Source organism: Anomalospiza imberbis, chromosome 10, assembly GCF_031753505.1.
Source record: "Anomalospiza imberbis isolate Cuckoo-Finch-1a 21T00152 chromosome 10, ASM3175350v1, whole genome shotgun sequence".
Classification (NCBI taxonomy): domain Eukaryota; kingdom Metazoa; phylum Chordata; class Aves; order Passeriformes; family Viduidae; genus Anomalospiza; species Anomalospiza imberbis.
This window is the reverse complement of record NC_089690.1, coordinates 13630730-13702818: the sequence shown is the minus strand read 5'-3', so window position 1 is coordinate 13702818 and position 72089 is coordinate 13630730. Positions and strand designations below refer to the sequence as shown.

The window sequence follows — 72089 nt, the reverse complement described above, 5'->3', positions numbered from 1 at the left end:
TAGGCAGCCTTTTTTTCTTCAGTAAAAATCTGCCTTTATGCATTGCTCATATTCAGCTCACAATCAGATGCTATGCAGATCAGTGCCCAAAATATCAATCCAGCCAAATGTTTGCCAGAGCTTTAGGGAAACCTTACGGTCTCAGAACTATTTGCATTCTGAGTTGAATGTGCTTTAATTTCTATCTACTAGCATCTGCTATTGTTTTCACAATCTTTTAGATGGGTTACTTGGATTATTAGCGAGTAACAACTGTGATTTGACTCTTTTTTTCCACTTTTCCCTCTCCCAGTATGGAAAGGCAGCAGACTTTGTATGAAACTCTGCTACCAATTGGTCCATCCTGTTCATGTGATTTGACATTTTGGTTTTTAAGTTTGAGGTTTGCTTTCTAGTGTCCACCCATGCCTCAGAATAATATAATCTAAGTGCCACAGAGGTAATGGCTCTTAAATTATATTCCAGTTGTATTTGATCTTAGCCTGTGTTGACACCTTTCCTTCCCAGACTGTCTTCATGTCCTTAGTCACTCAGAGCCTTTTCTTCCCAGCCCACAAGCACATTATTCTGTAAAAGACCTTTCACTGATATATCCTCCTTGCTCTACAACTTTTATTCCCCAAGACTTTCATTAGCAAATGCCAATCTCTCCTATTTATCAGCTGGCACCATAGAAATTGCTGGATTTTCTCTTTTTCTTTCCAGACCTGTACTTCAGATCTTCCTGGGCAGACCAAGCTGGGAAAAGAGGTGATGGCAAAAACAGTCATGGGGAATTGCATTCAACTATAAAAGCAGAAGACAACAGCTGTGGTCCTTGAACAACAAAAAGCTTAGAACATTCAATTTTTTAATTTATCTAATAAAAATGGATGATACTGGTGTGGGATGGATTTTAGCTGCTTTAGGCTGGTATTTGGATGAGCAACAACTCAAAGATCCTCAGGAGTCCTTGCCTAAGAGAGTGCTGATTCTCCCTCTGGTTTGCTTTCCAGTACTTGGGAAGCGCTAATGAGTGTTTTAAATCAAAGAGCATCTCAAATATTAATGATGTTTCAATGTGCCTCCTATTTAACGTAAAGCAGCACATAGCACTTTTCAGCTGATTCTATTTTTTAGATAGATTTTGCTCTCTAACTGGCGTTAGCAGGAGACTTCCGCGTGGCATTAACATATTAAGGGTGCTTAGTTCCCTGCCTGCCTGCCTCCCAGCCTCCCAGTGAGGAACAGTTATGGCTGAGCTTGGGCAAATTCCTTTCGGGAACAGATTCATATACAAACACCTTTTACATCCTTTGGTTCAGCACATCTTTGCATTTTATGTTTTTATAGGGATTGGCTGTCAGAAGAGACATATCACATCTCATTGTTTATATATAGCACCATTACAAAGACTTCATGTTTAGCTGCAGTTCACTAGGCCTGTTTTCCTTTTGGGGAGTAGTTTGTGCCAAAATGAGAGGAAATAGCATTTCCTCTGAGAGTAATGAGCAGCTGGTGCTTTTGCCCTGGTGTTTATGGGATGTAATAGGCACAGTGGCACATTTGGAGCTGGTTGGAGAGAAAACTAAATGCTGCTTTCTTTTATCTTTATCACCCCCTCTCCCAAGAAGGCTTTTCAGTTTCTGTGGTTTATACCAGTTTTAGAAAAGGCAATAAAAATGAAGCTGCAGCACTTTGCCACAACGTAGTCAGATATTACAATGTACTCTATGTAAAGATGGACTGGTTTTATCTACTGGAACCAGAAAAACTAAGATAATAAAATATTTTTAAAACTTCTCCAAATAGCTTTTGGAAGAATTAAAGCAAAGGGAGTACATCTGGAAATAATATTTGGAGAAGAACCAGTGAAATTGCCAAAGCCTGTGCATCTGCTCTTCTGGCCATTGTCTGACCCTAACTTGCATATTCATGGCTGACATTCTCATAGCAAGAAATTTTAAGCCATTGTCAGGACAGCAGTAGAAGAACCTTAAAGTACCTATTTCTCCTCCATTGCATTCACCAGTTCTTCAACCAGTGTAAATTGGTGTAGCTCCATTAACTGTGACAGTGCTATGCAACTCTCTGAAAACAATACAAACCCATTGAAACAGAACCAGGATCTGCTCCTTTATTCACAGCACTTCAGACTGACTGATTAGACCATTATGGATTGTGAATAGGAGCAGCAAACACTGTTCCACAGATAATGTCCTCTTCATCAGCAATACTAATTGGTATTTGTGGTGATCTCATAAACACTGCATAAACTAATGATCCACACTTGATAGCATTTCAGTTGCCAAAAAGTATTTGTTTGTGTTGGTATAATGCAATGAAACAGATAATTATCTACCCTTCTGGTAACAGTGCTCTTTGTGGATCACCATTAATCCAAAGACTTATATCATTCTCAAGTAGTGATGTCACACTAGTGATTTTAGCAATGAGGTTATGGGAAAGCAAGGAGCAGCACTCTTGCAAGGAGGTTACATAAGGAGACTTTAGAAGGGTGCTACTTAGGTATCATTTGGCTAAAATGTCTAAACACATGCTTGTGGAACTATCTTTTTAAAGAGTTCAAGGTCACATTAAGCTTTAAAACTGGTTATTTACTCAGCATTGCCTAAAATTTGCCACCTAAATACAGATTTAGGCAGCTTCTTTGGTTAACTTTAGTTTTTATCAAAATACAACCTTCCACAAAAGCAAGTTAGAACTACCATATGGATCAAGGACACTCAGATGTGAATTTAAAATCCTACTGAAAGAACCTAGTTTGAAAAAAACCAAGTTTTCTTGGAGGAAATATATCATGATCAGAATCTTGGTCATGGGAACCTCCAAATGGGTTACAGCTTCTCTGAATGTTCACAGCATCTGTGAGACAAGAAAACTCTACACAAGCCAGGAGGTTATTTACTTCGGTCATATTAAACTCTGACAGGCATTAAACTTGGTTTCAGGCTGTGCTGCCAACTGAAAGTTCAGACTGAGCATACTGGATTCAAGACATATGAAACACTTTAGGCACAGTCCAACACAGCCCTTCTGAGAGGCTTCTAAAAGGAAAGAGATGATGTGAGGAGGTGCCTTGGACATGCCACGGAACATCAAACTGCTTTGTCAGTGACACACAAGAGAAGAGCTCCTCTCTGTAGCTTGGATCCCTGTCAGCCACACCACAGGCCAGCTCAGTTAGCTCACAAGGCAGTTCTGGTATTTTCCTCACATTTCCTTACCTCTCCCACACATTCCTCTTCTGGACACAGCCCTCAGGGTAAACTACCTGACCTTGAAATAGGCAGTGCCCTTTTTCCTTTTTCATGATGCTCTGACACCAAACTTCCTGTATTATCCCAAAATTACTCTGACTCACCTTGCCTTGCTGTCACCAACATCCTTCTTGGACATCAGCTTAACCTCCTATTGCATTTACCTTGGCTCCTTCATTGCAGGATGTGACAGTCTGCTTTCAAAAAGCCCTGCAGCTGAAGGGCTGTGGGGAAAACCTCATTCAATGTATGAAGAACATACAGAACCATCTTTACAGCCATATATCTCAACTATATTCTGATGGGGCAGGAATATATTGTGCACAGTTTGCTGAAAAGAGAATTTATCTTGCTTATCAGCATGAGACTGAGTACATTACAACCTTTCTTTTCCTTTTTCCTTCCTTTGCATTTGAATGTTTTAAGTAAACTAAAATAAAATTCAAATCAAGCCTGGATCACCAAACCAAGTGCTGAAAAACTCTGTATGCTGCAAAACTGGGTCAATTTTCAAATCGTCTGCTATTTTAACATTCATTTTAGGAGCAATCTGGATTGTACTTACTCTTTAAAAAGTCTCTCAACATGACACTCCTCCAGAGAAAAAGGGGCTACAGGATCATTTACATTTTTTTATCTGAGTTATGACCATCACACAAATTTCCAGAAGAGGCCAGGTGCTCCGGCCTGATCTTTTCTACTTTGCACCGTTCTAGGAGCTAAGAAGCTCCAGAGCTCTTCTTCCTTGTAACAAGGAATGTATCTTTGGAAAAGCATCCCAGAGAAAAATGCAACACATAAGGTTTGCAGTCCCCAGACTGCGTGGTTAAATAGCATTTAGGAATCAAAACAGACAAGCAACTAGTACGAACATTTGTACAATCCCTCTGAGACTGCAGAGAGGTTTTCTAACATTAGCAACCTCCTTAGGAGAGTTTCTGCTTCATAAATGTTTTTCACACAATTCTGCCCCTTCCCTCAAGCTCCTTCCATTTTAGTGAGCCCTTGTTCTGCTGTTCAGACGCTCTAAGATGGTCACAAGGTTTGTGTTACCTGACACAGGACTGAGAGGCTGTGACAGCACATTTAAAACTGTTGGTAATTCATACTAAATATTATTCAGTCGAGCTGATGGAATCTGTCAAATTCCCACTTATTGTCATTAAAATCTACATCTTCTAGCACAATCAATGGTTTGGGGTTTCTTGTTCCACCCCATTATTTGTCCATGTTTGACATAGCTTCAGTGGGGTCAAAAAGGAAAGGGGCTTATTAAGCTACTGAAAAAAATACTGGGCAAATCTTGCCACCAAGAACCTCTGCCAATTTTCCCTGCCCAGGAAAGTTTACTGACATCTTACAGCAAAGACATAGGAATTCATCTCCTTGTTGGAGTGAAAATATGGAACACCTCAAAACCTCTGCCACTTTGCTCCATTTAAGGTAGAATATTTTTTATAGTATAAAATCTGGAGCTTTATTTTACATATAATAAATCATCTTGACCTGCTGCATCAACCACCCAACAGGGGGTAGACCCAGCAGGTTCTCCTCAGTATTCTCATGAATACAGCATGGTCAATTTGAGCTCTAGACCCAGGATTAAAATGTGCAGACAGATTTCAAGCTTCACCTTTGGGCTGCCCTGGCCTGTGTGCCTGCCCTGCTGCAGTCCCCTCTCTGCTTCAGACCAGCTGCTGAGTTTTTCCCTGCTTACTTCACCAAGACTCTCTTATGTCTTACAGCAAACATTGAGAAAACTCATTTCCAGCCTGGTAGGGTGTTGATCCTGACTAACAGTAAATGTTTTACACTTCTGGGTGTTGCTTATCCTGATAGTGGAGTTTCTGTCCTCATGGAAAAGTGTGCTGCAAGCAACCACCAGAGGAGGGTTACACAGCCAGTATCTTGCTCTGAGGTGCCCAAAAGATTTGTTCCAAAACCCCAGAGGCCATTTCAGCTACCTGGGACTAGAGGAATACAGGATCCTCTCACCAGCCTGGCCACAGCCTTGCTGAAACAGCTAAAGAGGAAGGTGCAGAAACTAAAGTTGTTCAAAAGTTGATTTTTTTTACTTGATGTGTGGAAAGACCTATGAAAGGCCTGCCAGTGTGGTGTACATGGAAAGGCTACCCTGATAGAAGTTGTGCTTGTTATATCCAAAGATCTCCAAGTGGCTGGCAGTGAGTTGGCTGCAGCCCCACAGCACAGGTCTCTGTTTCTGGGACACTTGGGTTACAATCTGTACTGGTTGTACATATGGTTTCACATACAATGGCAAACCAAGCCCCAGTAACTCCCAAGAAGACTCCCAAATGGCACACGCTTATCAGCTCATTCCTGTCTCATTTCTAATATTTTTAAAACCAAAAATAACCTTTCCCCTGATTCACCAGCCATAAACTCACTGGAATGTTCTACAGTGAGTCAATCAGTTTGTCATGCCAAGATCAGTAAGAAGTGATATTTTATAATTGCACATTAAAGGACTGGAATGATCTTTTGCATCTTTATTTACTTCTATTAGAAAATGTCTCAGCAGACTTAGCCATTAACATTTTCTGCTTTCTCAAGGAAAAGATAATTTATCCTCTTAAGGATATTAGACTCCTGTGTATTGTTTTTCCCCATTTGGTATCCTTGATTCCCCCTTCTGAACACTTGAGTGCTTGCAATCAGCACACAATGACACTTACTAATAACAACTGAACTACAACACCCCCCATAATGTTGTTCTAATACCATATATAACACCATGTAACACCAGTGATGTGGAGCAGCTTCACTGTGCAGAGATTTGAGTCTCTCCATACCTACATCTGTTTTCTTTTCCCTCTGGTACATCTGCTGTGGAGCGTGACCCCTGCTGAGCACAATGAGACCCAAAATCATGTCTTTTGCTGTAGTTTTGAGCCCCAATTCAAATTCTGGTGCTTGGCTTTAATTTCTCAGAAACTGACAGATGCTGGATCAACACAACGGCATGCAGAAAGCTGTGTGTCATGTTCTGCTGTCTTTGTTATGCTTATTATGTTCTCCTGGAGGTGGCAAACAAACAAATTCTGTAGCACACCTCCTTGTTACATTATATGCCACATGACCAGCAACAAGAAATACATGAGGCACATATGGGAAAAGGGAGAAGAAATGTTATCTGGTTAATCTGTATAACAGACCTCTAAATTTCAGTGCTGCTTTACTTTCTTCAGACAGCAACAGATAGAAAAACATTCACTGATCAAGTTATCCTTTCTTCTTTTCCTGCTACATTTTGTCCTCATTAGTAACAGACATATACATAAATATAGTCATAGACAGGAGTAGCTCCATCATCAGTTCAAGTCTTTTGCACTCCTGGGATCCCTGAGCTCTGCAATTCCTTCTCTGCACCTTCCCAGAGCAGAAGAAAGTCCAAGCAAACTTTCCCCAAGAGGAAGAAGAGAAATATTTAAATCCTTATCCCTCAGAGAGAGGATATTTTGCATTCATGACAATTTTTTTTTCTCTATTTAGTTTTGCAGGTCTACCTAATAAGTCTTGAAGCCCTCTGTTGGCATTGTAGAGCTCTGTAGGCCATTCCATAAGAGACCCCTGATGCAATCCTGAGGGTTCTTTTTTCTCCTCACTGTTGTTTATGAACAGCTGATCAACATCTCATAACCAAAAGTGAAAGAAATCTATTGCTGCTGCTGGGAAAAACAAGGATTAGAGGCATCTGCATGCATGTTCCTTCAGACAAGCACAGTGTTAGAGATACACTTGTGAGCTAAACAAACTTTTAACACCCAGAATGACCGTGCCATATATCTCCAGAGAGATGCAACAGATGTTTTACAAGTACTGGACCTTCCCAGCCACGCACCTGAAGAGTAAATCCTCAGTGATGTGGTTTACTGCTCCTTCCCCATGCACAAGGTAGCCGAGCACTTTACCAAGATAAGCATCAAGGCACCTCAGACCTTCACTCTTTCATTAGTGGACTTGGAATTCCTGAGGCTGGGAGGCAGAGCAAGCCCTCCTCTGAGCCCCATTCCATGCCTTACTCACCAGATCTCAATCCTTCCTTGCTTAAGAGGAAACAATTTGCTTTTTGGGCAGTTTGCCTTCCTAATGGGCAGGCTGGGGAAAAGACCTGGGGAAAGCCTAGAAGGTCTTTGATATATTTAGCTAAATGCCCTTCATAAGAACAACTTAATATTGTTAAAAGTATAACTATCAGTAACCACCTTATGTGCAATGTGCAATCACATTATATGCAATGAAAAACTATGCTAAGGTGATGTGTAAGGTTTATTCAGTTTGTTTAGAAAAATAGAAAAATTCCATGAATAATAGTAATAAAGCTTTTGCTCTCTTTATTTTCTAAAGAGTTTGATTAGCTGGCTTTTTTCCAAGATTTTAAAATAAGAATTCTTACTTTTCTTGTGTGGTAACTTTCATCACTTTTTCTCTACTCCACCCTCTACTCCCAAAATTCTTTGCTTCTGAAGTTTAGAAAGTAAATAAATCTTAAAGAGTAATTATTTTTCTTTGTTCGGGGAAAGAAAAATTTGGGGAAAAATTGTATTAAGGTTTTTTTATTATAAATGTTCAAAACATTCTGACAGTTCTATTTTTATTTATGTAGCATGGGATGAATGTGTGATTTTTTTTCAATGCTGTTTTACAGTCTAAGCATTTGGGGGGAAATGCCCATACAGCATACTTCTGTTTCAACCATTGCTTCATCCACAGGGGACAGAGTAGCCCAACACACAGTTTTGCAGTGGTAAACAAATGAAAGCCCAACTGTGTTTCCCTGTAATATTTCATCCATCAGAAAATCACATATGAAAAGACAATGATTAGGAGACTAGCATGCTCCCAGATTACTGGGCTAACAGAAGCTCATCCCAGCAGCTTTCACATCTACAAGGCACTGATAAGTTATCAAAACAGCACCAGGAAAGCAGGTCTGGTTTAGATTTGATATTTTTGTGATGTGGGATTTGACAACATTGGTTAAGCAGCCCCAAGTGCCTCCAGTCTACAGAGTCTTGCTGATAGTTGTCCCAATACTTGCTAGCACTTGCAAGAAACTATGTGAAAACATGATATAGTAACAAAGAGCCTGAGGTTTTGTTAATGCTGAACATACCAAGGTGTTTCAGATTACTTTAGGGTGTCCAATGCATAATTAGAAATAAGGGTTGCTAATTCATCTCTCTTTCTATGTCCTAGGACATAACATCATTTATTCTGGACAGGCTTTCCATTTCTGTATATGTTGCTTTCTTATCTAAAATAAAATTGCTGGGAAATAATCTGAGCAACTAATGGTTCCCACTGACAAATTACAGTGTTATGCTGACACAGCATTGTAAAGCATTATTTACTGGACAAAGGAGACTTTGGAAATTTGGTGTCACTCAGGCAGAGGCTAAAGGCACTCATTGTCAGCCACTGTAGCAGAAAGCCTGGTTTTCTGAGACATCACAGCTTTGGGAGCTATTTAGAGTCATTTATATTGTGTGCAAAATAAATATCATCTGTGTGAATGGTGAGTGTGAAATGTTAGAGATTTACACCTACTTCATATTTATGCTATACTCCTTTAAGTAATTATAGAGACCAACAAAACTGGCTAGACATTATTCTTATGGTTAGCATTTGTAGAGAGGAAGCCTTGAACCTTGAATTCCCCTCGCCTTCACAGCCACTGAAAAGGAATTCAAAGCAAAAAAAAAAAAAAAAATACTGCCAACGTCATCTGAAACTGATGTAAGAGACAACTTTGCTCTGATGGAAATGAGATTAAGCCCAAAGGAGTAGACAACTCACACTGAATTTATAGATCTCACCTGTTTTCTTCTTTTTATTTCTTAAAATGAGGTTGCAGTGGTAACTGAGCCTACAGCAGTCTCAGAGCTTTCTCTTTAGTCCCTTGTATGTACATAATTGTTAACAGCTCTGTGTCAGCTCCTCTCCATGAGGGTTACAAAGGAAATTGCAGAGTTCCACCCTCAGACTTGCTCTTGCACTAATTTCAGACAGTAAGGTCTCAAATGTGTTTTAACTCTCCCTCCTGCAGCTACAGATTTCATGACTGATCAGGTCACCTACTTAATGCTACTCCAATGTCCAAATTTAAAAGAAAATGTTTGGACTTGCAATTCCAACTTATGTGCCTAATATATTCCAGTTCAGTTAATTACTTTAATCTTGATCTGATCATCGTCCTCCACCTGTAGCCATCCATCCACAAGCCACCTAAAACAGAGATAAATCCATTTTCCTTTCAAGCTGAGTTCTCCAATCTTTTAATTGGTGTCCAATTTGGGTCACAGAGAACAGGGAGGATAATGAATAAATCATTATTCTTCCTCCATGCTTCGTCTGGTCTTCCCTGCTGGTGACTTCTTGCTTCACTGTACTGTTGGAGCATGTACTTGGACATTGTGTGGATGTCAGAGAAGACAGCTCGCCTGTGCTGTAGCTAGCGTGTGTGTAGCATGTTGTCACCAAAGCAACATCTGTCTGATGACTCAAAGTGGTTCTGTTTGTTCTGTGTCAAAAAGAGAGAAATGCTACTTTGATGTTCTAGCGTGCATCCAAGTACCAGACATATGCACAGTAGAGACAACAGCAAGCAGCACAATCTGGTTTCACCCTATATATTTTAGGTATTTTCAAGTTTAAAAAAACAAATCCCAAAACAAAAAAAAAAAAAAAAACCATCCAAATATGTTAAAAAAAAAAACAACCCTGTTTAATTCTTTAGGCAGTGAATTGCCTTGTGGCATTTCTAAGACAAAACAAAAAAAACAGTCCTCCCCCTTTCTTCAAAGCACAGCCCACCCTATATTGCATCATCTAATCTTGCCAAAAATGATGATGGTAGGATCTGCCCATTTACGCACAGGAAGCAAACTGTTGATTTTTTTCCTTTCTGAACATGTGGGAAAGGGATTTATAGAAAATTCCAATATAAACACATGATTTTCAAATTATCACAAGTGACATTTTCATAATATAAAGCAAAATAATCAGCAGATTGCTAAGAGCTACAAGAGGATTTTATTTTTGTTGTATGAAATTTCTTCAGATGGCATTCACAGCCGACTAGTGAAATCACTATTCTCAGTTGCCAGCTTCACACACTTTTAAGAAACAATTTTCTGCAGCTGGTTGCACATAGCATTCTTTGAAAATTAGGAGCCTTTCAGGTGTTTCAACATGAGCCTCCAGAGACTGAAGCATCAAATTATATTTGTCACTCTACAAAGTGTAGAGCTAAAGGTCCAGCCAAAGGCATCCATGGGCTGCAAAGCTCCTGCCAATCATTCTGGGCTGCAGCAAGCCTGGGATGCCAGAGAATGTGGGGACTCGGGAGCAGATGACAGCATGAATACTTTTGGGCCCATGCCCAAGTAGATTAGGGGAAATAAGAGCCTCCTGCTACTTAAGCATGGAGATACAGCTTCCAGGGAGGAGACAGGATCCACCAGGAGCAAAGCTTGCCAAAGATGGTTTCTAACAGCCAGCTCAGAAATCATCTTGTGATTTGAACAACCAGTGTTGCTGAAATGTGCTCCAACAGAGTCCTGCAGCTAGTTATGTTATAATGGAAAGGGTCTGTAGCCAGTTTGTAATCCAACTGCCTAAGAAGAGCAGGAAATTAGAGGGGATACTGCCACTACACCCGATGTGCCAGCTCAGACTCACCACTCACCAAGGCAGAGCTCAGAGCCACTCTCTTCAGATGAAGCAGCAGATGAGGTCTCCTCCCACAGAGAGGTGCAGTTCAGCAACAGGCAAAATCTAACCCTCCAGATTGCCAAGTCAGCTAAATTAAAATGTCATCTTCACACAATAGAGTATTACTGCACTCAGAGTCTGCTCATCATCTCTATGAAGAGTTTTTACTGCTGTTTGTGCAATAACATCCCATCTTGAAATGGTGTTTGTTAAACTTGCACCATATTACATTAACTCCTGCCATTTCCCATCACAATCTCTTTGAATTGCTGAATGTTATTCAATTCAGTTACTAGTTGGATTTCTTCCAGAGCTGTATGGCTCTGAGAACAGCATACAAAATGACAACATTGGCTTGTATTATTTTCAACAGCTTCTTTTGTTGTTTTCTGATGATGATAAACGTGTGGCGAAATAACTGAGAATGTAATCAACAGTGCTGATTTTGTATTCACCTATATTAAAGTCTATTATATCTTCTGCAGTTTTAGTAGTCTGTGACCTTTTATAGCCTTAACACTGCAGTTGTTGCTATTATAAGAGTAATTTTTTTGCTCACCAAAACCGAAGTGAAACTAGAAAGCTTCTGTGGAAGTCTCTAGTGGAACAGATAAAAAAAAAAAAATAGCCCAAATTTTTCTCCAAAATTGTTAACAGTTCCTAAAAAACACCAAAGAGATGAAAGGCAAGCAAAAAAGATAACTCTGCTACTTTCCACAGCAAATGATTGATTTCTTAGCAGACAAAACAATGTGAACCTTAAAAACTGAAGGTTTCTTTGTATACCTATAATATTGTAGCTTAGGCTGAGCAACCATAACAGGTCTAGCTTATCATTAGAAGTTTAAAGGAAACAGTCATCACCTGAATGTATACTCTGAAGTTTCTGTGTGTCACCCATACAAGAAGACACCCAACAACTTTGCAAGGTCATGATACATAGAACCAGCCAAACAGTTTACATTGAGTTGTCAAAGGGGTTGACACTGCACTAAAATTTCTCTCTGGCTTTAAATGCAGTTGATCAGGATCCTTATATTTATTTCATTCATGTAAGCAAGTGTTTGACAAAATCTTATCCCCGTTCTGCTGTAGGCATAAGAATAAAATCCTGCCCTTAATTAATGTTAAGTACATCAATTTACTTTCATTTTTGTCCCAGCTTGTCTTCCTTTTTCTGCCTGTAGGTTGGAGAGTCAAATCTGTTATTGTAAAATGAAACCATTTAGAGACTGAAGTTACAAATTTTTATTTCCAAATTTAATATAAGGAGGGACACTTAAAAACACCCTGTCCCATAGCAGTTTTGGTAGAAATGTGCCACTGAGCCTGTATTCTGGGGCTGGGTTCTGCACAATGCCATGCTGCAGTAGTGTGGGCTGCAAGGGCTGTATTTTATAGTAACTTCTCTAGACCAGCTGCAGAGAAAAAAATCAGCAATAAAATTCAAATGATGTTTGTCATAAGCTTCTGCTCTTGCATCGCTACATTTGTGTACATGAAATGTAATATACTAGTGAGAATATCCCCTGACATGGAGCTGATTTTTATATCCTTTAAATTTACCACGAGTTTTACAGATGCTGCAATCTCTTTTATTCCAGTTCTAGCAATTATAACGTAATCTGTGCTAACACTGCAGATTACTAGGGCAATTCTGAAGATAAATGATCACATCTCCATTTCCATCTGCTGGTCCAATCAGAAAAATGGTGAGAATAAAACCTACCCCTTATATTGGTGCATTTTGGTGCTTGTCTGGCAGTCTGCCCAGTCAACTGTACTGGGCCATGAAGATGGGAAGAAGGCACCCAATTCTCCCCTCTGTAACTCTCTATTTTCCAACTATGCAAAGGTTCAAGCATTACTCTTTCTCTCAGTGGGCATGCTCCAGGGTGTGAGTGATGTATTGTTCTTTGTGTTCAGTAGGTTTTTCTAGATGTACACTTGGCACATTTCTGTCCCTACAGCTGCCCTAATGACAAGCTCTGGTCAGAGTCCTTAGCCAAGCCACTGCCAGTCCTCCTCCTCTAAGCACAGTGATACAACCAGGGAACTTTGTTCATCAGGTTTTGTTGGTCTAAACTGCATCCACGTGCCAGTTTGCAATAGATGGGCACTGATTAAAAAAAAAAAAAAAAACAAACAACAACAACAACAAAAAAACCCTCCTTCAGAACATGCTTAGATGTCAGTTGATTTTAGAGCACAGACTAAACAGCCAAAGCAAAACAAACACCTCTCCCTGCTTTCCTGCTCCCCCTCTAAAAGCCTGTCTGAAGAAGATTTTTCAAGAAAAATAGGTTTGCAAATCTCTTGAATATAATGGTATCAGGTCATGCATAACTGCTCAGACATTTCATATATCATCAGGTGCAAGGTTTCATACCCTTGGAATGTGTTTCAATTCAATGATTAGAAAACAAAAATATTTGGGGGATAGGAAACTAGAAGAACAATGCAACTGTATTTTCAAGGGAATTACTTGCAGCACATTTCTACTAGTAATTATTTTTTGTTCTGGTTTGCAGCGCTTCTGCTTCTGGCATCTCATCTCCTTCACAGCAGCCAGCAATTGAATTAGAATCGTTGCTGAACAGCAAGAAAAATCTGTCATAGAAGTCATGTTGACAGACAACTTTGTTCTCTTCTCATTGCTATTTTCCCTTTATTGTATTTACATCTGAAAGTCCATACCTACAAGTGAGCAGAAACAGTCACAAATCATATTTCTCTAGCCTCTTCCTCCTTTGTCCTGCTTTTGTCTTTACCAGAGCTCTCATTCAGCTGCCGCATCAGGGGGAGATAACCAGCCAATCTTTACTACCCACGGTGCCTGGCAGCACGTTAAATCCTACCTTTTCTCCTGCGCACTCTGGTAGTGGTGCCTGTCTCCCATTATCATCCTGAATGACTAACAGGACTAAAAGGGGATCAAATTCTCCCTTTATAAATTCTGGATGTCGCTGGTTTTTGTACGGCGCTGTGCTTCTCCGCATGACGTCACAGCGCCAGCAGACCTGGTCCATGGAGACAACACTTAGAGGCCAATCCAACAGAGCTGCCTTTCTCATAAACCACTGCAGATTATGTCTGGTGGGGGCTTTGGGCTGTGTTTTGGTGAGGGCTTTTTTCCCCTTGGACAAGTTTTACTACATAGCTCGTCATCTGTAGGGTGTGCCTTCACAGACACAAGCAGGCACTGAGCCCTCTGTACTGCTGACTGATAATAAAAGCTGATAAAAATGGGTTCCACCTCCATGGCACTGCATTGAACAAGGTCATAAAAACCTTGTAAATCCTAAGAGTGAGAGAAATTAAGACAGAAGTTGTGAGATAAGTGCATCTCCTCCACTTTTAAACTACAAAATATAAATATCACCAAAGATTACTTCCAGAAGTCAATTGGCAGAAGAAAACTGCACACAGCAAACTCAAAACACTCATATCTTCCAGAGACAGAATACTTCTAGATAAAACATCTCTCTCCAAAAATTGAAGAGGTAAAAATTCTGCTAAGAGGTGTTTCTGCAGAAATTGACACACCCTCTTTGCTCTATAAAGCACGTGTGTGGCTCTGAGCTCAGCATCCTCACTGACTGAAGCCAACCCATAGCTAATTCACCAATGTCCTCGAGCCTGTGGCACCTCAGGTAAAAACATTGCTGTGGAACGAGCTACAGTTCCTCCTGCAGCAAAAATGGGTATGGCTCACAGGTTCTTGAGGGAAACAAATACGGTATGAACCTATCCCACAGGTTCTTCCGGGGAAGCAAATCTGTGAGGGCTTGTGCCTTGCTCTGCCATGCAGTGTGGTGGGGCAGGTCATAGGGTGGCCCCAATTTCCTAGCCCTGCATATGTGACTGATGCAGGGCTACACTGACAGAGACAGGAATGAACTCTGCTGTCACTGGTGCCAAAGGATGAACACCAGCATACCAAAACTCCACCTGTGTGTTGTGGCTCCCTTGGGGAAGTTTACATCCCCTTTTCTGACCCCTCCACAAAACAAAAAACACTGCCATATATTTATGTTAGGAAAGGAAGGAACACAACATACTTCCTGTTCTTATGCACCCATAGAAACCACTTCACATCTAAACCTGGTTTATTAAATAAAACAATTAAAACATCTGAAAGTCAGGCCAAAATGCTAAAAAACTTGTGTAGCCAAATAAGCCTAGGCAGCCACTGTGAGTGAAGCCCATCCTCATGGATCTATGGTGACAATTCCTTGACAAGTTCATTCAGACTGTTTTTGTCTGCCACATCCCTCATCTTTCAGCTCTCTGAATTGTTTGCACAAGCTTTGCAGACATAGAACCCGAACAGTACCACCAAAAGCAAATATTTGTTCTTAAAGCAGAAGCTACATTCTCTCCCTCCAGAACAAACTTTACCATTTGCAGATATTAGTGATATTTTGCAGTCATATTTACATTTGTGTAGTCAGAAGTCAAAAAACATATAAAAGATGACAGTCAAACACAACACATAATTTATCCTCTTGCATGAACACAATGAAAGACCAGATGGTGACAACTGGAAAATGCCATTTGATATTTCACTCCTTTGTGCAGAATGTGTTCTCTACTAAGTGTAAAGTAAAATTCATTGTGGAGGGGAATATTTTTTTCCTTGAGGACAAGTACTCAAATGCAGATACATTTTCTTTCTTGTGACAGTGACAGCTCCCCAAACACACTGACTGCATTTTCTTTGAGTAGATGTAGTTTTTACAAACTGCCATGATATAACACGCATCAGGCCTGTTTGTGACACAGTTACTGTTACCATGAGTATCTTTAGACTAAATTGCAGCACTAAGACGACCACCAGTCTTATCTTCACATCAGACCACATGGAAAAAGGAGTGACATAGGCTTTGAGTATGTGGCCTAGCTTGATCAATTAATAGCAACTATTAGGGTCATCTTTAAAGCCATAACTCTTTTTCTACTTTACTGTCCTGATTCACATGCTTTAAAGGGATGCAGTGCTTGAAGTGTCCACTTACACACATCTGTATGCACAGATCACCCCAAGTTAAGCAGTAACAAGACACATGCAGAATTTCATGAGTTCACAGACCTATTCATGCATGTGTACAAATAGCCTAGATTGCACAGAAGTGATTTTAAAGAAATTGTATGTTTTAGTGTGAAATATTTTGAAACAACAAAACTGAAATAATGTGTTATCCCTCAAAAAATGCTTGACATGAAGAGTGGTTGTAGAAACCATGTTGATAATTAATTTAGTGTCTGAAATTATGAATAATTGTATTCATTGAAAACTCAACAAGAACCAAGTGAAAATATTTTTTGCTTTTCAACTAACCTTAACATTCAGGTCACACATAAAACTAAAAAGGGTTTGTATATATGCATGGGTGCATACCATCACTTGAAATGTTATTACTATGAGGAGAAATTATCTATTACTAGAGAAAATAAATCTCATTACCTTGTCAAAGCCTTTCAACTGGATGTTTCTACCTTGTAACTTCCCAAATGACTATGTGGAAGAAGAAATATTCATCTCTAAAATCCCAAGACATCAGTATGCCACACAAATTTTATAATATTAAAGTTATCTGTCCTTTTCCCTTTTAAATCACAACATTGAAAAGTATTGCCAGATGAGTACTAAAGAGGTTTGCATTCACATGCCATTTTTTCCATTTGGTTTTGTTTAACACATGTCAATGTCTTTAAAAGGCAGAGAAAGCACTGCTAAGGAATAGCTGGCCCGTGGGACTGGAAAGGTGATCTGGAGCCTTGCCCTGCTGGGTCATTTGCTGTGTATCCGGCTCGTGCCTCTGGGTGACAGTAAATTAAAATTACTGCCGTTTGGCAGGTGTGCAGCAGCCCATGTGAAATGAGTTGGTGAGTCAGGCCCTGCTGTGGTGGGCAGGTGTCTGCACACAGCGGCACGCTCAGGGCCAGGCTGCCCTCGGGACAGAGCTCAGCAATGGCCCAGGCACGGAGCACGGGCTGTGCCTTCCCTCTTACAGGTGGTCCATCCATTTCACGGTCCAAGCGCGCGGGCAGGATCACAGAGGAAAGCTCAGGACTTCACTCCATGTGTGGTACTCCTAAACAAGCACTTCCACTTTCCCTGACGGCAGCTGGCTGTGTGCCATCAGTCAAGAGTTTAGCATCCAAATTAAAAAACAAAAATAAAAGTAAAACCAAAAATCATTGGGCCGTTGTGTAAATATTACACATCATCCTGATAATCTTAACACAGAAATATGTATAAAAACCTGGATTGCTAATTAATTGTGGGAGACTATCATGCCTGCTTTCTTTCAGTACTGGAGTGGCAAACAGCTCCTCACTGCAAGGCACCCAGAGACAGCTTTTTACATGCTCCCTGTGGGAAGCTGGATGCCTCCAAAGGAGTCAGAAGGGAAAAACGTGGGAGGCATTCTGGCTCTGGTTCTCTCTCTGCTGTGGCCAGCAGCACCAGGAGGACTTGTTTGTAAGAAAAGGAAAGTAATCCCAAAGGGATCAGGTGAAACACTGCACAAAAATGCAACTGAAAAAAGATCAGTTAAGAAAAGGAAAACTGTTGACTTCTTCAAATTCGCAGAAAACTATACCTGATCTTATAACATCTTTGTAGAAATAAATTATTTCTCTTCACGTGAAACTATTTGCTTTATCCCCATTTATTTTTATTAGAAATATAGAAAGCATTTACCTAAATGTAAGACCCAGGGGACATGAAATTACCACAAAATAAGACATTTTCTACAAACTCAGTGCTGACATTATGAAAAAGATTGTGAGAGAAATCCAGAGAAGTAAATATGGGTAATGATATCACTTTAACGTGCATGAGCAAATAAAGATTAAAAAAGAAATCAAACTAATGCTTCAGAAAAAAAATCTAGACTAAACTGGAAAACAACACTATTTCACAAGGGGTGGGTCACAAGTGGTTGTTGAGACAGAGTCTAGAAAGGACAGAAAACATTGGCATAGAAATTGCTTTCATTAAATTGTCATAAAGTAGGGGAAAAGTAATATCTGCTTTATGCCAAAACAACATGTCTTTTTGACTTGAAGTATTTCGTTCCAAGACTGTTCTTATATTTGTGGGGCTTTTTCATCTTCCTTTGGTTTAATTTAGTTTATAATAATCAATGATGACAACTACATTAAGAGTCAAATTAAGCCAAGAGCCCAATCAGCCTAGAGCAGTCAGAATTTTAGGATCTTCTCTCACTTTTGTCTGAAACATCTCTGCCTTGCTCAAAATAATTATCTGATTTTTTAGAACATAAGTTCTGATAGATAAGTCACATGTTTGCATACATATAATTTCTAGAAAATTACAGGTACAGGACTACAGGGGGTCATTTGTCCTGTCCACTGTGCCAATGTCTTTTTTTTTTTTTAATTATAGTCTTGCTAGAATTTCTAAACATGTCTCCTGCTTTTCCAGCCCGTGCTTTCTTAAAAGCATTTTCTTCCTGTATTTTTAGGCTTTTACACTTCTGCAGTGTGCAAGGGAGCTAAGCAAGGTCAATTGCTGTGTTGAGAGTTTCAATAATCTTTCTCTCCAAAGCAGCATCTTTCTTAAGCTCTCAGACAGTTGCCATTGAGCACTACAAGAAGAATTAGGTAATCTTATCTAATTGTGTTCTTCCTGACTGTTGTTTAAACAAGGAAAGCCTTTCAGTTGTTGTGGAAAGTATTAAGAGCAGACCTTTGCTGACCTTCTCGAACCATTGGGGAAAACTTGACATTACACAGAAGCTTACTCAAACAAGCTATAATTAAATTGAGAGTGGAGTGACACCACTTACAAGAGAAAACAAAGTATAGCCATTTAATGCAAAAATTACTTAAGGACTCCTGGGAGCACAAAAGTTTATCTCTACTAAAATAATTATGTTGTGCCATTAGATGAAGAGAGGATACAAATGGAATATGCATGTTCTTTTCAACATCACTACCCTTTGCTGCTCCACCAAAACTGGAAGGGCAATGGAAAGACCTTTCAAACTAATGTTTTGCATTCAACTAGGTAGAAGCATATGCTTTGCCTTTAAATAATCTGCCAATCATCCACAAGGTAAAGGACAAATTCTGACTGCTGCTCCTTACCCAAAAGGCCCAAGGACTGACTAAAATATAGAGCCTTGGCCTTCTGACTTTGAGGACAGCAGTGCTTTACCTCTGGCTTCCCACTTCAGTCTCTTCTCTATTCCCTTCTTTGTTCATTTCTCCCACTTTCTTACTTTCACCTTTCACAGTAAATATTTGTTGTTGGTTTTCATCTGGAGCTAAAATGTACATTGCAAAATAATGCAGGATATGTGTCAAAAATAAGTACAGTGTCAAAGTTATATCACAGTCCTGTCTAAATACTAATCCTCTATGATTTCATGAAGGATATTTAGAAAATGCCTTGCATTCACTTCCTTTTACACAATTCCCACATAATATTCTCAAAACTCAAATAAATATAAAATTATTCCTAAAATACATACTGCAATCTGAATATCCATTCTATCTCTCTCTGAAATACTAAATGAAATACTTCTTGGAAAGGAACAGGCATCAAAAATCAGACAGCCAAAATCATCCCACTCAGTTACAGATTCAATCATATCAACTTCTCAGGTGGTTTCATTGGACCAGACACAATCCCTCCACTCAGGGCAGCAGGAACCAGCCATTCTACCCAGCTGTCTTGCTCTTCTTTTACATTCCTCTCATGCTTTCTGCTTTGCCAGTCATGCCAGCTTTCATGCCCTTTTCATCTCCTTCCCAAAAGCCTCCTTCTGTGAATTTTCATGTATAAAAATTATTTCAAATATATTTGGCTGCAACATATTTAAATTATTCCTAGAAAACCTCACTTCATCATTGTCCATAAAATTTGAGAGTGCAATCTTAAAATTATCTTAAATTTTAATTATCTATTCCTTTTCTCTAAATATTCATCCCCAACCAGACCTCCAGAAACAGTAACTAAATAAAAGTCTGACATGTATTTAACCAATGGGAGTAGATAAACTCATGTAACTAAGGACCATTTTAATGCCCATGTACATGATTTGACTTATACCTCTTATCAATAATTTGTATTATACCTGCTCCAAACACCACTGTCATTCACTGACATTTGGACTGTGAGTAGAGAAATCTCTCTTCCCTGTTTAGTCAGAGAGGTACTTTCATGTACTAAGCAATTAATAACAAAACCCCATTTGTTGAACATCTACAGGTCAATAGCCAAAGTTACTACTTCTGCTCATACCTGTTTCTGTATTTTGCAACCACCCCAAAAAAGATCATGTTTTTAGGAAAACACAGGAAAACCAGAGGGACACTGAAAGCACTGAGGTGATTTGTGAAAAGGATTAACTTTTGTCACAGAGCCTCTGCCATGACTCTTGTACCACCACTGTAAGATGTCCTTTTGAATGGTATTCATCCTCCTATTGATCCATAGGTGCCTGAAATCATATAAAAACTAAGCTCCTAATTTACATCCTATTTTTCCTCCAGTCTATAGAAAAATGCAAGATCTTTTACAATGAAGAACCAGGTATTTTTGTTTTCTCCTAACAAGAACCTGTCTCCCTCAGATGCCTCTTAAAAAAGACCAAAAAGTCAAGACAGCTAATTTAATTACAAAAATCATTTTTTTAAATTCCACTTTAAAATTACTGTTTGCAAGAATTAAGTATTTTAGAAGGCAATAAAAGAGGATAGATTGATTTTGGGGAGAGAAAATTGATTTCTTTTCATCCAATTTTTTTGTATTGTTAGAAAGCTTTTGCAATCACATTCAAACAGAACAGTTGGGAAGAAAAATAATTTTATTATTTTTTAAAGATATAATGACAGAGTATGAAATCCCTTCAAATTCTTGCAAGCCAAACAACAAGAGAATGGACTTATTTTAGTGCATCCAAAACAATCATTTCTCTCACACATAAAAAAATTATATAGTAACATAGAATATAAACAAAAAAATAATTTTATGGGGATCTGTTTGTGGGTGATTCTTTAATGTTATGTTTTTGATACACAGTGAGAGCAGAGGACTAGAAGCAAATCCTCCCCAGAATTATTGTGCTAGTGAAGTAGATGGAAGAAGTTTCATTGGAATGAAAATAATTCAATTTAGTAGAAAAGACATCCAGAACAGAGATCCTGAAACTTCTACTTTTGTTGGAAAATTCTATCTTTCAGCATTAGAACATCCAGGTTTTTATTAGATTCAGGAAAAAAAAGGCTGGTAAAGGTGATGAGGAAAGTAAGATAATACATAACACATGACCCTTGCATAAACCAGAGGCTGTTAACAGGGTTCACCAGAGATGCAGAGCAGGACTTCAGGCCAAGGACATTGAATCCAGCTCTTCTGTATTCCAGGAGAATGTCCAGACCTGCAGTCTTCACAGACAGCCCTGTCACTTATCGAAGTCTTGTCTCTATTTTCTCCCAAGTTAGATTAATTTCTGTTCTTGGGAGCAAGGACTAGCTCTGTAGCAGAACAATTGAATTGAGGTTCCTCCACTGAGTGAGTAGTGGATTGTTTGGGACACAAACCAGACCAGACACTATCCTAGTAGTTAGACATTCCAGCCCCTAACAATCAAGTTGGAAAAGACTTAAGTGTTATTATCCTACATCCTGACTGAAATTCTGGAGAAATAAGCCTGCCTTAGGTTTTTCACATCACGATTTTCACAGTATTTACTTTATATCCAGTCAATGCAAAAGAAAAAAAAATTGTGAAATCTCAAAATTACTTATGGTATCCGCAAATTTATTTCATTTGAGATTTCAGTTCTATCACAGTGTCATGAAACCTCTGGAACTATCTATAAAGATAGTTAGCTGTAGAATCAATTCACAAATATACTTTCATTGTGCTCTCAAAATCTCACAGAATTAACTGGTTTTGTACTTTGATGTGGAAATGAGAGGAAAGCTTTTAAGAGATCTAACCTTTACTAAGTTCAGATGAAATCTACTTTCAGTACTAAAATAAGATGCCATTGCCTAAAGAAAGCCAAATTCATTTCCTGATAAACACATTTTAAAGTCTTAAATTTGCTTTTATCCAAAACAATGCAAAAAGCATTTTAGTCTCTTTCCTTTCTTATAATGAAAGATTGCTTGGCACATTAGAGAAAAATGCCATAAACATATTCCCTGTCTTATTTCTTTGATTATTTTATTCCCTAAAAAGCACCCAAATACTTAGTCCTCAGTTTAGTAATTTCTTTAATAATTTAAAAAAGCATTTATAAAAAATAAAACAACTAAACAAATCATAAATGACAAATAAGCCTGACACCCTATCTGTGAACTAGAAGGGGAGAAGAAAAAAAAATCCTTGTTTCTAAACCACAGATTATTATGTAGATATTTTGTTTGTTGTTTGTTTTATAAAAAGCCTGATGGATGAAAATTTTATGTACCGCCTTCATGTAGAGAAATAGAATAAAAGATCACAATGAATGCCTCTCTCAATATTTCTGCCTACAGCCAAATTAAGAAAACAGTTTTGAAGCAGTAAAAGTCATGGCACAGCTGCCCTTTGCCTTTTGCTTCATGCCAGAAATCTTGAGAAAACAGGGTAACCTCAGTCCAATATCAATTAGACTGAAATGGAAAGAGGAAACCCAAATCAGGGAAAGAGACCTCTGCCATTTTGTATTTTCCCTTCACAATGCCCAACTCTCAGATGCTACCTGAGAGTCAAGATGAGTTGATGCAGAGGAGCATTAGCTCCAAGAGAACAGGGACATGCAGATGTGTTGTCCACCAGAGGGACTTTCCTTACTGCAGGAATTTCCTACCTGAGAGTCAAGATGAGTTGATGCAGAGGAGCATTAGCTCCAAGAGAACAGGGACATGCAGATGTGTTGTCCACCAGAGGGACTTTCCTTACTGCAGGAATTTCCTACCTGAGAGTCAAGATGAGTTGATGCAGAGGAGCATTAGCTCCAAGAGAACAGGGACATGCAGATGTGTTGTCCACCAGAGGGACTTTCCTTACTGCAGGAATTTCCTACTAGTTTTTTGGGAACATATTATCTCACCAAACAGCCCACTGGGGACATGCACAGAGCAGATTCCTGAGGACTGTCACCTGCCCTTTGGCAAAGGACAACTCTGAGCAGGAGTGGCCCAGTGCACCTTTCCTTTTCAGGTGGCCCACAGCACCTGCAGGCTGTATTCACCAGGAACTACCCCAGACCTTCAGAGCTGCCAACCAAAAAATAGTTTGCCATATAGTGTGGCTGGGGTACAGCTATGTTTTGCCACAGTAGCTGGTATGGGTCTGTGTTTTGGATTTGTGCTGGAAATGGCATTGGTAACTGAGGGATGTTTCAGTTATTGCTGAGCAGTGATTACACAGAGCCAAGGCCTTTTCTGCTCCACACCCCGGCAGCCAGGGGAATGGGGGTGCACAAGAAGCTGGGAGGGGACACAGCCAGGACAGCTGACCCCAGCTGATCCAAGGGACATTCCTTTCCATATGGCATCCTGATCAGCATGTGAGGCTGGGGGAAGAAGGAGGAAGGGAAGGACATTTATAGTTATGGCATTTGCCTTCCCAAGTCATGTTACTTGTGATGGAGCCCGGCTGTCCAAATGCTATCTGGAAAACAAACCAAACCCTCAATGCTTCTGATAAGAAGTAGTCTGTTAGGAAAAGTGCCCAAATATTTCTGTCATTAATACTGATTCCTCCAGTTACATTTATTTCCCCTTCTCTGGTTTACAGAAGGGGAAAAGTAGAATGACATTTATCTGTCTATTTGTGATATATTGGAGCTGAATGGCGGCCAGCTTCCTACTGAGTCACTGATCAGATATATCCAATAACTTCAGTTTTTTTAAAAAATTGCATCAATTAATTTATTAAACCTCTGTATTTTTCTCTCATATTGTAAAAGACATAGTTACATGGCATGAAATCATGTCTTGCTAAAATTAGGCAATGTATAATAAAAAGCATTGTACAGTCTTACCATCCAAAGTTAAATTAAACATATTCCTAAAATCTGGTTATTTTGTGTAAAAAAACCCTTCCATTTAACAGTGGTGCCAAAACAGTTGTTCTCCATTGTGTAAGAAATATTACTACATGTCTCCATGTAACTCAACTCACACCACTCTAAATATTTGATGCAATATTTTACACTTTGGGGTTTAACAGTAATTTTAAATTCCCTAAACTAATAAGTGAATCTTTTAAACTCACAAAACAAAACAGTCACCCAAGTGGAAAACATCTTAAAAGCTCTCTGAAGTTGGGAATAAAGCTTTATTAAATACAACTGTTCTGACACGATGGATGTACTTAATGTAACTCTTGTGGGCTTACACTATTACTGCCCTCTTGAACAATTCCCTAAGTGTATATATATAATTTAGGACACCCAGGTCCCTCAAAATGTACCATCTTAAAAGTTTGTCAGCATCTCTCAGTTCTAGCTAAGTTTTTAGTGGGAAATATCTCTGTGTTTAACAAAACCAATGTAATTGAATTTAAAGGGGTCATTGAATAGCTCAGATAAATATAGAAAAGGCAAAGATTAGTGTTTGGAAAATTCTATTACTGACTCCTACATACCAGTGCCATCAACAGACTGAACCAAGAAGCTTGGTGGGGAATGGCAGGGAGGGCAGAACTATTTCCTGATAGGTTTGAGTTGAGTCGCTTCAGTTCATGTGTTACCTCCATTAGCACATCAGTAAAGTTTGCCTGAAGAAAGCTTTGACTAGGGACATATCAAAGAAAAATATGTTCAGGCAGGTAATTTTCTCAAAGTAAAACAAAATTTCATTCACATACATGTCGCTTAGCTGTAAGAGGAGCTAATCCACAAGAAAAACACCAAATTCTGCATTCAGGAAAAATACAAATGGCCCAGACAATAGCTAGTAGCTTCTTTTTGTTTTAACATGAAGGAGAAAATAATCATTCTTGTATTTGGCACATTTATTCAGTCCTTCTACATTTTTGTCTCTAGCTACCCTAAAAAATGGAAACTGTGAAGATACACTACTTCCTGTTTTAATCCTGATACATTTTGATATGGTTGCAGTATTATATTGTTTTTTTTCTATGTGTAAAAAAGGAAATTCAAGTCCACTCTGAAAGCAGCAGGAGAAGGAAAATACTTCACATGAGCAAGTCATAAAAAAGTGTTTTTCATGGTAAAAATAAAACTTTTTCCATGACCATGTATTTCTTATTTCAGCATACTGTGGCCCAAATAAAGAACAAACAGCAAGACTCAGAATATAAGAATTTTAGGCACGAGTATTTCTTTTGCTTCCCTTGCAAAGTGAAGGTGCCTTAATTTGAAAGAAAATAACATCCCAAGTGTGTCTCAGTCTTTAAAAAAAATTCCTTCTGTAGAGCTTGTTAAACATAATCTACAGCACACCACAGGTGAGGCTTGCCAGGCTGTGACAGGCATTAGAAAACAATAGGCATTGCCTCCTGCTAAAACAGAGGGTGACCACTCCTGTCCTTTGTCCTACACAGCTTGCAGCCTGCAGTCACCTGCATCTCACAGGAGCTGCTACTAATCATTTACTATTAATAACTGTCTTTTGGGAACCGAGGATCAAAGACTGGACCAAACACTGTTCCCACAGATGAGGGCCCACTTCAGCTCTCATGCCTCAAAGCAGCTGTGGGATGAGGGATATTAACTTGGGCCAGCAGCATGAGGGCTGCCAAGTCACCAGGGTTTGCCATTGCCTCCTTCTGCCTTTCCCCTTTTTAGACAGCCCTTGTTCGGAGGGCTGTGGATTATGAGGGATGCTGAGCTGACTGAAATGCACCATGCACTTGCATTTTAGCTGCTTTTAGGAGAGAGACCATTTTTGCTTTGCTGTCAGAAGTGTCCTTGTGGAACCCTTTTCCTCTTTCCTTTCCCTCCTTTCAGAAGCATCTCCAAACACCATCTATCACCTGTAGTGGTACAAACACTTTGTGTTTGTGCTGGTGTAGTGCATTTAATCCACAATTACTGTCAAAAGAGCTCAGGATGGTGAGGAAGGGGTGTCTGTCTGTGCCAGAGCCATGCTGCCTCTCCCCCTCCCTTGCCCATAGAGAAGGGAAGCATGCCCAAGGAGAAGGCTCTTGGGCTCTCAGCAGTAATCCTGGAACTATTGCAGGGCTGGGAAGAGGGACCTCCCTCGTGCAGGACAGATTGTGGAAGCACGCTTGTCTTGGACGAACAAGTTGGATTCTCAGAGATGTTAAGTTAACACATATGCAGGCTGGTTAAACCACACTCCTAAATCTTGCCAGTCTTTCTTCACCATCTGTGACAAGGTTTTTCTCTTTGAAACTATGAAGCTGACCTTTTGTGCTTACATGTATTTCCTCTGATGAGTTTTCAAACTCATCATCCTACTGTGTCACTGCTTTCCTGAGGAGGACTCTGTTATATAAATAGCAAAGCTCAAAAGAAGATTCTTCTGATCTATTTGACAATTTGTCTTCTTTGATTGTATGAGACAGTAACTTGTAAATTTTCTGCTCAGCACTTAACAGAGTTGAAGGTACTGAGCTATGTTGTTTAATGATTTCTAAAGAAGGTCCGATTTAAAGACTAAAGTAACTGCAAAATTTGGAAACATCTGGTACTAATCTAATTCCTATCCAATCTAAAAATACTGATTAAACACTGTAGTAACAGGTGGTGCAAACACTAGTAAGTCAATTTTAATGAGAAAGGTCAACACCTTCATCTCCTCGTTTTTCTTTCCAGAAGTACCAATAAATTCCTCTCAACAGGTGTGTCTAGGATGTGTTATTACATTGTTCATAAACAAAGGTCCAGCAGCTCTATGTTAAAGATATCTTTTAAAAGAAAAGGAAAAAGCTTCCAGTGCTTGAAATATCATCCCTGACTTCCTCCATTATTTTCTTTTCATGTATCTTTTTCATGTTATGACTGCTTACAGACATGAGATTGGAATACTACCCACTGCTCAGTACTTCTCTGGAAAAAAAATTCTGGATTTATTACTGATTCTTGTCCTGCATGTTCTAAATCTGTCTTAACCAGCACAAAAATTCAAATCCTTCTTGCATTCAATGGATGCCTGTCCCTTTTCCTACAAGAAGGCTTTATTTAATTGCCGGTGGCTCTCATAAGTACATCAGTCTTCACTCTGATTAAATGGTACTTGGGAAGGGGAAATACACAAAGTCGTGTTTGTTTTTTCATATTCTATTTTGGCATTCTTAATGTTCTTTGAAACATTGCAGTGCTGGGACAAACATTTCTAGGCACCTGAACTGAAAATCACACTTCAGAGTTCAATGCTCTGTTTTCACCACAATCCAGGTGAAAGAGGAAAAAGTATTCTAAAGGAAGCAAGATCTTCAGGTCAAAATGTGTATTGTTTCACTAAATGGTTCCTATGTCTCTTTTTGTCTACAAGGGCTTTTTTTTTTTTTGCCTGCTACATGGGCAGATTTTTACAGAAATCCCAGGGGCTTACTTATTGTGGTATAAGTAATAACAAAGCAAAGAATACCAAGGGAATGTTCAATATAACAATCCTAAAAAGAAAACAGTAGTGTCTGAATCAATAAAGAAAACCTTAGTTCTCCACCGTGCTGTGTAGGGGTTGGAAGGTCCAGTACAGCAGCAAACAAGCTAACAGTTATTATTCTGTAGGGACAGGAGTCTGAATAATCCCTTATTCCAGTTGTTTGGCAACACTGAGCTGATTACAGCTGCGAAGGGGTTCTGCGAACAAAACAGGGCACATTTACAGCAAATCATGAGAATACTCAGAAAATCTGGGCTCCCTGGAGGGTCTCTTGGAAGAGGAGAGGCAGCCTGAGCCAGTCACAGCTCTGGAGAGAGGGGTAACCTCTGAGCTGTACTGCAACAGGGATGCCTCCGGAACGGGCAGCTCGCGCAGGGAGAGCATGAGACCATTTTCCACCTATGGCAGTGACACACTTACAGCCACAGTGAGTAAAGAAGAAAGCTTTTTCTTGGCATTACAACTCACCAACAGAAGGAAAGATAGGTTTGCTCTCCTGCCTCCCGTGGAGGCTGCATTTGTCCCACAGTGCCAAGCAACGCAGGGACTCTGCACGCCTTGGCCTGTGGTCCCTGGCCAACTTCATCTGCATTTTGTCAAGTCCTCTCTGAAAATCTAACTGAAAAAATACCCAGTGAATTCCTCCAGCCTACACTGCTACCCACAGCCCCAGCCTGATCTCTTCTGCCCCGAACCACAAGGACTGCTATTAATCAAACCTACACCAGGACATCTTCCACTTGATGCCCAAAAGTCAGGAGCTTCACATGAAAAGTTCAAGACCAAGTTGGATCACTAAGGTGAAACTCTGTGTGCTTCAAACCACTTAAAAGGTGATGTTCCAGTCCTAAATGATCTGCCTTGAACTCAAACACCAAAAAAAAGCTCTGTAGAAATTCTTCTGGATTCAGTCCTACATTCTCTCAGCACAGCTGGATATCTGCTTTCTGACCAGGAAGACTTTTTAGTTCTAAGAGTCTTTTAATAACTACTTGATGTAGAACTACACAGTTCTTTGTTTATTTATTAATTATGAATAATTAGAGAGGATACTCCCAAGAGAGAGTGCTTTTTCTTTTTTTTCTCTCCAAGGTGGATATTTTAAGAACATTTTTATATAAGACTCACTGAGTAATCCTCACTCAATCCATTATAACCCAGGGCTCAGGGGTGTTTTTGAATGCCTATGTGGGCATGTTTAGTAAGACAACAGAAAACAAAATACAAGACAAAAAAAATACAGGATTTAATAAAAGTCTGATTGGTATTTCTTTTTCCTAATTCATATACACTTCTTCTAGCCTCAAGAAAACAGAGCTTTTGCTCCATTTTAATTACATGGACTTTAGAAAGCTATTATGAAAACAGGGCCTTTATGGGTTTTTCAGTTATGTATTGATATAAAGGTGTTAGCACAGACTTAGCTTACTTCCTTGAATATATGTTACAAAATATTTGCCTCCTCATCTACACTTCCTCATGAGAAAAGAAAGAAAATAAAACCAAAAGAAGTCTCACAAAATTCTATGCAGAGCTCAGAGATTACACCAAGGGGTTTTTTTTCCTATCACATGGCCAGAAGGAAAGGGAGAAAAGAAAGTGAGAAAAAGTCTTAGCACAAGGCATTAAAAACTTATTACCAGGAAAATAAATTCTTTACTGGATATACTAATTAGTAACTTTTCAGCAGCAATACAGCAAATTAGTAGAAAAAATATTTACAAGGAAGCATCTTTTTTCTTTAGAATATGTGGTCAGCCAGGCTATATGAGCTGACTATTGGAATGCACAGCAGCTGACATGATAGCAGAAGAAAAGATATCACTCTTTCAGCTTTATGATCTGCTAGATCAGTATTTTCCTGCAAGATTACTAAATGATTCTTCTAACAAAGATATTTATAAATATTTTTTTAAGAATCCAAATAAAAGTGACTTTTGTTGTGAAAATTAAGGCATTTGAAACAACCCATATTTTCACACAGTAAATTTCAGGAATGTTGTGGATGATGCCTCATTGGCTGTAGAACATCCAGTTCAGTGACACAAATCCGAGAGACATAACACCAGCACTGCATCTTTGCCATCTAAGGGATCCACTTAGACCGGCATTTCCATCTTGTTAATTACACAGAACCAGTTTTCTGATAGACTTGCTCAAAGTGGGATTGTCAAAGACATAGTTAGGGATACTTTATTTGGGAAATTGATTAAACTATCCTATTCCATGCTGCACTGCGGGTGCCAGAAGTCTTTATGTCTCTAAGAAGGCATTTAGACGCAATTAAATCAAGAAAAATTAATAAAATACTATTACAGACAAAGATAAAACTTTTAGCTCAGCAAATCTCTGAAGGCTATGATGAAAAAAATACATATTTTCCATGGTCTTCCGTTTTAGCAGAAGCTTTTATGTATCTGTTTGTTTGTTTTCAGAAAGACGAGGGTTTGTTTATAAATAAAGTAGGACCTGAAGCACTTATCCACTGATATAAATTTTTTTGTTTAAATTCTATCTGATATGTAATTGCATACTTCACTATATTGCTCAGCAAATACCTGAAAGCCAAGTGCCTCCATGAAACTGTAAAGGTATGAGAGAAGCCAAATTTGTTTTTAAAGGTAAATGTATAAACCCAAAGACAGGGTTGAGCCCCTACCTCTAACTAACCTTACTGTTGATGGTCAAGAGAGCTGCAATATCCCTCAGGAAGGAATTCAATTAATTTTACTTCACTTGTCTAATTACTTGGGTGTTTAGCTTCATACAGTTATCTAGGCTCTCTCTGTGGTCAATGTAGGGAGCAAGGCAACCTTGGAAAGGAAGCTGAGAGGTCCCTGATGACATGGGTGCTGAAATGATCCCAGAATCAGACAAGAATTCAGCAACAGACCCTGCCCACTGTGCCTCCTTTCATGTGAGTGCTCCTGATCTGCTTAAGGGAGGGCTGCCTGCAGATCTGACCCAAGTTGTAACGACCCCATGGGAGTCTTTAGGCACTGGATGAGGCAGACAGCGAGGTACAGCCCATGCCTGAGTGGCTGCAGCTCCCTAATGTAGAAAGGAAATCTTAGTCATTATTCCTTATGGGAGTGATACACAGCCTCTCACAAACTGAAAAGCCAGTGCACATTTCTAATGCAGTCTCAAAAGTAGATCATTATGTATATAATTTGGTATAAACATAGTCATCAGGGGAATTCTGAATAGATTTATACCAACATTTTAATAAGTTTCATAAGAAAGTGGTTCATCAAATAAAAATAATGAATGATGGAATTAAAGAACCACTGAAAATTGCTAATGTGTTTAATCATCTCAACATCTATATTTATATAAGACAAATTTAGATGATATAGTGGGTGTAATTCCATTTCAAGTCTCCAAGCAGAGATTGCATTCCAAGACACTCAACAAAAGAAAAGTCAGAGCTTGCCTGAAAGCAGGACCCTGTGACCATTTGTGTGAGGGCACTTGGATGCCTCCCCGACATCCAGATATTCAGTTAATCAACAAAAGTCGTGTGTGAGCCAAAGGAAAAATAAAGAAACCAGAAAATAAAGAGAATGCACAAAAAAAGCTGTAAAGTTCAGTAAACCTTGACATTTTTCTATGACCTAGAACCTCACCTGCATGTCCTGCTATTAACCTGGTCACTTAGCTGTGCTCACATATGGCAAATCCAGCAGCTCACACCCAAAGGACAGAGGCAATGCAGTTAATTCAATATGTGCTGCAGTCCTGGGAACACCCACACAGCTGCCTCACAGCGCTGAGCGTTTCTAAGGACAAAAGATCATAATTTCTGACATTGTGTTTACGACATCCTCATAATTATCTTTTCTTTTGCTCTCACGCATAATACGTCACCTCTCTATCTTAAGCAGGACTACTACACCTTGGGAAAAGAACTGGTGGTGCCAGGGAAAGCACACGCAAGGTGCAGTTGCCAGAGCAGAGTTCCCTGGCTGGGAAAATCACTTTGCATACTGGCATTAGCCTGTCTCTGGGTCCCCACGCCTGTGTGACGGTGTGACTCACACCACTTCCCTCCAAACCACTTACCCAAATAGAACTGTTGTATTTTTTCAGACAGAAACAGAACTGAAGACAGAAGCCCAGCTAGACTGCTATGACCCTGGTTTGGCAGCTATGAGCAAAAATGTCCAGTAGGAAAGGATCTTTAGAAGTAAAAAGAAGACATCTCTAAAGAAATATGGCCTTTCAGGGGGACTCTACCCTAAGACCTCCATCCCTTTTTTCAGGTGATGGCCCTCTCCTGCCCTGTCCCACCAGCAGGTTGTTTCTCCTTGCTGTCAGCAGCTCACTCTTTCTCTCAGCAGAACACAAGCAGATGGTTCCAGAACCTCCAACAAAACCTCTTCCAGCTCTGCCTTAAAGAACTGACTGAGGTGAGAAAGTCTGCAAACAGAAACCTTGAGCAGAGAACCTGGAGCTGTCAAAGGCAACGAGGCTGTGTGATGGCCCTATTTATAACTGGCCATATGGCAATTGATTTCCTGTTGCTCACACAGGACATCTCTGTGACTCCAGCCTCTGTGCTTCCCACTTTGCTCTTCTGCCAGGTTTATTTATACTTTTCCCCAGCTCTGAAGGCAAATCAAGTTAATTGCCTATTACATGAGATTAAGCAAAATAACTAAAAGAATAAAGAAAGTGAGAATATAATGTTCTGATTACTCTCCATGGGAGCCGTGGAACAACGGGATAGTTATTCCTGCACAAAGCAAGGAGGTGCTCTACATTTTCTGCTGTGTGCAGGGCTGAACAACGAGGCAGGTTTATACCTGTGCTACTGTTCAAATGCTCATTCTTACCCAAAGTTCCACATAACTTTCCATTAAAACTGACATCTCAATTTGAGATGCACTTAACACCCCCAAACCTAAAGAATCATCTTAAAAGCCTGCCAATTTTGCAACTGCATCGTGAAAGAAATAACAAATTAAATTATTTTTTTATTGAACACTGTACAATATTAGTCCATTTGGAATAGAGATAAGCAACTAAAGAGCCAAAAAGGCCTTTCCAGTCAATGAGCTAAGATGAAGAGATGCCTGGGGGAAAGAGACAAATTTGGAGTGTAGGAAATGAAAAACAATTAGAAGAATTAAAATAATTGTATTTTCCATGAGGGGAAAATAGAGATATGGGATAAATTACTAAGATGGGTTTCTAGAACAAACAGTGCAGCATTCAAAATGGTAATAATGGGGTTTCAAGTAGAGCTATGAGAAAACCTGCTTAGTGAGCATAAGCCCAACTTAAAAAAATTTCTAATCACAAATTTTGTGAACCTAGGGAGAGGTTAATTAAGGCTAGCAGAAACAAAGAGGGCAAGGGCAAGGCCTACTGCAGCAGTTCCCTCCACCCTTTCAGATTTCCAGCAAGTGGAAACAAAAGACTGCAGCAAGGGAGGTAATGACTGCGGAAGAGGGGGAAAGTAATGTTCCCCTGTTCCCTTGTCCTACACTTAACCCATGTCCCAAGCAGACTGAGTGATGCAACCTGCACAGGGCATCTCTGGATGCAAGCATTTTTATGAGCTACCATTCCTTTTAAAACTTGGTGTTGCTCTGCTAATTAGTGAGAAGATAAACATTTCTGAAAGGTGAAATATATTGTTATCTTGTTAATTGAGCTGCACAGAATCTATTGGTTGAAGAAGTATATTCTCTCTTCCTCTCTAGGGTTGGAGTTCAGTCTTTTAATTTTTTGCTTCCTTAAACATTAATAATGAACTGAGAAACAAAGAACAACCTCCTACAGTGTGGGTGGGGTCCTAGCGATTAAACTGGTTTCCTTCAAAACTCCAATCCATTTACCTGCAGATCAAAAGTATGTGCTACTTGTGTCTTTTGCCATCTGCAATTAAAAAATAAAAAATAAACCCTTAAAGGGATTGGGGAAAAAAAAGGTTCCAGTGAACAGTCATCACTGTGTAAGGCAGGTTACCCTCTTCAAAAGCATTCAGTCTTGCCTGTTTTTAAAAGATGGGATGTTGTATTAATACATAGAGTAGACCTCAACCAGGTATCAATGTCTCTATTCCTTCTCGACAAGGATACTAGTTAGAATAATAAGAAATATTTTGCACAGCAATAGCCAAGAATCTGTCTTGAACACAAAACAGCTCAAATACCCACAAGTTTGCCAAGACTAAATTCTTTCAGCTAACAGTAGCTGTGGATGAGTTACCATCTATCAAAACACACCAATGTCCCACGTGCAGCCCCATCACTTAGTGCTAGGAGACCAGTCTCAGCACTGCTTTGTGCTATGCCTGAAGATGTCAGGGAAGAGGGGAGCACCAGTGCCACCAGCTTTCCCATATGCACAGGCTGCCAGGAGGTCTCATAAGGCACCATCCTTATGTTTCACTCTCATATTTACGTTATTGCAAATCACTTACTAGTCTTTCACTGTGAGCCCATTACCATGATTAAGAGGAATATCAGAGGACTTATTTAGTTGAGCCACCACTGCTCCATCATTGACAGCTTTGTGGCTTCAGTTTATTATTAACCAGGTTATGACGACAAGATTAGCACCCACTCCAAAAGTTATATTTGTAAAGTCCAAAATCAGAAAACAGACACAGCAAGGAAACCATATATCACTTATTTGTACTTCAAGATTTTAAAGACACTTTTAAAGTTTTGGGAGACTGGGTTAATTTTCCTCCTACTTATTTAGGAAAAAAACAGGATAAAGTGTCTTGATCCACAGTAGCAAAAACAGAAGTTGAAAACAGAAGGCTCTGCTGTCCTATTTCAGTGATAAGATTAATTGCATTTTCATAAAAATTTTTATGCTCCATTCACCTTATGTCCCTTTGCCTTACCTCCTCTTCCTGAGAGTTTTAATAAATGACTCATCCTTACTAATTCAGCCCTGCCAGCTTTCTTTTGGTACATAATATTTCAGTACTTAATGCAGTACAATAGTCTCCACTAGCCAATTTGATTAGTCATAGCCTCATCCTTGCTTACCATGCTATTTTTTATTTTTTTAGTCATCTGGAATGTATTCCCTGCTCTGGTTCATGCTGTGTTGCTTTGTGTTAGAAATCCTAAACAAGACATACTTTATCTGTGAAATGCTGGAATGGCCTACTATTAAACAAATGCTGCAAGCACTGAGCTTTACACTTGATTGGAACTTTGCTAACAACTTTAAACCAGCTGCTCCAGCTCCCTGAGCCATTCTGCTCAGTCAGGTACATTTCTGAGAGCCAGACCCACTCCAGCAGCCCATACAGGACCACAACAAAAGAGGTTTCACTGTTCTATAAGCCTCCAGATCTTCACTACCACATCACCTTCAAACTTAGACCTTGTGCTCCTTCAAATTTCCCCATTTATTTCAGAAAAAGTGCTCCTTAGGATTCCCCTCCCCTCCGAGTTCTCCATACCTGTTTCAGATCATCTGTGGGTTCTTTATGATGAAGTTTTGTCATTGTAAGAGAAGTCTCCATTTTTTTTGTAGACTTACTTGAAATTTTCATTAAAAGGTAAGATGGTAATTCTCCCTAGTCACTACTGAAGATGAAAACACAATATTGATGCCTGCAGTACAATGTTACTCCCTTTCACCTCTTAAAAAAAAAAAAAAAAACAAAAAAACAATGTTGTACTTTATAAGAAAAAGCCACATATAATTTTTCTATATCCAGCCTCTACATCCATTCTGTATTTCAAGATTTCTGGAAAAAGGTTGCAAGGAAGGAAAGATCTCATTACATTTGTCAGGTGGCCAAGTGTCACCTCCCAAAAATAGTTTCACCTGTTTTAATTGCTTGTTAGTTAAGTCAACCTGCCTTCAGCTGAAAGATTTTTACTGTAATTAAGATAGGCATGGTTACTTAATGCCAAAAATATGTATCTTATTAGCCTACCACTTTCATTTACAGAATGTGCTATCTCCTCCATTATAATAGACCAGAGAGATTTTATAATAATTAACCTAAAAAGGCTATTCATAGAAAAGGGCCCAGCTGTGATCTGATTAAAGTAGTCTAAAATCCTTGGGCCAAACTGAAACATCCTGTAAAATATCAATTGACTTAGCACACATTTTATATTTCTCCCTTCCCTCCACTATTTTTTGTACACCAACATACTACTTTTAAAATGAATTTTAGCTTGTTTTTCCCCCAAAAAAGAGAAAATATCATTGAATAATACATTTACATACTAAAGCAATAAATAAAGACTTTTGGAAAATGTCTGCGAACTATAATTTTTGTATAGCTACTATTAAGTGAGTGCAGACTAGAAATCTTGGCACATTCAATTCTAAGTTGACTTTCGCTCTGCATCCCAATGAAATTGAGAGGGTTGTATTTGTGAGTCATTCAGATGACAGCTTGGCCCCAAAAAAGTAAAGAATAAAGATTAAATCTTGATCTCACTGAAGTTAAAGGCAAGGCTCTTCTTACTTCAGTTGGTTCAGGATTTCACCCTAGCTCATGTGGCAGAATTTTAGCCTCTTTTTGAGGAGAAAATGAATTAACTGTCACATGCCAGACAGATGAACATAAAGCAAATTAATCTGTAACCAGAAAACAAGCCACAGGGAGCATCACCATCACACAGCTCCATACATCACGAGACCTTCTGTTCAACAGGAAGGCTATGAAGGTGCCTCTTTCTCTCTCAGGTCCCATCATGTAGAAGCCTCCTTTGAACCAGCTTTGGGAGGCATCTCTGCTACCAACTCCTTTTCCATGAAAGAAGCCTGACTACAACACCTCCCTGATTCTTGATTAATTAGCAAGCTATTCTGCATGCTCACAATATATATTTCATATAGAAGTGGGCTCTGGCACTGGTCCAACCCAAAGTGTAGGAAGCCGAGTGAAAAATTCTCACTAGTGATAAAAACAGTTAGGGTAATGGAGCTTTTCAAAAAAGAAAAACATTTCCTTTTCACTTTACATTTTTCTTCAAAACAGATGGATATTTTGAATGTGAATAAATACTAGAATGGGTTGAAAAATGAGCATGTCTTATTAAGAAACATTAAAAAGTTTTGCATTATTCAGATTTTTAAAGAATTAAGTCCAAAATTTGTCAATCCACCTTGGATGACACTGTAAAGTATTTTCAAAGAGTTAACTCACATTCCTCAGAATAGTCTGCCCTGGAATACTACAAATCAGAAACTACTTCCAATACTGTTACCAAAGAAGAAAATCACACTAAACCTGTATGCCACTCTGGTAAGGCAATAAACTTCTAAGAGTAGGGTGAATGCCACAAATTAGACAACTGGCCATAAAGTATCAGTAAAATCTATTAATGACCAGCATGTGGCAAGGCTGTGGAGCAGGTGTTGTTCCACAAGGCTTCATTTTGCTTGGTTTTCACCTGTCTTTTCACTCTTTCCTCTCCATGTACATCAAAACAGGTCTATACTAAGCTTTATTTAAATAGATCAAGTTCTGTTTTCTCTCTGTTGGCCTTAACATTCCTGCGAGCTAAGGAAAATAAATGTGGAACCTGGGAGATTATTATGAGAACTCCCACACTCCATTAAATTCTCTCAGGAAAACACTAAGTGTGATAAGACAAATGGACTGATGGAAATGGTCTAAACCTAGAAAGTGACTGAGGAAGAGCCAGAGCAAATAGGGAGCCTAAAATGCCATCAGGGTTTATGGGACAGCCCAGCCCACGCAGGAGCAGGGCACAGGGTGCAGTCACATATTTCAGCCCCTATACACTGCACGGACAGGGAGAGGGGAGGGCAAGAGGGGCTTTTGGTCAGCAGAAACGTGCCCTGCTCACTGCATGGCCTGTGCTGTTCGGCAGGGATTGGGAAGCTGCAAACAGGACCCAGCTCCAAGCCTTTGTCCTGCCAAAGACCTCCCCACCTCTGGAGGATCCTCCAGCAAGCAGCTATAAACAGACACCAGCTCCTTTGCACCTCACAGGCAACACAAAGGGGATCAAGAGTGAAGCAGGAAGTCTAGCTGTGGGGCTCTTGTTCACACTTAACATGCCTTTTTCCTTCTGCTTTTTTAAATTTTTTTTCTTTAACAATTACAGGATTTTTAGAACTGGAGGCACATCCAAATAATGTCAAAAAAGGAAAGATTTTGGTTATAGTCAGTTATCTGGCACTATCTATTTAGAAATGTCTGAATAAACAACTCCAATGTCAGATGTTCTAGTTCTGGCAGAGAAAAGAAATACGATTAGATCTGGCTGCCCAGATGTCCCAACATTGTGAATAATATTTTTAAGCACGAACTCATGTACTGCTGCTGTCATGTACTTCAATAGACTTATTTTGTTCTCATAGGCTATAAATTGTAGTAAAATTGAACCAGATTAATGGTTATAACTGGCCTTTCTTCTGTCAAACATTATTTCAATAAAAAACAAGACTCTTTATGTGTACAGACTCGAGTTCCTCTTCCCTTGGTAACGTGCAGGTCTTTGTCATTGTACCCTTGTTGAACTATGCAGAAATAAGAGCTTCTAGTTTTTATTTCTTTTCACTTACTGCATAGCATATTTCCTATTGCCATGTGTTTTCTACCTATATTTATAACAACACAGCTTATATATAAATATACAATCCTATACATTTCTTCATATTGTCATTTTCATTTATTTTTACCTGCTTTCATTCCTTTTCATTTCTAGGATCATTGAATTGGCAACAACACTTATCATGCAGTTTTGTCTCTTTTTCAGTTATTTTTTGTGCTGGTAGTTTGTTGCATCCAAAGCTCTCTGTGCTGATTATGTTGTTGTTGTTTTTGTGTTTATGAAATTCTCACTTTTATTTACAGAAGAAAATGCTTGAACCTTAGTACCAAAATACATAATTTCCTTTCTTCTGATTTAAAGAAGATAGCTTTATTTGAAAAAGTACTTGAGGATACCTGTTTGTCTGAATGGTTATCTATACTTTTTATTCATTAAAAGCAGAGACAAGCTCAAAACATGGAAGTGGGGTGTCTCATTTTTTGCTTAGATCTTGTGTTATTTAAGCTTATTTAGAGTTTCAGCTTTATACACCCATCAGAAGGGGACATCAAGAAAGCAGTTTTGACACTAGGTGAGTGAAAGTCCCCAGTAAAAGGTTCCAACCAGATTGCTTTTCTCTGAAATGAATACACAAAAGGCTGAAAAATTGTTCACAGGGGCCTCATTATTTGCACAGAGATTTATATAATTGCACCCACTCACATGATTTCAAAAGCTGCATGTATAAAAAAGGAAGAAAATAAATATTTTAATATTTTATTTCTTCTTAATGTCTAGCAAGAATGTTCAATTACAGCCTCTCTACTTATAAAAATCATACAAAGGTTTCAAGTCTCAGCATGTTCCTGCAGTAAAGTGCAAACAATCTTGTGGTTACAAAGGCTACTTTGCTGAACCTCATTCCTTCTTCTTTCTCTCCCACCAGCTGAATAAATGAGAGACGTATTTAGCAGCTTCAGAAGAAACTATTTTCTCATGCTCCCACTAACAAATCAGGGCAAGAAATGACAGTAAGTCACGGGATAGGAGCAAAGGATGTAGAGAAAGAAGTAAATTAGAATTGATAAGGGAGAATGAGATAAATAGAGGAAAAAACCCAAGCCCAAACAGTAAATTCTGACAGCAGATGAAAATGGAGCAGCATATGTGGAGGAAACAAGATGGTAGAGCATAAAAAATGAATATATTACAACCTCTTGAAATCAGATTGTTTTCATTCATAATCATATCTGAAGAACAGAAATTACTGGCAATAATATATTTTCTTTTTAACTGCCTTTTTCCCAATTAGTCCAGATTGTTTATCCTGTACATGGTGACACAGCATAGACAGAAACCTTCAAAACAATAAGGAGAGCCACAATAAGCCACCCAGGCACTGACTTGATTAGGAAAACTCACTTGTCATGAAGAAAAGTTCCTAAAATCTCACACTAGTACACAATATATCTTCTTGTTGCTTGGTTCACGTTCACACCTAAGCAAGACAAAGTCTTTGAAGGCCCTCCCAGAGGCAGTTTGTGCTGGTGGCACCTGCAGCATCAGCAGGGTGACTGGGGCCTCCACCCAGCAAAGCCCTCCCCGAGCCCTGCTGCAACTGCTTCAAGGAGTGCAGATCCTGGGAGCCATTGCTCAGCTTCCTAGAACCGGTTTTACACATTTGCAAGAGCACAAAGTTAGTCAAAGCAAGCAGATCCCCACGCGAGCCCCCTGCAAGTGCTCTCCAGATGGATGCTGCTGTTCCCTGTGTGGCCCGAGGAGCCTCCCCAGACCTTCCCCAGCAGCAGATTGCTTTCTGGTACTTGCTCTTTCTGCTGGCAAGGAAGAAAATGACATCTAACATGTTTTGAATTAGAATGACTACAGATTTTCCCCAAAACAGTGTATTTATAGACAGAGAGAAAGATCTCATCCAAAACTGATACAATTCAGGTTTGATTTCTGTGACCTTTACCACAGGCGACAAACTTCAGACAGAAGACAGGAGGAGGTAGACTGTCCTAATTGCTCCACATACTCACAATTAATCTATAGCCTCACTACCTGGTTTTAATTTGTGGCAGAAGCTGCCTCACCACATCAAAGATAGTGATTCACCTCTCCACTAATCAAAATTTGAAGAGCTACTACCAATAGTAATTAGAGAGCTAAGGCCAGCCATCATGCAATTCAGCATTAATTAAACAATGTTACACTGGTTTTCATTCAGCTCACAAAGTGCACCAGAAATAGGCAGCATAGGCAGCATAGATTTCATCTACCTTTCCAGAAACCTTTTGCTCCTTGTGATTAAGGCCCTCAGTCCCCCAGTAACCACAAAATTCAACCTGCTTTTATTGCTGTAAGATGAAGAACAGTGAATATTCCCTTGGATTGTTCCCCCTTCCAATAATTATTAAGAAAAAGGAACAGTCCACTTTTTTGGATCTCAGTAATTACATAGTTGCTTAAATAAAAGGTGATAGACAACATATATAGAGATACTATAAATCAGTGTCCATTTTGGAATTAAGGAAATTAATTCAGTCAGTTTGGAATTAAGGAAACTTCTTAAAAGCAGATGTGCAAGTACAGCTCTTCAGTGATGCTTTCTACTCTCTAACATTTAAACAGGGTCTTATTTTAACTTCTGCCTGTCTGTAGCTGGAAAAAAACAGTGGTAAACTGGGGTCCAGTAGTTTTCCATATTCTTGTAAAATAGGCTTGGGTAAAAGACCAAATCCTCAGCTTTAATACACTGACCAAAATTTTCTGTGTGGGACAGCACCTTAAAATCTGACTCTTGGCATGGATAAGGCTAAGGTTAAAAAAAGCATATAAGAGGCATACAAAAAGAGGCAACAAAATGTTGACGATGAAAAAAACCCCAGCATACTAAAAATAGGAAAGAACTCAACATGATAAAATGAATCCTTATTTAATCTTTGTCTGCAACCAAAAATTAGCATATAATTTGGCAAGAAATAACATTTTAACTCTCTACTAAGGACCAAGCATGAGGCAATGGTGCTAGCCAAGGCTGGTTTTATGTGGGAATAGTCATTCCTATGCGTATCCACAGGGGACTAGTTCATGAATCACATGCAGGCAAGTGGGGTAAGGGAGTCGTCTGAGACCAAAGTCAAAAGCAAACCCCACAGGATTTCTGTTTGGAACATCTTCCTGTGGCCTGAGTCCTGGAGGTGCTGCTGCATGACATCCCAGATGAACAAGCAGAGTACACCGCCAGCAACCACCTCATTAAGGCAAAATGACCCTATGATCAACATGGCAGGACTTCAGGAGACCAGAGCAGCCATATTTCAAACCCATGTTAAGCTCATTTTGGACCTAAGACTACTTTAATAATGCATTGTTTTAATCTGCCAAACATGGAGCTAGAGCTGCAGTTCTGTGAATGAAAAATGTTCAGCTGTATGTGTCCATGTTCCACACAATTTCTTCCTTTTACCAACCTCTCTTGGTACTTCATATGCCTTAAAAATGGTATGAATGATGTGCATCGGGGCTCCAGGGCATCTGGGAATGGCCCTGGTACTAAAAGGAAGCTTTGCAACAACAAGATGGAGAAGGAACGAGATATCATGAAATATGAGCTTCCAAGTCAACCTACATATCATGGTTTGTTTCCTAAGGAAAGAAAAAAACAATTACAGTGCTCAGCTTCAAATCAAAATATTTTATTGGCATGCCAGACAGTACAAACACTGTCAATGTGTAGAAAAAGCAGAAACCTTGGGTAACTGTCAGCAACAGACACAACACATCGTGCATCTGCCCAAGATAACTCTTCACAGTGTGTTTGGGGTTTTATCCCCTGTGTCCATTTGTCATCATTGTCCATTTCTAAGCTGGTGGCAGGTTGCTACATAGCATGATGCTATCCCTGCCGTTTCTTTCCTTTCTCCTAGGGTATGCACAGTTTTTCCTCATCGTTTTTTAATGGAAAGTCTTTTATCATTTCTGGTAATGTAAGCAAATATCTTCCTAACACTGTCTTGCACTGTTCATACTGGAACAGTAAGTGCCTTATAACCAGTGTTTTTTCTGTCACATGGGCTGCACAGACTCTCTTCTTCCAGTTCTCTTTTACAGAAAATCAGTTTGGAATTAATTAGGCTCTACCTCAGTTTTGCTTCCAAATGTAATCAATATTCATAAATAATCTCAGGATTTCTTCTGTTGTCTCAGAACAGTACCCCTAGATTTCTTTTATACGATCCAGAATAGTTAGATATGATAGAAAAAACTGATGTTTATAAGACTTGGGAGAAAGATACTATTGGATCCCTTATTAGAAGCTTACTGTCATTTTTGCTCATTAACTTTGTGAAATACTGACTTTGGCTGAAAGTTCAAGAGTCATAAGCAGCACTAGGATTAAGATTCTAACCTAGCAGCTATCTTCTCAATAAGATTACACAACACTCAGCTTCTTCTCTCTACAGCACTCAACTTCTTCTCTACATCCATCACACAGACAAACCAGTGGTGTCCACAGTATGAACCAGCAGTATTCATGCCCAGAGTGAGGTATTTTTGATGCCTGGCTAGCAAGGATACCAGAATGACCATAAAAAAGCAAATGATAGCATATGTTTACATTTTTATCCTGCTCATAGTCACTGAGCTATGACTCACAAACTTCTGAAAGTGCCCTGAGAGACCAGAAACCAAGCCAAGGCTATACAACAAACAAACATGGGGACATGATTCTCAGCTCTGCTGGATTTGCCCCCATAGACAGAGAGACAGGAACACATTTCCCACTATTTTCAAAAGTGACTGTCTGGTGGACACCTATATTTCTGAGTGTCAAAAGGATACTTGTTTTCAGGGAACAGCTGAGAGCTTTTTCTTCTCCAGTGTGTTATTGTAGTGGGCAGGGAGATTTCATCCCCTTCTCCTTTGAGTTCCTCTAATAAAAATTACTCTGAATTTTGTTTCCTTTCAGGCCTGATGTGACAATGAAAGAATGCACGTTAAAAATTTAAAAAATAATGGAAACAGCTAGACTTAAAGCTACACTTTAATTTGCTAAACAGAGTAAAACTGAAGAGAAGACTTAAATATAAAGAAACTTTGAAGTGCATGGATCAACATTTGTTACATAAGTAGTTTTTGAAAATAAGTCATTCTCCACTATAACTATACAGCAGAGGTAACCAGCACTTCACAAGATCCCATATTTTTTTTTAATTCTTTTTGTTTATATTTTATTTTTTACATCAATGAGTTATAAGATGCAAGGAATTAATTTAAGGCTTGAAAACTATAAGGAAGAGAAGCTGATATGTGTAGTACTGTAGACTCAGATTCTTGTATCTAACTACATAACATATTTTCTTTCCACAGGAGGTAGTTATGACAAATTAGAAGTCTGAAAATTTTCTGATGGTGTAAAGGCTCCAGCTGTCACTAGGGAGATAGTGATCAGATTTCATAGCTGCATGGTCCCATGGCACCACTAAGAGTTCCATATGGTCATCCAAATGTTTCAACTAAACCCACAAAAAAAATTCCACCATGGCTTTTGCTTTTAGAAAAATAAAATTATCCTTGGTAGGAATTTTTCATAACGTGCCACCAATAAACAAAACTTTCTTGATTTGGTTGTTTTAATAGAAAATAATAGTTAGTGTTGTTGTCTTTGTTTCAGGTTGAAGTGGGTAGAAATATCAGCAGTGAAGCACTTGTGCCCGACCTCTAACTTTTTAATCTAGCACAGCTTACATAACAGGAAGTAGGCTGGTAAGTGGACATGCAATGAATAATTAAGGTGTGTATATGTACATGGTGATAAACAGTAATTTCTTCAAACCACTTCTCTTTTGGTATAAAACCACCTCTGTTAAATTGTTAATGCTATTACTGTGGACAGAGACTCTTTCGTTCATGTCAAAGATGTCAGCATAAGCCTCAACAATAACAAATGACAAATGCATAATTTATTGATTCTTAAATGGCTATGTCCTTGGATGTGTTTCTTATAACTAATTTGCTTGGAGACACATCTGGCTCCTGAAGATAGCATCTGTTTTAAAGAAGGTCAGTGCTATATTTTAAAGGCAGAAGAACATAATCTTTTATCTGCTGTGCTCCTCTACTCTTTTAGCCTACAAATTCAGCTCTCACTTTATTCTGTCTACTAATTTTTATATCAAATAAAAAAATGAGCAATATGTTGTTGAGTTTTGAAACAATGATAAACATGTACACAGATACTGTGAAGATGCAAGGAATTTATGTATAGTGTTCAAGTGATTGTGTACTATGTCAACTGAATTATTTATAAAATAAATTCAATTATGTTAATACTGCTTTCATTAATACTTCTTTTTTTACAAAGTTCAATCAACCTGTTTCAATAAATGGTGCTTGCTTGTCCAGAGCTTGTTTTATTTAGATGTGGTGCTTCTGAATGTGAGTCTAAGATCTTCTTGCATAAAATCTGCAAACACAGAATGCTGCAATGTTTATTCTGCTATTGGACCATGAACCATGACTTATCCCCCAATTATTCTTGTACATGCAAAGCCTGATCCCTCACATCTTTGCTTTTTCTGCATGATATTTATGCCCATATATATTCCATGTGCTTCCAATCAATATATCTTTGTTATTTCATCAAGTTTCCATTGAATTTTAGCAGTATTTATTTTTACCTACCTCATGGTTGGAATATTAAAATATAAACAAGTTCTTAAAATCAGCTTGAAGTTTACATTAAAATAGGCAGACACAAGTACAAATGATTCAGAAACTGCCATTTTAACCCTGTGACGAACAGCTAGGCACCTTTTGCTTTTATATTTCACCTTGCACCATACACAAAATGTTTAATTATTTGAGGATTAATGGAGGTAGTTTATAATTAAGCTGAAGTATGAACTGATGTCATCATCTCAGTATGATGATATACAGTTTTATGCCAAAGCACCTGTTGTTTTGGAAGGAAGCAGCTGATATCATTATCTACCCAGTCAGATAGCCTAGTTTCCTGCTGCTTAAAAAATTATCCTAAGGGTTACCTAAGTTGGGGTAATACAGCATTTACTTTTTCATGCCCAGGATAGGAGAGAATGCATAAAATTACTTTATTCTCAAAGGTAGAGGGGGAATTAGGGGGAGATAAGGGGAGGGTCATGATGCTAAAACAGTTGATATTTATTTGTGTGGAATACAAACCTTGCCATTTTTTCATGCATGAATATACATGCAAAAATATTTATAACAGGTATGCAAGTAAATATATGATTGGACAAGAGTCCTTTATGAAGCACAAAGGATAAGATCCTCTGCTTTGCTGTGAACATTTTGCACCATATGATTGACTCTGAACAGTGTATAGCAAAGGTTAACCCCAGCTGGGGGTTTCTCCTGTGTAGAGGTACTCAGCTGCCACCCTGTTCTTTGTCCCTGGTGTTATGAGAAAAAGAGGTTGCCAGGGCAATTTGGGATGGGGGAAGCTCTGTTATGGTGGGCATTTGACAGCCATGAGGTCATTGCAGCATCTCATGCCAGAGCTGTGGATTAAAGCCACATGTATGAAGCACCGAGTCCTGGATCCACAACCAGCCTTGGGAAACCCACGCCTCCAACCATCCAAGAGCTATTCTGACAGAATGTGGAATCAAGCCCAGTGTTTTTAGCATGCCTACAACTATCAGACTTTCCTCTGAATTGTAGCATTATGCCAGAGCTGTTCATTCGGGTTGTCATCAGCCTGCACCTCCTTCTAAGGAGAGCTAAAATGCAATAGCAGCAAAGATACCTCAAAATTTTTTTTCTTTCTTCTGTCTCTTGATGAGGTTTTTTTTTTACCTTTCTTAGCCACGTGATGCCACATCCACCAAATTTTCCTTTTGTAATAGTGTCTAATGTGTATTCTGAGCAGGTGCAATACCATATATTTGCTAGGACTGGTGATCTACATACACACAATATTTGAAAAAGCATAATAGGTAACATGATTTCTTTTTTTGCTTCCTTCAATCTTTTTTCATCTGTTTTTTCATTTTTTCTCTTTTTTTCCTCTTCTGAAATACCTTTTCCCCCACTCAGTTCTTAATTACATTTAATAGAATATCTCTTCACTCTTCGGTTCTTTCCAAGAGTACTCCTACAGCTGGCCTTTCCATAGATCTGATACCACTTTAAAAGGAAACAGTGACTAGTAGGAGGTATATTTCCCAGCCCTTCCCAGCTTCCCAGACCTCCTGTAGCTTGGCAGATCATACCACTTAATAATATGAATAAAACAACTTTTGACAGAGCAAGAAGTTGTGATGGAAAGAATCCTGCAGTCTTTATTCCCACATGTTGCATCCAGTTTTCCTTGGGATGTGTTTTCTGTTGGTTCCTCCACAGTCATCTAAGAGAAATAATATTTCTTGAATGTAACTATTTGGGTTTTAGTCTGAAGGAGAGACGGCAGGATTTTCCACAGATTTTTCCTCCTTCTATTTAGAAGTTATCTTATTTCATTTTCATCAACATTTCTGGGTGTTCTTTCCTTTCTTCTGAACTATTATTGTGCCCATGATTGTGCCATGCATACCTATGATAAGTGAAAAGAACACTTAGGTGAACTTCAATAGATAAAAATACAGATACACTTATTCTATTCCCTGACACATCACCAGAGTTAACATGACTTTCTTAGCAGTAACAAACATTAGGAAATTAGCACTAATTTGGGGCTTCTATCTGTATTACAAACTGTTTTGTATGCAATAGATTAATAAATGTTTTTAAGGGATTTTTATTGAGCTTCACATCAGATGGGAAATAAGGTGTAGAAGCTTCCTGACAGAGGCATACTCATTTTGCTGGTTATAATAAGGGTGTGCCAGAGATCAAATTAGTGCCCTAATGGGCTGGAGTTCAGCCCCGTGACCATGGGGACATTGTGCACATTAACCATGGGCGCGTGCGGAGGCGAAAGTCTCTTGTCTAGATATTTATGAGTATTGAAAACCACAGCCACTAGTGGCTTGCGTGAAGATAGGTTTTATCCTAACCTTCTTCCTCTCTCTTTCACATCATAAAACTGCCCTGCAAGTTAGGTTTTCAGAAAGTTATTAAATAACACAGAAAGCTATACTGCCACTCTGAATGTGCAGTAATTGCCTGTGGGTAGGAACTTGTGTTTACAGTTGGTGCATTCTAAGTCTTGGAAGCTATTTCTCTATTTGCTAGACTTCAAAGAAAGTATTGCTTGCTATTTTTCATGATACCTAGCATTGGTATCTGACCAGCATAATGAGATGCTGACCAAAGGTAACAGTATAAATTTCTTTTCTGTACTTCTTTTCTTCACAAAATTTAACACATAGTTTCTCTAGAATTATTTAGGGTAAAAAGAAAAGTGAAAAGTTTGCATACATTTATAGAAATGAAAAACCTGTCATAGACAAGTTCATAAATAGTGACTGTGTATATTTCTAAGGTAATAAAAAAAAATTGGAAACTGCCCTGTACTTCCAAGAACAATAAAACTAGTTATCCAAAACACAATAGTTATTAATTACAAATTGTTATCAAATCCTTTCAATCTACAAGTTTCATTTCCCTTGAAATTTATTTACCAAAGCCACCTTATTTTTCAAGAATGAACTTTAAAAGTAAAGAAAAAACAAAATTAGAATTGAACGTTCACATTTAGAGGGAGAAAACTATGCATATATTTTTAAAACAATTTTGTACAGTTTGATCTTGGAATTATATGGATATTTCTCTTGCAAACATGGCTTTCATCACTGACACTTTTTCATTTCAGGATCATTACCTGCATCAATAATAATTGCTTTAAAAATATCATGGTCTTAAACATTTTCTGAGGACCTGACACAGCAGTTTCAGGAATATTATATTTGTAAATTAATCTACAGCTCATAATTTTTGACAGAAATTCCAAAGCCTCCTCAAAAAAATGTGACAACCAATAATCCAAATCTTTAATGTTCCTTAACTGTTTGTTCTGTAGATCCTCAATTCACTGGATCAATGAAAGATTTGCCCAAAATCTGCCAAGAAGCCTCTTCAATTTAACACAAAACTGAGCAACTTTAGAGTGTTAAAAGTCTTATATAAAAATCTGTCTTAACCAAATTCAGCTTCTCTGAATTTGTTGTCTTCAAAATCATTTTCCTTCCATACACTAAAATGAGATTGTAGAATAACCAAAATCTGCCCACTGACTTCTATTTCATTCTGGTCCATCACCAGGAGCTGAAGACACTGGAACAGCTGCATCAACACAAAAGCATCCAATATGATACTGGATCAAGCACAGCATTTGCCCTTTTGTTTTCTCTTTTGAGGATGTTTAGTTTGTATTTTACTTTTTGAAGACAAAAAGATAGTTTTTGGATCTCTAGGAATGTCTGTACAAACATGCAATTCTGTCTGTACAAACATTTTTCTTCTGAACTAAAAATAAATTTATTTTACATAAGACCTTGGGAAAAATGTGAACCAAAGCGAATTATGTTCCATATTGCTCCTTGGAATATTAAAGCTAAATTCCTTACTGGCATATGCTGACGTAGGTCTGCTGGGTTTGATGGAGTTATTCTATCCCATACTAGCAGGGAAATATGGAGCAGCTTGATTTTGTAACATAAATTAGACTGATGCAAACTAGATAATTAAGAGTACCAATTAAGCGATGGGGTTTGTACAATCTGATTCCTGTGAATACATGGGTTGAATATACATGATCAGAATCTACTTTTATATTTTGTATTATTATATCCTGGAGAGCCAAATAACCACTTGATTCTTTGCAGTAATGGAGAAAAGAAGGATGTTTCTAATGGGGTGACAAAAACTGCAATGACAACATCTTTAACTTTTGTGATTCTCACATAAGTCAGTGTAATCCTTTACTGACATGAAAATTCAATTTTTCAGCTCTAGTTGAAATTTTTAAGATATTATTAAATACTAAATCACTAAACATAGAATAAACCAGTAATTTCCTGGTCAGTTCTCAGCAATTTTACCTTACCTTAATTTACACCTTTCTTGTTGCACAACCAGGAAGTTGGAGCTCTTCCCTGCTGTGAAAGGGGAAAAAAAAGGAGTCCTGGAAAGCAGAACCCAAGCTTGACAGATATATCTACCATTATAAGCAGGAATCTAGGTAGGGATCTGCAGGGAAAGGAAGTATGTTTAGAGGAACTGCTGCTGCCAGCATTCTGTTGGATCTTCATTGAAGTCCTGGCAGATGGAAACATCACTCAGCATTGTCTTTGAGAAAATGTGTGTGCATCATCTTCTCACTTTTCCACAAAAACTCCCTCCAAATATTTTTTGCAACCACAGAGAAGCAGCTTCCACCTGGAAGGACAAGGAACTTCCATCGCCCTTGTATCTACTACAGATTGGCTTCCAGAGAACAACCATGGTGTGTCTGGTTGGAGTATGACCCAGTTATAACTGATTTATTACCAGTAATGAGTCTCTTGAAGCTGTAGGGCTGCACTGTTAGTGAGTCATTGATATTACAATCATGCCAGTCTGCACTTCAGCCTGGGATTTGTTTTCCAGACCATCCAGAATAGAGAAGGAAGGTCCCTTCAGGTCTTCATCTACTGCTAAGACTACTTCTGGCTTACTTTTTTCATTGCATGTAGGTAAGTGTTAAAAAATATGAGTAACATATTTTGGGAACAAAAATGCTCCTGGCCACATCTTCTGGTTCAAAGCAGCCACCAACACTGAGATTAGAGCACAAATAATGAAGGATGATCACATGTTGGCCATCCAGTTTCAGCTGTGTTTACTGTTCTGGATCATCACACCTTTTCAGCTTTCTCTTAGGGAATAGAGCAGGGAAAAATTAATTATAATAAAAGAGTGATCCATGTGCAAGTGAGGAAGAGGTGAGCTCACTAAAGTAGTGAGTGCTCACAGCTGGAAACATGTCAGCCTGCTAGGAGCCAACAGGCAGATGAGAGACTGGGATCCCATACCGATCCACACCAAGAGGCCCCAGAAAGGAACGTGATACACAGACAGATCACAGAGGAGATGCACTTTCTCTTGGTTTATTCTGTCTCCTGAAGGCACTGGGAATTTTTGGAGTGAAAACTAGGTTAGAGAAAAGGATCTAACCTGCAAAGACATTGTGGGCAGGCCGAAAAATTGTTTTTCAGTCTGTTACTTTAACTTCAGACAGCTGATCTGACTTCCTCTGGTTTAAAATTTCATTTCCTCTACCCTGTGTTCAAAAAATTCCACCATTACAGGCTGAAAACCCTTTGGTTTCTCGCTATAAAGAAAGACATAATCAGCCTTACTTCACAGCTACACTTGGTTTGCCATTGTAGCTATGATCCCAGTAAACTCTGAGAGAGCAAAGAAAAATGAGCTTTCTCTTCCTGCCTTCAGCTTTCTCTGTTGTACAGACCTGAATCCTTTAGTCTCCTGATTGATAACTGTGCCTTTCCATGGCTATTTGAGATAATCATGTGGAAAATCAGTGCAAATGATGCATGTTTAACTGGGGCACTTCCAGAAATCATGCATATCTGTTGACCTCTCTGAGAGAAATCTGGATCCACTTTGAAAGTCAACCAACAATTTCTGGCAGAGCCAAAGGCATTCAAACATGAGACAGTAAATAACTTACATATTCAATGGCCAGAGAAAACGTAAGCCATTCAAATAGTTTCAGCCATGACAAAGAAAATAATAAATTACATTTTGTTCAGGTATCAATTGGTAAAATTCATTCTTTCTTGTATATATTTGCAGGATCACGTAACAATCACAGCCTAAATCCCCAGTTGGCATAAGTTTTCCTCGTTCTGCTGCTCAGTGAGAAACTGGCTCCATAAATTCTTTGTGTCCTTCTTTGTGAACACCACCATCATGAGCACAGGCCAGGACTTTACACTTTCTTGGTTTTAAATTTTGAGCCAGAGTCAGAGGAGAGAGAAAAAACAAAGCTCCAGAGAAAACCTGACTGAGCATTTTGTATCTGCTCAGGTTGGAAGAAACATAGTACCTCTTTACAAAATTATTTATCTGTGGAGGGAGCTCTTAAAAGCAATCACATTGTTTCAAATACCAGTAAAATAACAGGCAGACAAAGCAAATATTCTATAATTAATCTCAAATAATGTTTTGTGCTATGGTCACCAACTGTCAAGTGCTTCAGCAAAAGACATAGTGATACCTTTTACGCTACAAAAGCTCTCAGAAGCTACACTGAGAAGACATTTGCTATGTCCCCACCAGAGTGTATTGCATCATTGAAACATTCACGTGCCCATTAAAAATACATTTCTGCTTCTAGACTACTTGTGGCAACAGGTAAAGGCTAGGCAGCTAGGAGAAGCTGCTTGTTTGCTGAGCCTGTCAGAACACTTCTGTGTCAACAGAGAAAATGTGTGTGCACAGCTCTAATGGGATCCCTCCATTGTAGTGCCTTGTCATTTTGAGAGCGCCTTGCCCTCCATGTCCTGTGAGCATTTTTTACATTCAGAATCAACATGCCTGAGTTCTTGTTTCCAACTTTCAGTAATGTTTATTATTGTTTGTCAGCAACTCAGCTCTGCTGGAAAAACCTCCTTCGGTGAATAATGAAGTCATTCCCACAGTGACTGCTGGGTTCCAAAATTTTCAGTACTCTACCTATGGCTATTTAGCTGTACATGAGAAGCGCAGAAAATCTTACTTTTCATGGCCCATAAATAAACACCCAATCCAACACTTCAGCACATTTCTAATTGTAATGCAGCATATAATGTTTCAGTGCACAATACAGATGTTTTCAGTTATTATATGAAGAGGAGACAATGATGGTTAAGTATGTGTTTGCATTATAGTCACGGCATGAAATCATTATGTTCAACTTTCCTGATCATTTTCTTCATATAAAAAAGAAAATTCTGTTCAGCCATTATTCTTTCTCACATAGAACAAGTTGCAGAAAATTCTAAGACATCCATTTATAAACCACTAACTTATGGCAAAATAAAGGGCAAAATTTCTGTTTAAAATATTGCGCTCTTTCCATCCTGCTTCTCTGTTGTTAATCATATACCACCAGTTAGCTGAAATGAGCCCAGGGGGTACAAGGATATGAGCAAGAGCAGAGTTGTCCTGTGGGACTTTTATGCTCAGTGATAACAGCCCAATAGCCCATCTCCCTGGGTGTATCCCTGCTGGGAGTTTTACAGGTGACTGTCCTCAGTGGAGCTCCAAAGCGTTCCCTCACTGACACCAGGGTACTACTATTTCTTTAATACTGGTTCTCATTAGCTTTCCTCTGCCTTCAGTTCTCTCCTTATTTCTCCCCCATTTTCCTGCCCATCCATCTTGACAGTCTTTGGGAAAGTTGAAACTACATAACAGAACCTTCTGCTGTCATTTCTTACCCACTCCAGAGCTATCTCCCTTCCAATCCGCCTAACTGCAGTAAATTATTGCTTGATGAGAATAACTCATTAGTTCACTTATAAAAAGGCCTGACTTCACAAACAGATATTTTTATGAGTTCTATTTGTGAAGATAAAAATAACTATTTTGGTTATGTGAACAAGCTACACAGATACACATGGGCAGTAAATATCTAGGCAGCTCCAGACCACAACTTGAGACCATTTTAATTTTAGAAAAATCAAACCTTAAAAGGCAAAAAATGTTTTGTATTCCTAGACTGGAAGGGCTGGGTTTATATGTTCAAGAGAACTTATCATTTGAGATCATTTTTGATGCACAAAATCAGATGAAGAGTTATGACATTATTTATCAAAGTACTGAAATCAAAACAGAGTAACTAGAAGTGTTCCAAAGCCATCACTGCAGAAATTCATACAACTGATCGAAGCAAACTTTAAATCTTTTTATGTATCTCTTTTCCTAAAGTACAGAAATTATGTGACATGCCAAGCCAGACAAAATAAGAGAAATTAGTGTCATGATACAGCACAAGTTTGATTTTAAGGTCAGCAAACCTAAAAATTCTTCAGCCAGGTAGAGAATAAAAGACAGCAGGCTGCAATGAAGTTGTGTGCATTAAAAGTAATATTTCAAAAGAAAATGTAAGGGCAAAGTATTCAGAGATGGAGAATTCAAAAAGACCTTCTACTTTTAGATCAGTGCTGATGATGAGAAAATTATCAAAACTTCAGATTTCATAATTAATCACATTTAAGATATAGCAAATTTTATCATTTCATTGAAAAAATTGTTTTACTTCAAAGATAAATTTGACCTTGATTGATTGTGAAAACTTAGACATAGGGTTCAAAACCATATGATATAAAAACTCTGGAAAAATAAGTTTCAGCAGTTGAATGACATGAATTAAGAGTGCAGTTGAATGTGCTGGTTACAACAGATAATGTTTTCCAAAAGATTCAGTCTGATTCTAAATTCTAATTTCTAATTATAAATTACTGACAAACAAATAATTTTTAAAATTGAGTGTATTCGTAATAACTTAACAAACTAAATATGGAAACTTATTTCAGTCTATTTAAGGCCCCAAGCCATGTTTCCCACACTTCTGTATCATGCATTGCCTCAGCTGGATGATTGATCATGAGAAAATAAAAATCTCCATGAAAAGCTTTAGCCCAATCCTTTCTTCCTTCTTTTCAAGTGGCCCCTGAGAGCACTTGCAGGTGGAGTTCCAAACACTGCAGAATGAGAAGCAAAATTTAATGCACTTATTACCCATGTCAAAACCAGTTTGTAAGTTGTTTAAAGCAGCCTCCAATGTTTCTTGCAGTCTTTTCCTAAAAACTGTACATAAGTAACATACCCATTACAAAAATTCAGCACAATTTTTCAATGGATATGGTTGAATGCTAAGAGTAGAGAGTGACTTTAACCCTTTTCTTGGTTCAGCAATCAAGTTCGAATTTTTTCTTTCACTAGTGTTCAAAAATAAATAGCATCTCTGAACAACCATCATGCAGACATAGAGGGTTTGTTGATCAAAGTTTCACTTTATGTTGATGCTCTTTACTTTGCATTGTACATCAACTAGTTTTCATTATAGCCTTCTTGTCACCTGACATGATGACAGAAGAAAGTAGAAGTATGTAATTATCAACATCCTTGTTTGTTCAATATTTATTTAATTAATACGTGAATGACATCTTTTCAGAGACCAAAATTAGCACAAGTAAGGGGAAAAGATGCAGTAAAGGATAGATCCAGAATTTGAAGAATGGTATATAAGCAAAGTTGTGCAGTATGGGATTATATCTCTGGGTATTAGTAAATATTTAAATTTTGCTGTCCTCTTTTCCGCACAGCTGCATTAGTCCCACAGTCCTTGAATCCTTGTCCTCTGATTGCCTCTAAACCTTGAAAATAATATTTTAATCGAATTCCTAGGAACAATATTTTTTTATTAACCTTCACAAAATTCATACTCTACCCTGCATTTTAATTTTTGTATTTAGAAAAACAGCTGTAAGCTATTTGGACAACTAACACATTGTGGTAAGCTACCTTATACCACACTGAGGTATAACAATTATCTAAATTAAGCCTTTCAACAAGGTAGGCAAGGCCCTTTATAACACTAAGATTCCAAAGTAAAAAGGGAACACGCTTACACTAATTAGGCATTTGGTCTAACACATTAAATCCTATTTGGGAATTTGCCTTATTTACTGTCAGGACTGAATGCAGTGACAAAATGAATGTGACAGAAAAAACACTTGGGGATATCTTCATAATCTCTACAGTCCTCTAGAAATTTCCCTGTATTGCAGGTACAGACCAGTAAGATAGCCAAGAAGGTAATTCCTACCACTAAATTTTAGGCAACCAGGCAACAGCTTTCTCAGAAGTAAACCACTTGAGGAAAATAAATCATTTTACACCTGATATTTACACATCTCAAACATGCTAGTAGTCAGGTTTCAAAATGCTTTAATTATAAATGAGATGTCTTTTTACTTAAACATGCAAATTGCCGGTGAGTTGAGCATGTATTGCATAGTATGAATACCTCACCATCAACAACTAATAACAATTAAAAAAAAAAGAAACTGGAGAAAAGCAGCCAAACCATCTGACAAAGCCTAGGGCACATGTAACCCCATCACTACAAATGACTGCAGAGCTTACAAATCGAGCCAGATGCTGCTTCTGGAAGGATTTCATCTATAATATCCGAACCGCATGACAGCCTATCACAACTCATGTTTGGCCTAAAGGTGTGCAGCGCTGGTGGAATGGGCAAATAATGAGAGGAAACAGGAGCAGAGCCTTAATCCTAACTAAGGAGGGTTTTTTTATTGTGGTTTATGGTGTGGTGGGGCTTTTTTAAATTTGAAAATTGAATTTGTTCTACCTGCAAACACAGGCACAGATGGCGCTTCTATAATATGCTGTTATAATCGACTGATTTGTTTGCAGTGTTTCATTCACGTCCAAATTCATGTCCAAATGCATTGGGTCTTCTGTAGTGTTGCTCAGAATGGGTCAAATGTAGAGAAGATGGGAATCTCCTTGGTGCATAATGAAGGATTTTGCCCACAGCCCCTCTGGCAGGTGCAGCATCTGTGTTCTGAACTCCCTTCCCCAGCTAGGCATGTGGCTGGATAATAATTGCTGAATGAACAGACTTTATGAAAGGGCTGAAAATATGCATGAGAGGGCTGCATTTCACAGACAGGGATACTGGTAAGGGTTACAAAATCCGTTAATTGTGGTTTCATTTCATCATTTCTGATTTCTTCTGCAAAAGATTACTAAGCAAGGCTTGAGACAGAGAGACCAAAACCTGACCCCTGGTACTGAGGTTTTAAGCAGAGAAAATCACTAGAACTCAGTTTCCTCACATTTTGCTTCTATTTGACTATTTTGAAGTTATTGTTATGAAAACCCTTCCTTGCTGAGCAGTCATGCCTGTGATTACCTTCACTGTAATCTTTCTACCAACCTGCACCACATTTTTCAGTCTGCATTAAATGATACTTAGGAGGATTATTTGCATTCTGTTTAATTATTTTGGTAGTTTATGACTGAAATTTTCTCTAATAAAAAAAATAAAATAATTGTGACTTCTAAAGATAAAGAAAACCATCCCATCTTTGTGACTTTAGCACAAAATTAATATCCATATATATGTCCATCACCATTGGGCATATGCCTAAAACATGTTTGTTTTTCCTCTTGATAAATCATAAAATAGATTTAAGGCAAAAAACTTGCAGAACACCACAGCCTGGAAATGGTAAAGAAACCATTATTCACTGTATGTTTCATCTATTCTGGGGACTGGAACTATATCCCACGCAATCTTTTCTTTCCTTTTATTCTTATTTTGGTTTGGGTTTTTATTTTGCAAGCCAAGATAGCTGTAAGTCCTCGATGAAGGATCAGTCTCCCACGCGGTAGCACACTGTTCACAGCAGCACACATATGCCCAGGTCTCACAAGCACACCTGTGAAAGATCTCCAAGTTGCAAGAGCACATCACAACATGGGAGTCTTCCAATCAGAGCATTCCTATCCTAACTTTGCTGATTAGGAACATGGGAGGGCAACCAAGTGTCAGCAGGAGGTTTGGTCCTTTTACAGTGATAGTTTAATCCATCTAGGCAACTCATAAGTTAGAGAAGGTATAAACTCCACAATATAAAATGCATTCCACTTGCGTATATCCCAAAATAGACAATGCCTAAAATGACTGGCTCTATTCCCACTGAATCAGTCTTGGAATAAATGCTAAACTTGATGGAGAGTGGGGATACCATTATGGTGATGCTATGTTTGGATAAGGAAATAACAACAAGAAAGCATTGTATGATATTCAGACAATGGAAAAATCAAGGCCTTAATCAGATAGGATCTGTGTCCTGCTGCACTTGCTAAACATTTTTTGGCTATTGTCCTTTTTAAATAGTTCTTTAAACCCTCAAGGGTCGTTCAATTCAGAAGCCAGGAAAGGAAGAGGAGAGTTCTTTTGTCAAAAGTGGATCTCAGCTGGCAACCTGCCCACAATTTTGGAGGTATTAGCAGCAGTTAATTGTTGTAGGAAAACCCAGAAGCCCAGACCTTACAAGTGAGTGTCTTTATACAGTGCTGACAGTTCAGTTACACAGACAGATTCCCACATTCTCATCCAGCTCCAATCACAAAAATTTACCTTTCTAAAGCCAGGATCCCTCAACAGACTACACATGACTGTCACAGGCAGGCACGCCACAAACCCACACTACAAATGCTTTCTTGTTCCTCTTCTAGGGATCAGTTAGGACAATTTCCATGCATACTGCTAAAACTTTTCTTAATGATTCCTCACTCATATTCTTTCTGTGATCAGATATAAGATACCATATAATCACCATCTTTGTAAACACAGTTTTGGCTGAAGAGATTGCCTTGTACAGCACATAGCCAAGGTGGCCAAAAAAGTAAAAACGGTAGAGTTAGTGAGTGACAATGGCACATTAATGAAGTTTTATAGTTTGTCTATGACCTCGTAGGTAACTAAGTAAGATAGGACAAAATTTTTTTTAAACCTGTGTTGTGGTTCCTCATCCTCATTATATGTTGTGCAAATGACTTTCTGCTATCCTTAAAATCATAAAACAATTCAGTTTGTGAGGGATTTCTGGATGGGGATTTTTATGTACTTGCTTCTGTTGGCTTTGTAACAGAGGATGCTATACCCTGTGCCAGCAGCCACAGCAGAAATGCTGATGAACACTAACTGCCAGCTGACTGTGTAGCTACTTCTCAGCTGTTCATAACCTGAAGTTTGTGAGCATCATGCTGCCTGTTAGCTGTTACTCAGAGATAGAGAAGATTAGAGAGTTAAACCAAAATTGCCACAGAGCATAAACATGATATAGAATGTGTGACTGTTCCTCTTCCCTGTGAAACAGACAGGGATAGGGACCACTGCGTTCATGTATGTCTTCTATTCTGCAGACATTCTACAAATAAAGACCTCAGTGTACGTGAAAAGAAAAGAGCAAATCATGTCAATTTGGATTTCATGATGCTCAAAATGTTTATGGAATTTTTGCCATTTAAAAAGAATTTTAAACAGAGTTAGGACAATAGATACGCCCTGACTTCATCTCACCTGTTCTCCTGGAACAGAGCAGCCATAATTCATGCACACATGTTGGCACAAGGTTGCTTGTTATTCACTCTTTTCATCTACTGCCTGATGCATCTTTGTCATGATTCATTATTCCTAACAGCTATATCAAGTGTTGCAATTACTGCACAATATAGATTTAACTCTATAATATTTCTAGACTGGAAAGAGAAAAATCATATATTAAGTGCTTGTGATATCTTTATGTATAAGTTTGAGAATCATTAAATATCTGTCACTCTTCCTTCCTCCTCAGCACCAATTACTCCACTCTGGTTTTACTTACTCCACTCTGTATAATGAGTCCCTAGAGCATGTTTCATTGCAGGAGAATGAACACATTTTTCACTTGCGGTCAGTGGGATGTGGTTAATTTGAAATCACTTAAACTATTATATCTGTCAAGCGTGGTTATTTTATTTTCAATTCACATCAGTGTTTTAGTATGCATGTCGGTTACTGGGTTAAACTGGCAGATTAATTTCCAAGCAGTCTGTTGCAATGCTCTTCTTCACTATCTTTACATGTAGGCTCTTGTTGAAACTTAATACATTCCCATTAAAATTTACTTCAGAGAAATCTACATTCAATATAAACACTCATATGAAAAAACAACACTCACCGTTGAGTGAAAAAGGTGGCAAGATCAGGGGACTTACAGTTTTCTTCCCCAAATACTTGTTTTTACTCCTTGTTCCATCTTAACTTCTTTTCATATACATCATGACATGCATCTATGGAAAAAAAAAAGAAGCTCTGTATCTAGAGTCACTGACATACTTAGAGGTTTTTTTCTGCTATGTTTACTGATTGCATTGATCAAAAAAGCTGCAGGTTTCAGTTCAATGTGAGCAGATTCATAATTCACACCATAGAAAGCTGTTTGGGTCGTTTGGGATTTTTCTCTGTTTTTAAAATATTGTGGTTTGAAACTTATAAATAGCCAGAATTTGAAAATGCTGAAATACTGACTTACACAGCTACTAATAACAGGGTGCTCATACAGAGAATTAGAGGAACCGCCAATGGGCTTTTTATTACAGCAATATTGTACATATTACATGAATAAATTACATTGTTGCATTATGCAGCTGCTGCATCATCAGTTTAGAGAGTAGACTGCGATCCTAAGTATTCGGGGATGCAAGCTCATTATCTCTAAACCCACTTTGGTTACTGCCACGATACAATCCCAGCTAAACAGCTTCCGCATAATGTATTGTATATACCTTTGCATAATCAGGTACGTGGCTCAGAGACGGACTGATGAGTTTAGGTGTCTAATCAAATTTACAAAAAAATTGTCTCTTTTTCTGAATCAAGCAGAATCTTTCACTTGGAAAGGTTATTAGGGAAACTATATTACCCATAAAAATACAAATCTACATATGTTGTGAAACATCGCTTTTGATTTGAAAGATGCTAGTAGAAAAATATGCATTTGTATAACAGATCTCACTGTAAAAAGAACCAACTAAATTTAAAAAAAAACTTGTTTTTACTTTATCTTCTTATGATGATAACTGTTTGAATGATGCCAAAGCATTCTTGAAACTCAATTGTTTTTATTCTCTGCACATTGTTCTCTCATCCCATCAAATAAAACACACATTTTAACATCCTCCACAGCTGCAAATGTTTCCCTACGACTCGTAGATTCATTTACATATCTTATATATTGTTGCAAATATCTTTGGTTAGGCAAGTAATACTCTGTCAGTTCTGTTCTTTTTACTCAGTCCCTGCTTCTTTTCATTGCTATTTTTTTTTTTACTTTGCTTAAACTGTGTCTATTTTCATTGCTATTGTTGTTCCCCTCTTCTGAAAGCACATGTATCACCCTTGTATCTCCCACATGGCTCATAATCCTCATCACCTCAAGGGAAATCCTGGGCCTGGAGAAATCAGTCAAGGTTTTACAAGTAGCCTTAAGCTGGACAATGTTTTACTACTGGTCTCTTGGTAGATGAGGCTGCTTGTTGTATGGCATTTCTACAGTGCTTTTCATAAGTAGCTTCTTGAAGAGGCTCCTAAAAGCTATCTGAATCATGGAGATAATCATGGTTAAGGCAGGGACAAATATGTAGTGCTATATCTTTTTATGCGCACACAATAAAACTAAGTAAGAAAATAACACACTTTTAGTTTAAGAAGTTTTAGAATAGAAATGCTCATCCTTCAAATCCCAAATTTTCATGCTGTTGCTTTCAATACTTTGAAGGGATTCTAGGCAAAGGGAGATCTAAGGCTAATGTGAAGTACTATATGTGTCAAAATGCACATACTAGTAGTGGTGCTGCCTTGGTTTGAAAGACAGGTGTCTGCTAAGGAAGGCAGGAGTCTCCCTTGAAATGGAAAATGCAAAAACCCCCCCTCCAAATTATAATTTTGAAATAAAGGGGCTCTCAGGAAAATATATGAGAATAGGAATAACAGTTCCTTACCAGAATGTGTAATAAAGCAAACATACAACAACTCTGGCATTAACCAGAACCACAAACCCAGTCCAGCCTTTCAGCCGCGGCACTTGCCCCTCCGGTGCAGTTCCAGGCACGGCCGGCAGGGGCGCTGCTGGCTCCCGGCGGGCAGGGCAGGTGCGGTGATTCCCCCACGCGGGCAGGGGGCGCTGTGGGGCGGGCTCGGTAATGGCGGCTCGGCCCAGACGGGAAGGGGTGGAGGAGAGGAGAGAGGATTTGCTTCACAAACCCTGGGACAGCCGAGCCCAGTGCCCCAGCAGGACTCTTGGAGGCAGCAAGCTACAGCAAGATGCATTGGCAGGCAGGGCGTGCAGGGCTACAGTGCAGAGAAAGCTCAGAGTAGTGCCGAAGAAGCAGCAGTGGCGGGGCAGCTGGTGGGGAGAGCGGCGACCCGGCTCCCAGCAGGGCAGGGAGAGGCAGGCTCAGGATGCCCGGCGCCCGAGCGGATGGGGACAGGTCCCTCTGTCAGTGAGGTGGGTGTTAATAAGGTCCCGGTTCTGTGGCTGCTCTCACGAGCAGAGACTCACCTCACGGCAGAAGAGACAGCTCTGGGCTGGGCTCCGGTGGCAGCAGTGAATTCCCTTCCCCGAGCAGCAGTTCCGACCGTCCGCCTCCAAAGCCGAGAGAGAGAGCCAGCAGCTGCCCCAGCCGCGGCCTTTACCTGCCCAATTCGGGCAGTACCTCTGCCCCTTGAAGAGAAACTCCCAGATACGAGAAGTGCACCCAGATGCCCTCCTCCCCGGAGCTTGGCCATTTCTTATGTTTGTCTTAAGTATCTAGTCGTTATTGTTTCCTAGCAACTTATGGGGAAAAAAATCCATAAGTAAAAAGGAATAAGAGGAAAGAAACCTAACGCCCAACAGGTGCTGGAAGAATGCACAGGATCACTGGTCTTCCATCCACTAAATGCCGTGGCCTGGCTCTGACAAAAACAGAACCAGGAAAAGAAAATCTTTGAGGCTGCATTTCTCCTGCATCTGGATATCTTGCCAGCATAGTGTGAGAAACTCTCATGCTACACTTGAAAGGGAGCAATGGAAGTGTTGATTCAGCTATCAACGTGTCACTCCCTCTCCTCCATTAAAAGCAGAAATACACTTTTCTTTATATGGTCTGCCCATATAAAATCTAAATACTCTGCACTATTTAGATTTTTCCAAATATAGGCTAAGACAGATGAGTGCTCTATCTTCTATGTCATTCCTAAAGTGCTATCAGCTGTAGCTTTTATCTGGTCAGCAACCACATATCTTTGCAGCTGAGAAGATTGACATGAATCCCAAATAATAATACAGCATAAAGTGAAGACACCCTATGTTCATGTTACCAGGTCACATGGTTTGGTCCACAGACCTGGAAGTGCAGACTACAAATTAGAATACAGTCTGTACCTATCACTGGCTTGATGCATTCTGTGACTTAGAAAAATCATGTAATACTGTTTCCATTCTTTACATTAAAAAATAACTTAATATTGTCAAAGACTTTTGTTGTAAAAATATGGTCAACCAAATGTTCCTGGAGAGAGACTAAGAGGGGGCAGAAATGCAAATTTGTTGATGTTGTTGACAGTGTACATGCATCTCATGGAGATGCATATATATGAAAAGAACAAAAATTGTCCTACATTTATAGTTGTGATTGTCATGGACCATCACTGATCTACTTCTAAACCAAATCCACTTCAAGTAGATTTGGACAAAATAAAGATCATGTCAATTTTCTCTCAGAACATACCCAGCGTTTTTAGGAAAATAAAGACAAACTAAGTGGATAACCTGCTTTCTTTTGTAGAATGAAAGAGCATAGTATTTTCCCATACTAATCCTAGAAATCTTCTGTCTGTATGCTACACTACTTTTTGTGAGGAAATATTAAAGTATTGTTGCATATAAAAGATTAAAAGGGTATTTAAAATAGAAAAGCAACTATCCAGGTGAATGCTGCCATATTCATAAAGCAGATTTAAGATATATGTGTGTGTGTAATGTGCACACATGCACAAAGGTGGACAGTGATATATTCTGTAGTACGTGCTAGTTCAACCATTTTTTTTGGCAAAATCTTGGGTTTATTCAGCAAAATACTGTGATGATTTCTTCAGTTGTACTAGAGCAATTTCAAATAAATTTGGTCCCAAATGATGCAGTTACAAGAAGGAAGCAAGATGTTTTGTGGGGGTTTTTCTTTTGTCATTTTATCAAGAAATTGCTGAAGCCAGCTGGATCACAGTCCCCTTTTGGTCAGTCATGACTTGATATGAAAAAATTTTGGTTGCAAAGATTATTGTAGGCAAATGAGAACACCTTTCAGAACAGAAATGACTAGACAATCTCTGCTCAACTTTCATCACATGCAAACTAAAAAGGCAGTCAACTCAATGGCAGCTCTGATCTCTGCATGTCTCTTTAGAGTCAGTCAGTAACCAGTACTGTGAGCAGCTGTAGAAAGTGAATTTAATTTTGCTTGTGTGTGTGTGCATAAAGAAAATGTAAAGCTGATTTTTTTTTTCAGTTCCTGAGCACAAGAAAAAGTTGGCATACACGTTGCCTGTAGTTACTGGGGCTAAAACAGTGTGTGAGGTTTTCTTCCTCCAAGCTGTAGTGAGATGAAGAGATCCCATATGGGCCACTAATACAAAGAAAGCAGAGTAACAGGAAAAGAAAAAAAAAAGCAGTATATAAGGGTAACAGAGGGAAATAAGATTGAAAGAACAAAACATCAACATTGTTAGTCATGAGGAACAGACAGGAGGGAGGTATTGCCTGCTGACCATGTGTACCAATGCCAGAGTTTAAAAACACGGCATCTGTGGTATGGGATGGTGTCTCTCTAGATCTGAAAGGCAGCAGCAGATTGTTTTTATAGAAAGAAAAGGTGTCAGCAGAAAGGAAGGAGCATACACACATGGAATCATTTGCTGCAAGAAGCCATTTGAAAAACAACTGAGGAGTTGAGTGGGAGAAACATCTGTGAAACATGCAGCAAGACCACCACTAGTGCTTCAGGGAGGAGGTGGGAACAGAAGGGGATACACAAGCAGTGTTGGACATAGCATCTTGTCAGAACGACAAGGAAATGTTGTCGGTACTCTCTAGAAGATCCAACATCTTGTGAATCTGGGAGGAAAAATATTTTGTCCTCCTTGCAAGAGAGCCTGGATGTACTTTTTATACTTTTCAAGAAGAAGACAAATTTATGTTCATTGAACAAAGTAAATCAAAGAATGCTATCTTTAAGAAGAAATTGCACTTTTCAGGGGATACGTTGGCAATTCTGCCTACCAGGATCAGGACTTTTTTCTTCTTTTCCTGAGCTAGCTTCTTTTGCTAGTAACCCTAAATGAGAAAGTCTTAAGACTTAGTAAATTGCCACCAGTGAAAACCAATGGTTATATAGTTTTGGGGCCAGTGAAAGCAGATATTATGTGTAACAGCAACGAGGGAGAAATTCCTCACCTTTTAGATGTCTAGCCTTAATTTTGCACTCCAGACTTTTTTTTTAACAGTAGAAAGAAAAATCTTCATGATAATCAAGACCATATCTGAAATCAATTCAGCTATTCCTCAAGAAGGTGCCAGTCTGGATGCAAAATAACCTGCCTGTAACACAAACGAAAAAGAAAAGATCGATCAGAGGAAATTTTACTTCTCTGGGTTTGAAACCTTCTTTACACAAAGCCTTTAAGTACTTTTCATGACTTTAATGACTTTGTTAGCCAACTATTGCATAGAATTGTATGGAAAGCCCATGTGCTACCCAAAGGACTCTCAAGGAGGTCACATAAAAGATGAGTCATAATGTAACTGATTTCTACCAGATCATCCTTCCATTTGCTCACTGCAGAAAAAACAAGCTATGGAATGTGAAAGTACTTTGAAGTGACTGATGATCTTGCTGTTTATTAACCACACTGAAGGCGACCTTAGTAAAAAGTAAATGAAGGCAAATGAGTAATAGACACTCAACGGCTCATTCCAACCACTGTAAAGACAAAGCAAGCCTTTTATTCATCACAAAGAGATATGCTCCTATTTTGTCTCAACAGGTTAATGATAGCTCTCAAGGGAGAATAATAGTGAGAAAAATACTATATATCTTAATTGTCTACATATTAATTTATTATTTTTTTCAAAAGAATAAATCTTTACATTCGCAATCACAGAATATTCGGAAGGGACCCATAAGGACCACTTGAGTCCATCGTCTAGCCCTGCACAGCATCAACCCCAAGAGTCACAATATGTGTCTGAGAGTACTGTATAATAAAAAACACTGCCATTTATTTTCTTTCTCCAGAGATTAATAGTTAGGTTTATTCATTAGCTTATTTTTAAGCTAATATATGGGAAAACCCATATAAGCTAATATATGGGAAAACCCAATTTTCCTAGTGAAATAGAAAGTTTAAATAACTATCTCAATATAAGGGAAAAAAAAAAGGTTCAGAGGAAAAGACAGATTGTTCAGAAAGAAGCAGTGTCTGTAATAAGCTCCAGCTAATTTTTCTGCCATCAGTGACTAGACAAGATTATTCTTTATTAATTACAATGAATTTGCTAGTTTTAAAGAATTTTTGATTGAAGAATCTCTAACTGAAAAAAATTCTTTCTTCTTAGTGCAACCTTTCTAAAATTACTTTTTAATTTTTTTTTATATTATCAAACAGTTCTTCAAAATCTGATTTTGTCTAAAAAAATAAAAGCTAACAAAAAACAGAATGCAAAAAAAAATTGTGATTTCCTGTTATTACAGGGATTTTTGTTATTTTTTTACTTACTGGTGGCCAATGTAGCATTAGTTATACTTCCTTTTATTGTTTTTATTGTATAAACCACACATTCCCTGCATCCTTCCATACACCCAGCTTTGGAAACTGAAAACCTGCTGCCCTGGTGCTCAGCGAGCAAGTCCAATTCACAGTGGGTCCTGAGGGTCTTGGAGCACCCGGCCATGGGTTGTGACTCACTGAAATCCTGATTTAGGAGAGAGGTTTGTCATCTTGCACATCTAAACCTTAATCCACATGCCTGGCACTGCACACTGATCTTGACAGGAGCAGAGCCAGCTTGGCTCTTGGCAGATTAAAAAGGACTGCCTCCTGGAGATTAGATGGCTTGGCACAGTGAGAACACAGAGGTCAAACTATGATGTTTGCCAAACAAAAAAGAACCTCTCATTTTCCAACTCTATTGCTGCTCCCTGGATAAGCATTTTTGGCCTTTTGCCTTGGTTTGAAGGCAAGACTTGTTAGGCTTTAGCCTAAGGGACCTGGTTTACTGTTGAAGGTCAAGCTAGATTTTGACTGTTGTGAAGCCCTGATATGGTAAGGTCATATGCTTTCTCGTTAGGGCTGATCTCTCAAGGCTCTGGGTAGCTCCTGGGACGTCATCAAGAATGGAAATTATTGCACACCTTGCTGAAGCCAGTTCCTGATGGATTTTATGTTCCAATTTTGCGAAATACAGACAATTTTGCCTGAGACTGCAGCAGAACAGAACATAGTAATTTCATTTCATATAGGATTTCAGAATATGAACATTTGGATTTTTTCCCAACAGTACGCTTTGTCTTGACTACTACTCATTATATGTATATTTAATCATCATGTATATTTTTAAACCAGAAGTACTTAGACTCTAAAAATGTTGAAACCAGATTTATTTTAAGGCATTTCATTCTCAATGAAACAGCAGATTCTCAAGAAACACAATCCTATTATCATTTTTCTAATAAATTATCCTTGTCATGCATCAGTGGCTGTTTATTGTTTAGTTTTTCTGGAGCTAACGTCACCATTGCAAGGATGCTTTTCTGCCCTGAACACTCTCTCTGCCTTCTGGTTACACAGTGACACAACCAGCACTCTGCCTTCTGGTTACACAGTGACACAACCAGCACTGGACATATTCCTCAGCACCTGACACCCTACAAAAAAGGCCACTGTTGCCTACCAAGTTTTGTGGGTCTGCACAGAGCCAAAGCTTCAGTAGCAGCACAGGAATCCTCTTTCACAGTTTGCTGGCTCACACAGCTGTGACTTGGGTATTGCTGCAGTGTGATTTAACTTTTATCCCCTCCTCAAGTCAAGCTGTCAAGGAGAGCATCATTTGAAACGCCTCCGAATTCACAGGGCTCACCCTGTGCCAGAGCCTTCCTCCCTCCTTGTGGTGTCTTGTATGAAAACAGAATTTCTCAGAAACAACCAGCTGTTTTGAAGCAAAGTGTAACAAAAGAAACTTGAGCAATCTCAGCATATGTTTTTATTCCTAACCTGTCTTGTTGCAGCAGACTGTGCAATAGAGTGAAAGTTTTACCTACCATCACATTCACAATTCCTCCAACATCATATTTGTCATCCCTACAGTACATATCAGCTGCTCAGGTTTTCATCATTCTGGTAGTGCACTGGAATTAATAATGCAGTTGCTCTCGCAGAAGAACCATACAGAATCCTTCTTTGCTCAATTACTGCAAACAGCCTTCTGATTGTGAAGGTAAAAATTCTTTTTGAATTAAATCAGACCAAATTGGCTTTGAGCAGCAGTGAAGACTTTTTGTTTCATTTCTCAAGTTTTGAAACATGTTTTCTAAAGTTTTGATTGAGGATATCTTGACTTCTACATGGTTCTCTCTTTAACAGACTGAGCAGCAAGGAGCTTCTGTCACTACAAAGAAAACATTCCCGATCCCCTGCTCTACTGTCAAACTCACATTAAAAACAGAAAGAGTCAGCAATCTAAGGATGCTGCCTGAAAAGCTCCTAAACAAAGGTTTAGTTCCTGGAGTTTAACATGACAAATTGTATGCATAAAGTCTCTCATAGATGTAATTATGTGATGTCAGAGCAGGATAATTTTTTCCCCTCATATTTTTAAATAATGTCCAGTACTATCAATCAACACTGAGTAAATTCACTTCTGTAAAAATTGAGTGACTTCAAATGAGTAAATTTACTTCTGTAAACATTATACTTATTGGAAATCATTGTGATTTGTATTGTCTTTGCTCAGTATTACTTTGTAGTCTCATTAAGAATCCTTGAAATTTCAGAATTCAAATATTCAGTTTTCATTTTACTAAATTATAAATCTCCTTCTAAATTGCTTCATTCTAGCCCATTGTGTCTTTTATATTTGCTAATAGTATGAAACCTGAAAAAAATACCACTCCCATTATTGCAAGAATAAAAAAACTTGCAAAAAATAGTCTACCCAAAATGTTGTTTGACAAAATGTAGTAATACCAGGGAAAGTACAGGAAAGACTTCACTGCATTTTTGAGAAAATATAATTTGTACAGAGAAAAGTGGCTACAATAGAAGTAAAATCAAGAAATAAAAGCATAGAAATAACATTTAAATGAGCATATCTGGATAGGGCTTTGCTCTCCTTTTGTAGCGTGATATGGAACACCATTTCAATACAGAAAAAGCAGCCAAAACAGTAAAGGAACCAAGGACCTCAGTTATTAAAAAGGGTTAGACAAGTACTATCTGCCTATATCTTTTAAGGTAAAGATTAAAAGCCAGAGAGGGGCTTCAGAAGGCTGTGAGGCTCATTGGAATCAATGGGAAAATGCATGCACATCTGAGGGCAGGGCTTGGCCTGAGCAGGGGAACCTTACTGAGAGAAATTGTTCTGCAAAGGCATCAGAAAGGATCAAAGCTTCTGCACTCCTTGAGTTCATGTCAGCCACTGAAAGAGAGAGCAGAAAGGAAAGCCAAGGATGGTCCAAGAACAAGAGGAATTGAGGTGGAATATCTTTGTACATACTATCATTGCAGAAATAAATTATGGAGAAGGGGACAAACACACTTAATAAAATGTCTTGTAAAGGGAGAGAGCAACTGTCAGAGCAAAAAGTTCATTTCAGAATGTAGAGCTGCTAATGCAGAAGATGGGGCAGAATAGGCAAGGCATCCCATCCTCCTCCTGCCAAAAACAAACAATCCCTCTTCTTGTATCATCAGCATTTAATCAGGTATTAAACATAGCACAAAGCATTTTCTGTGTTTCCTCCAGATCAGGAAGGACATACTCTGTGAGAACTCAGCATTTCACTAAACCAGCAGTGCACTGTGAAAGGCTCAAGCTCCCCAAATTAGATTTAAAGGCAAAGAGACCTTTAAAATGCTGTGGTGGCCGTTCGGCGAATCGCGGCGGCTGCGGGACTGCAGCCACCGAGACTCTAAGCTGACATCAAAGGGGGAAAAAATCAGCTGAAATGACAGCAGCAGCTGCAGCATCCGCCTCTAAATTAGGCTGTGTTTCAAAGTCTGGACTCAACTGCTAAGCAGTATAAAGACCCAGGAGGAAGGCTGCCCAAGAAAAAGAGTTAGATTTCTAACCTAACACATCAAAGTAACACATGCTTAGAAGAGCAATAAATGCATATGGCACACATTCACATGCTGCCTAATTGCAGTGGGCTCATGAAGCCAAGACAAACCTTCAGCTGATTCCTACTTTTAGAGAGGATTTGAGTCCTTTTTGAATGCAGAAAGCTGACACAAATTGGTAGCAGATTAGAGTCTGGCATTGTGATAATGCATCCCATAATTTCAAAAGATGGCCATTTCTCATATCATAAGACACCTTCAAAATACTGAGCTCCTTATTAGATAATTTATACATACACTAGATTACAGAATATCCACAACATAATAAATTAAGAAAACCTTTCTCTCAAAATTCAGAAATAGATTAGAAAACCACCAATTTCACTATTAATTTACTTGCACATAAATTTAATAACACAAGTGGGAAGAGTGAGAAATACATTATTAAATGATAAACATTGCTGAATGCTTTAGCACTAACAATCCTTGATTTGGGAAAATTATGCATATTTTGGTAGGCATTTTTATTTTAGTTTAGTCTGCAAATCTAAGGAAAATATTTGCAGTGTTATTGACGATGTACAGATTTATAAGAAAGTAACAGGAAATAAGACTGAATGTATGGATACTTTGCTGTACACACCAAGCATGCTTACTACAAAAAACTGCACATTTTTGTAGTTGTAGCTATATGATTTGATCTCTTTTTGTGTTTCCTGCAAGCTAGCAGAGGAAACTCAGTCATTCACTTGATATATTTATTAAAATTCCTATGATATTGTAGCACAATGGTGAATTTTGTGAACAAATTCATACTTAAATCTTGCTCACTTGTCTTTAAGAAATTATGAATAAGTATTTAATATAAACACAAATAACAAACAACATAAAAACATGAAATATACCTAATTCTCTACCATATAATTATCTCCAAACCTCTGAATCTTGCTTTTGTAGCTTTAAATTAATACACTTTTCTAAAAGGTTAAAGCTACAAGCAAGAGCAACCATCTAAATTGCACTTTCTTAACTTGTTCATTGAGGAAAACAAACCCACCAGAAATTATTTGATAACCCTGACACAGTGTCTTTTATGCTTATAGACTTCTACCAGTTTAAATGAATCTGTTTGAGGACATCCACACCAAATACAGTAGTATAGCAATTGAGAAAGCAGAAGCACAAATGTCTAGACATATCTTGTACTTATAGTATGCATTACCTCACTTAAGAGTCAAGTGATAAAATATATCTGTTGAAATAATTTATATTAAAATAAAAATTACTCAGAAGCCAACACTCACACACCCCAAGAAGGGAAAAGAATATAGTGCAAATTAAGGCCAAGTTCTTACTTTATATCTTCCAGATTCTGTCACTTGTGCAGTTGATATAACATATGAAGTCATACTGCAAAATGAGGTAAAAGTGAACTGTGTGCAGCTTCTGGATGTCATGCAGAGAAGCCTGGAGAGGTGCAGTGGGCAGCACAGGTTTGGTGCACAGGGAATTTGAAAGCACAGAAGTCAACACAGTCCCTCTTAAATTAACTCACCCTGACTACTTGAGTGCATTCACCTGTTTCAGCAACTACACCCAACTCAGTTTGGTTTGCTACTGCTTAGTCAGATCACGTCTTATTCTTTGTTTTGGTTCACTTTAATAATACTTATTGAAATGCTACTGTTTAGTGAGCGTTTGGGAGGATGGATGTTAAAAACCCAACTGTGGCTCTCAGAAAGGATTGGAAGCTTGCAGTGCAGACATGTTGAACGCTCAGAGAATCAGACAGGAGCAAATAGTTATGTGGTTGCCCCAATAGACAACTTGTCTAGTGTGGAAATTACAAAGGAAAAAGTTTTTGTCCTGTGGAAAATGGAAGACCATAAAAGGCCAAACACAGCAAAACCCCTTTTATAAGTAAAACACAGAAACACTGGATCTGTAGAATGTACTGATAATATGAAATATTTCTGAAGTTATAAAATAATGATAAATGCATAATTTGTGTTGGGCTTTTCTGAAACATAATATTGATATTTTGAATGGGAAGATTTTTAATGTAGTTTGGTAGAGTTGTAAAAATGACAATGTTTCTCATTGAACCTGCTCCTTTTCCAGCAGCCTGAAGGGTATACAAACATAATTGGCAGAACTTTCTGAGGATGAACTTCGTTCTATGCTATTTATATTTTATTCTAGATTATTTCTAATTTCAATTCTGAAAAGTGGGAACTGAGGAAGTAACACCATTGTTTTCCAATTTTCTAACAAAAGTTCACCTTGCCTTCCCAGTCTGCTTCAGGGATTATCTGGAAATCTCACAGAGTTTAGAAAGAGATTCTCTGCAGTCTTAGCAGTTTCCCTCTACTTCCACCTATATTATTAACTTTCCCATACAAAACCCCAAATGAGCTTAAATATAGACTCCTCTACATCTAATGAGCCATAATTAGCCCATCAGCTTCTGACAAGCCTAAATAGACTTGTTAAGGAATGACAAGTCTCGTCTATCTCACAGTGGAATGGGTGTCATCCCTCCCACTCAAGCCCCCAAAGCAAGAATCAAATCTCTTAACAGCTCTTTGCAGGGTTTCCAGTCTACTCCAGGACCCCAAAAGAGGGAGCCTTTTCAAGTTTGCAGAGATTTACACAAAAGTGACCTGGAGAAGAAAGAGACTGTAGAATTTATTGGTGTGATGAGTTACCCTTTCACTTTCTGCCCATCTAGATAAAGAAGGGACTTCGATGTTGAAGGGAACAATCTTTGACTTGTTTCTTTAGGCTGACTCCACAGTTGCCAGAGCCAAAATTAGCTCCTCAGCTCTTGATGAACCATGCTGATGTTACTTATTTAAAATTTTAATAACTCTTAAAATAATAGGAGTCTGATCTAACCATTATTTCTCTGCACTTCAGCTCAAATTGAAGAATCCAGAGAGCAAAAATGTATTCCATTTATTCCAGGTTATTTATTTTCTACTAGAGCAATTATTTATTTAGCTAGGGAAAATTAAAATGGCATGGAGCAACAGTACATTGGAGCTGCTGAAAAATATCTTTGCTATACAGGAGAACCAT

General features: G+C 38.5%; 2 long non-coding RNA genes across 4 annotated transcripts; both read right to left on the bottom strand.

Annotated features, from left to right (window-relative positions):
* Positions 1-13445: 13445 nt before the first annotated feature.
* Positions 13446-13976, bottom strand: LOC137479567 (uncharacterized). Its single transcript, XR_011002346.1, has 2 exons — positions 13856-13976; positions 13446-13694 (listed from the first exon to the last, which is right to left on the bottom strand). It is a non-coding gene; the product is annotated as an uncharacterized lncRNA (long non-coding RNA).
* Positions 13977-49156: 35180 nt separating this feature from the next.
* On the bottom strand, positions 49157-61303 carry LOC137479991 (uncharacterized). 3 transcript variants are annotated; one of them, XR_011002634.1, is made up of 5 exons: positions 61195-61303; positions 58813-58924; positions 58173-58346; positions 53620-53754; positions 49157-49441 (listed from the first exon to the last, which is right to left on the bottom strand). It is a non-coding gene; the product is annotated as an uncharacterized lncRNA (long non-coding RNA). The 3 variants fall into 3 exon arrangements; XR_011002632.1 differs by lacking the exon at positions 49157-49441 and having other exon boundaries at positions 53029-53754; XR_011002633.1 differs by lacking the exons at positions 49157-49441; positions 61195-61303 and adding an exon at positions 60046-60430 and having other exon boundaries at positions 53029-53754.
* Positions 61304-72089: the final 10786 nt, after the last annotated feature.